We start from the raw sequence: 72,089 nt of genomic DNA on the forward strand, positions 1-72,089 counted from the left end.
TGTCTGCTCCCCTCTCTCTATGTTCTCACTCTGTCCTGTCTGCTCCCCTCTCTATGTTCTCGCTCTGTCCTGTCTGCTCCCCTTTCTCTATGTTCTCGCTCTGTCCTGTCTGCTCCCCTCTCTATGTTCTCGCTCTGTCCTGTCTGCTCCCCTTTCTCTATGTTCTCGCTCTTTCCTGTCTGCTCCCCTCTCTATGTTCTCACTCTGTCCTGTCTGCTCCCCTCTCTATGTTCTGACTCTGTCCTGTCTGCTCCCCTCTCTCTATGTTCTCCTGTGTTCTCATTCTGTCCTGTCTGCTCCCCTTTCTCTATGTTCTCGCTCTGTCCTGTCTGCTCCCCTCTCTATGTTCTCGCTCTGTCCTGTCTGCTCCCCTTTCTCTATGTTCTCTGTCCTGTCTGCTCCCCTCTATGTTCTCGCTCTGTCCCGTCTGCTCCCGTTTCTCTATGTTCTCGCTCTGTCCTGTCTGCTCCCCTCTCTATGTTCTCACTCTGTTCTGTCTGCTCCCCTCTCTCTATGTTCTCCTGTGTTCTCGGTCTGTCCGGTCTGCTCCCCTCTCTATGTTCTCCTGTGTTCTCGGTCTGTCCTGTCTGCTCCCCTCTCTCTATGTTCTCCTGTGTTCTCGGTCTGTCCTGTCTGCTCCCCTATCTATGTTTTCTGTCCTGTCTGCTCCCCTTTCTCTATGTACTCGCTCTGTCCTGTCTGCTCCCCTCTCTATGTTCTCACTCTGTCCTGTCTGCTCCCATTTCTCTATGTTCTCTGTCCTGTCTGCTCCCCTCTCTATGTTCACGCTCTGTCCTGTCTGCTCCCCTTTCGCTATGTTCTCGCTCTGTCCTGTCTGCTCCCCTCTCTATGTTCTCGCTCTGTCCTGTCTGCTCCCCTTTCTCTATGTTCTCTGTCCTGTCTGCTCCCCTCTCTATGTTCTCACTCTGTCCTGTCTGCTCCCTTCTCTATGTTCTCTGTCCTGTCTGCTCCCCTTTCTCTATGTTCTCTGTCCTGTCTGCTCCCCTCTCTATGTTCTCACTCTGTTCTGTCTGCTCCCCTCTCTCTATGTTCTCCTATGTTCTCGCTCTGTCCTGTCTGCTCCCCTCTCTATGTTCTCGCTCTGTCCTGTCTGCTCCCCTTTCTCTACGTTCTCGCTCTGTCCTGTCTGCTCCCCTTTCTCTATGTTCTCTGTCCTGTCTGCTCCCCTCTCTATGTTCTCGCTCTGTCCTGTCTGCTCCCTTCTCTATGTTCTCGCTCTGTCCTGTCTGCTCCCCTTTCTCTATGTTCTCTGTCCTGTCTGCTCCCCTCTCTATGTTCTCGCTCTGTCCCGTCTGCTCCCCTTTCTCTATGTTCTCGCTCTGTCCTGTCTGCTCCCCTCTCTATGTTCTCACTCTGTTCTGTCTGCTCCCCTCCCCTCTCTATGTTCTCCTGTGTTCTCGGTCTGTCCAGTCTGCTCCCCTCTCTATGTTCTCCTGTGTTCTCGGTCTGTCCTGTCTGCTCCCCTCTCTCTATGTTCTCCTGTGTTCTCGGTCTGTCCTGTCTGCTACCCTATCTATGTTTTCTGTCCTGTCTGCTCCCCTCTCTCTATGTTCTCACTCTGTCCTGTCTGCTCCCCTATCTATGTTCTCACTCTGTCCTGTCTGCTCCCCTCTCTATGTTCTCACTCTGTCCTGTCTGCTCCCCTTTCTCTATGTTCTCGCTCTGTCCTGTCTGCTCCCCTCTCTATGTTCTCGCTCTGTCCTGTCTGCTCCCCTTCTCTATGTTCTCTGTCCTGTCTGCTCCCCTCTCTATGTTCTCGCTCTGTCCTGTCTGCTCCCCTTTCTCTATGTTCTCTGTCCTGTCTGCTCCCCTCTCTATGTTCTCGCTCTGTCCTGTCTGCTCCCCTTTCTCTATGTTCTCGCTCTGTCCTGTCTGCTCCCCTCTCTATGTTCTCGCTCTGTCCTGTCTGCTCCCCCTTCTCTATGTTCTCTGTCCTGTCTGCTCCCCTCTCTATGTTCTCGCTCTGTCCTGTCTGCTCCCCTTTCTCTATGTTCTCTGTCCTGTCTGCTCCCCTCTCTATGTTCTCGCTCTGTCCTGTCTGCTCCCCTCTCTATGTTCTCGCTCTGTCCTGTCTGCTCCCCTTTCTCTATGTTCTCGCTCTGTCCTGTCTGCTCCCCTCTCTATGTTCTCACTCTGTCCTGTCTGCTCCCCTTTCTCTATGTTCTCTGTCCTGTCTGCTCCCCTCTCTATGTTCTCGCTCTGTCCTGTCTGCTCCCCTTTCTCTATGTTCTCGCTCTGTCCTGTCTGCTCCCCTCTCTATGTTCTCGCTCTGTCCTGTCTGCTCCCCTTTCTCTATGTTCTCTGTCCTGTCTGCTCCCCTCTCTATGTTCTCGCTCTGTCCCGTCTGCTCCCCTTTCTCTATGTTCTCGCTCTGTCCTGTCTGCTCCCCTCTCTATGTTCTCACTCTGTTCTGTCTGCTCCCCTCTCTATGTTCTCCTGTGTTCTCGGTCTGTCCTGTCTGCTCCCCTCTCTCTATGTTCTCCTGTGTTCTCGGTCTGTCCTGTCTGCTACCCTATCTATGTTTTCTGTCCTGTCTGCTCCCCTCTCTCTATGTTCTCACTCTGTCCTGTCTGCTCCCCTATCTATGTTCTCACTCTGTCCTGTCTGCTCCCCTCTCTATGTTCTCACTCTGTCCTGTCTGCTCCCCTTTCTCTATGTTCTCGCTCTGTCCTGTCTGCTCCCTCTCTATGTTCTCGCTCTGTCCTGTCTGCTCCCCCTTCTCTATGTTCTCTGTCCTGTCTGCTCCCCTTTCTCTATGTTCTCGCTCTGTCCTGTCTGCTCCCCTCTCTATGTTCTCGCTCTGTCCTGTCTGCTCCCCCTTCTCTATGTTCTCTGTCCTGTCTGCTCCCCTCTCTATGTTCTCGCTCTGTCCTGTCTGCTCCCCTCTCTATGTTCTCGCTCTGTCCTGTCTGCTCCCCTTTCTCTATGTTCTCGCTCTGTCCTGTCTGCTCCCCTCTCTATGTTCTCACTCTGTCCTGTCTGCTCCCCTTTCTCTATGTTCTCTGTCCTGTCTGCTCCCCTCTCTATGTTCTCGCTCTGTCCTGTCTGCTCCCCTTTCTCTATGTTCTCGCTCTGTCCTGTCTGCTCCCCTCTCTATGTTCTCGCTCTGTCCTGTCTGCTCCCCTTTCTCTATGTTCTCTGTCCTGTCTGCTCCCCTCTCTATGTTCTCCCTCTGTCCCGTCTGCTCCCCTTTCTCTATGTTCTCGCTCTGTCCTGTCTGCTCCCCTCTCTATGTTCTCACTCTGTTCTGTCTGCACCCCTCTCTCTATGTTCTCCTGTGTTCTCGGTCTGTCCGGTCTGCTCCCCTCTCTATGTTCTCCTGTGTTCTCGGTCTGTCCTGTCTGCTCCCCTCTCTCTATGTTCTCCTGTGTTCTCGGTCTGTCCTGTCTGCTCCCCTATCTATGTTTTCTGTCCTGTCTGCTCCCCTCTCTCTATGTTCTCACTCTATCCTGTCTGCTCCCCTCTCTCTATGTTCTCACTCTGTCCTGTCTGCTCCCCTCTCTATGTTCTCGCTCTGTCCTGTCTGCTCCCCTTTCTCTATGTTCTCGCTCTGTCCTGTCTGCTCCCCTCTCTATGTTCTCGCTCTGTCCTGTCTGCTCCCCTTTCTCTATGTTCTCGCTCTTTCCTGTCTGCTCCCCTCTCTATGTTCTCACTCTGTCCTGTCTGCTCCCCTCTCTATGTTCTGACTCTGTCCTGTCTGCTCCCCTCTCTCTATGTTCTCCTGTGTTCTCATTCTGTCCTGTCTGCTCCCCTTTCTCTATGTTCTCGCTCTGTCCTGTCTGCTCCCCTCTCTATGTTCTCGCTCTGTCCTGTCTGCTCCCTTTCTCTATGTTCTCTGTCCTGTCTGCTCCCCTCTATGTTCTCGCTCTGTCCCGTCTGCTCCCGTTTCTCTATGTTCTCGCTCTGTCCTGTCTGCTCCCCTCTCTATGTTCTCACTCTGTTCTGTCTGCTCCCCTCTCTCTATGTTCTCCTGTGTTCTCGGTCTGTCCGGTCTGCTCCCCTCTCTATGTTCTCCTGTGTTCTCGGTCTGTCCTGTCTGCTCCCCTCTCTCTATGTTCTCCTGTGTTCTCGGTCTGTCCTGTCTGCTCCCCTATCTATGTTTTCTGTCCTGTCTGCTCCCCTTTCTCTATGTACTCGCTCTGTCCTGTCTGCTCCCCTCTCTATGTTCTCACTCTGTCCTGTCTGCTCCCATTTCTCTATGTTCTCTGTCCTGTCTGCTCCCCTCTCTATGTTCACGCTCTGTCCTGTCTGCTCCCCTTTCGCTATGTTCTCGCTCTGTCCTGTCTGCTCCCTCTCTATGTTCTCGCTCTGTCCTGTCTGCTCCCCTTTCTCTATGTTCTCTGTCCTGTCTGCTCCCCTCTCTATGTTCTCACTCTGTCCTGTCTGCTCCCTTCTCTATGTTCTCTGTCCTGTCTGCTCCCCTTTCTCTATGTTCTCTGTCCTGTCTGCTCCCTCTCTATGTTCTCACTCTGTTCTGTCTGCTCCCCTCTCTCTATGTTCTCCTATGTTCTCGCTCTGTCCTGTCTGCTCCCCTCTCTATGTTCTCGCTCTGTCCTGTCTGCTCCCCTTTCTCTACGTTCTCGCTCTGTCCTGTCTGCTCCCCTTTCTCTATGTTCTCTGTCCTGTCTGCTCCCCTCTCTATGTTCTCGCTCTGTCCTGTCTGCTCCCTTCTCTATGTTCTCGCTCTGTCCTGTCTGCTCCCCTTTCTCTATGTTCTCTGTCCTGTCTGCTCCCCTCTCTATGTTCTCGCTCTGTCCCGTCTGCTCCCCTTTCTCTATGTTCTCGCTCTGTCCTGTCTGCTCCCCTCTCTATGTTCTCACTCTGTTCTGTCTGCTCCCCTCTCTCTATGTTCTCCTGTGTTCTCGGTCTGTCCAGTCTGCTCCCCTCTCTATGTTCTCCTGTGTTCTCGGTCTGTCCTGTCTGCTCCCCTCTCTCTATGTTCTCCTGTGTTCTCGGTCTGTCCTGTCTGCTACCCTATCTATGTTTTCTGTCCTGTCTGCTCCCCCTTCTCTATGTTCTCTGTCCTGTCTGCTCCCCTCTCTATGTTCTCGCTCTGTCCTGTCTGCTCCCTTTCTCTATGTTCTCTGTCCTGTCTGCTCCCCTCTCTATGTTCTCGCTCTGTCCTGTCTGCTCCCCTCTCTATGTTCTCGCTCTGTCCTGTCTGCTCCCCTTTCTCTATGTTCTCGCTCTGTCCTGTCTGCTCCCCTCTCTATGTTCTCACTCTGTCCTGTCTGCTCCCCTTTCTCTATGTTCTCTGTCCTGTCTGCTCCCCTCTCTATGTTCTCGCTCTGTCCTGTCTGCTCCCCTTTCTCTATGTTCTCGCTCTGTCCTGTCTGCTCCCCTCTCTATGTTCTCGCTCTGTCCTGTCTGCTCCCCTTTCTCTATGTTCTCTGTCCTGTCTGCTCCCCTCTCTATGTTCTCGCTCTGTCCCGTCTGCTCCCCTTTCTCTATGTTCTCGCTCTGTCCTGTCTGCTCCCCTCTCTCTATGTTCTCACTCTATCCTGTCTGCTCCCCTCTCTCTATGTTCTCACTCTGTCCTGTCTGCTCCCCTCTCTATGTTCTCGCTCTGTCCTGTCTGCTCCCCTTTCTCTATGTTCTCGCTCTGTCCTGTCTGCTCCCCTCTCTATGTTCTCGCTCTGTCCTGTCTGCTCCCCTTTCTCTATGTTCTCGCTCTGTCCTGTCTGCTCCCCTCTCTATGTTCTCGCTCTATCATGTCTGCTCCCCTTTCTCTATGTTCTCTGTCTTGTCTGCTCCCCTCTCTATGTTCTCGCTCTGTCCCGTCTGCTCCCCTTTCTCTATGTTCTCGCTCTGTCCTGTCTGCTCCCCTCTCTATGTTCTCACTCTGTCCTGTCTGCTCCCCTTTCTCTATGTTCTCTGTCTTGTCTGCTCCCCTCTCTATGTTCTCGCTCTGTCCTGTCTGCTCCCCTTTTTCTATGTTCTCGCTCTGTCCTGTCTGCTCCCCTCTCTATGTTCTCACTCTGTTCTGTCTGCTCCCCTCTCTATGTTCTCACTCTGTTCTATCTGCTCCCCTCTCTCTATGTTCTCCTATGTTCTCGCTCTGTCCTGTCTGCTCCCCTCTCTATGTTCTCGCTCTGTCCTTTCTACTCCCCTTTCTCTATGTTCTCTGTCCTGTCTGCTCCCCTCTCTATGTTCTCGCTCTGTCCTGTCTGCTCCCCTTTCTCTACGTTCTCGCTCTGTCCTGTCTGCTCCCCTTTCTCTATGTTCTCTGTCCTGTCTGCTCCCCTCTCTATGTTATCGCTCTGTCCTGTCTGCTCCCTTCTCTATGTTCTCGCTCTGTCTTGTCTGCTCCCCTTCCTCTATGTTCTTTGTCCTGTCTGCTCCCCTCTCTATGTTCTCGCTCTGTCCCGTCTGTTCCCCTTTCTCTATGTTCTCGCTCTGTCCTGTCTGCTCCCCTCTCTATGTTCTCCTGTGTTCTCGGTCTGTCCTGTCTGCTCCCCTATCTATGTTTTCTGTCCTGTCTGCTCCCCTCTCTCTATGTTCTCACTCTGTCCTGTCTGCTCCCCTTTCTCTATGTTCTCGCTCTGTCCTGTCTGCTCCCCTCTCTATGTTCTCGCTCTGTCCTGTCTGCTCCCCTTTCTCTATTTTCTCTGTCCTGTCTGCTCCCCTCTCCATGTTCTCGCTCTGTCCTGTCTGCTCCCCTTTCTCTATGTTCTCTGTCCTGTCTGCTCCCCTCTCTATGTTCTCGCTCTGTCCTGTCTGCTCCCCTTTTCTATTTTCTCACTCTGTCCTGTCTGCTCCCCTCTCTATGTTCTCGCTCTGTCCTGTCTGCTCCCCTTTCTCTATGTTCTCTGTCCTGTCTGCTCCCCTCTCTATGTTCTCGCTCTGTCCTGTCTTCTCCCCTTTATCTATGTTCTTGCTCTGTCCTGTCTGCTCCCTCTCTATGTTCTCGCTCTGTCCTGTCTGCTCCCCTTTCTCTATGTTCTCCTCTTTCCTGTCTGCTCCCCTCTCTATGTTCTCACTCTGTCCTGTCTGCTCCCCTCTCTATGTTCTGACTCTGTCCTGTCTGCTCCCCTCTCTATGTTCTCCTGTGTTCTCATTCTGTCCTGTCTGCTCCCCTTTCTCTATGTTCTCGCTCTGTCCTGTCTGCTCCCCTCTCTATGTTCTCGCTCTGTCCTGTCTGCTCCCTTTTCTCTATGTTCTCTGTCCTGTCTGCTCCCCTCTATGTTCTCGCTCTGTCCCGTCTGCTCCCCTTTCTCTATGTTCTCGCTCTGTCCTGTCTGCTCCCCTCTCTATGTTCTCACTCTGTTCTGTCTGCTCCCTCTCTCTATGTTCTCCTGTGTTCTCGGTCTGTCCGGTCTGCTCCCCTCTCTATGTTCTCCTGTGTTCTCGGTCTGTCCTGTCTGCTCCCCTCTCTCTATGTTCTCCTGTGTTCTGTCCGGTCTGCTCCCCCTCCTGTCTGCTCTCCTATGTTCTCTATGTTCTCTGCTCCCCTTTCTCTGTCCTGTCTGTCTGCTCCCCTTTCTCTATGTTCTCGCTCTGTCCTGTCTGCTCCCCTCTCTCTATGTTCTCGCTCTGTCCTGTCTGCTCCCCCTCTCTATGTTCTCACTCTGTCCTGTCTGCTCCCCCTCTCTATGTTCTCACTCTGTCCTGTCTGTCTCTATGTTCTCGCTCTGTCCTGTCTGCTCCCCTTTCTCTATGTTCTCGCTCTGTCCTGTCTGCTCCCCTCTCTATGTTCTCGCTCTGTCCTGTCTGCTCCCCTTTCTCTATGTTCTCGCTCTGTCCTGTCTGCTCCCCTCTCTATGTTCTCGCTCTATCATGTCTGCTCCCCTTTCTCTATGTTCTCTGTCTTGTCTGCTCCCCTCTCTATGTTCTCGCTCTGTCCCGTCTGCTCCCCTTTCTCTGTGTTCTCGCTCTGTCCTGTCTGCTCCCCTCTCTATGTTCTCACTCTGTCCTGTCTGCTCCCCTTTCTCTATGTTCTCTGTCTTGTCTGCTCCCCTCTCTATGTTCTCGCTCTGTCCTGTCTGCTCCCCTTTTTCTATGTTCTCGCTCTGTCCTGTCTGCTCCCCTCTCTATGTTCTCACTCTGTTCTGTCTGCTCCCCTCTCTATGTTCTCACTCTGTTCTATCTGCTCCCCTCTCTCTATGTTCTCCTATGTTCTCGCTCTGTCCTGTCTGCTCCCCTCTCTATGTTCTCGCTCTGTCCTTTCTACTCCCCTTTCTCTATGTTCTCTGTCCTGTCTGCTCCCCTCTCTATGTTCTCGCTCTGTCCTGTCTGCTCCCCTTTCTCTACGTTCTCGCTCTGTCCTGTCTGCTCCCCTTTCTCTATGTTCTCTGTCCTGTCTGCTCCCCTCTCTATGTTATCGCTCTGTCCTGTCTGCTCCCTTCTCTATGTTCTCGCTCTGTCTTGTCTGCTCCCCTTCCTCTATGTTCTCTGTCCTGTCTGCTCCCCTCTCTATGTTCTCGCTCTGTCCCGTCTGTTCCCCTTTCTCTATGTTCTCGCTCTGTCCTGTCTGCTCCCCTCTCTATGTTCTCCTGTGTTCTCGGTCTGTCCTGTCTGCTCCCCTATCTATGTTTTCTGTCCTGTCTGCTCCCCTCTCTCTATGTTCTCACTCTGTCCTGTCTGCTCCCCTTTCTCTATGTTCTCGCTCTGTCCTGTCTGCTCCCCTCTCTATGTTCTCGCTCTGTCCTGTCTGCTCCCCTTTCTCTATTTTCTCTGTCCTGTCTGCTCCCCTCTCCATGTTCTCGCTCTGTCCTGTCTGCTCCCCTTTCTCTATGTTCTCTGTCCTGTCTGCTCCCCTCTCTATGTTCTCGCTCTGTCCTGTCTGCTCCCCTTTCTCTATTTTCTCACTCTGTCCTGTCTGCTCCCCTCTCTATGTTCTCGCTCTGTCCTGTCTGCTCCCCTTTCTCTATGTTCTCTGTCCTGTCTGCTCCCCTCTCTATGTTCTCGCTCTGTCCTGTCTTCTCCCCTTTATCTATGTTCTTGCTCTGTCCTGTCTGCTCCCCTCTCTATGTTCTCGCTGTGTCCTGTCTGCTCCCCTTTCTCTATGTTCTCGCTCTTTCCTGTCTGCTCCCCTCTCTATGTTCTCACTCTGTCCTGTCTGCTCCCCTCTCTATGTTCTGACTCTGTCCTGTCTGCTCCCCTTTCTCTATGTTCTCTGTCCTGTCTGCTCCCCTCTCCATGTTCTCGCTCTGTCCTGTCTGCTCCCCTTTCTCTATGTTCTCTGTCCTGTCTGCTCCCCTCTCTATGTTCTCGCTCTGTCCTGTCTGCTCCCCTTTCTCTATTTTCTCGCTCTGTCCTGTCTGCTCCCCTCTCTATGTTCTCGCTCTGTCCTGTCTGCTCCCCTTTCTCTATGTTCTCTGTCCTGTCTGCTCCCCTCTCTATGTTCTCGCTCTGTCCTGTCTTCTCCCCTTTATCTATGTTCTTGCTCTGTCCTGTCTGCTCCCCTCTCTATGTTCTCGCTCTGTCCTGTCTGCTCCCCTTTCTCTATGTTCTCCCTCTTTCCTGTCTGCTCCCCTCTCTATGTTCTCACTCTGTCCTGTCTGCTCCCCTCTCTATGTTCTGACTCTGTCCTGTCTGCTCCCCTCTCTCTATGTTCTCCTGTGTTCTCATTCTGTCCTGTCTGCTCCCCTTTCTCTATGTTCTCACTCTGTCCTGTCTGCTCCCCTCTCTATGTTCTCGCTCTGTCCTGTCTGCTCCCTTTTCTCTATGTTCTCTGTCCTGTCTGCTCCCCTCTATGTTCTCGCTCTGTCCCGTCTGCTCCCCTTTCTCTATGTTCTCGCTCTGTCCTGTCTGCTCCCCTCTCTATGTTCTCACTCTGTTCTGTCTGCTCCCTCTCTCTATGTTCTCCTGTGTTCTCGGTCTGTCCGGTCTGCTCCCCTCTCTATGTTCTCCTGTGTTCTCGGTCTGTCCTGTCTGCTCCCCTCTCTCTATGTTCTCCTGTGTTCTCGGTCTGTCCTGTCTGCTCCCCTATCTATGTTTTCTGTCCTGTCTGCTCCCCTTTCTCTATGTTCTCGCTCTGTCCTGTCTGCTCCCCTCTCTATGTTCTCACTCTGTCCTGTCTGCTCCCATTTCTCTATGTTCTCTGTCCTGTCTGCTCCCCTCTCTATGTTCACGCTCTGTCCTGTCTGCTCCCCTTTCTCTATGTTCTCGCTCTGTCCTGTCTGCTCCCCTCTCTATGTTCTCGCTCTGTCCTGTCTGCTCCCCTTTCTCTATGTTCTCTGTCCTGTCTGCTCCCCTCTCTATGTTCTCGCTCTGTCCTGTCTGCTCCCCTTTCTCTATGTTCTCGCTCTGTCCTGTCTGCTCCCCTCTCTATGTTCTCACTCTGTCCTGTCTGCTCCCCTCTCTATGTTCTCACTCTGTTCTGTCTGCTCCCCTCTCTCTATGTTCTCCTGTGTTCTCAGTCTGTCCGGTCTGCTCCCCTCTCTATGTTCTCCTGTGTTCTCGGTCTGTCCTGTCTGCTCCCCTCTCTCTATGTTCTCCTGTGTTCTCGGTCTGTCCTGTCTGCTCCCCTATCTATGTTTTCTGTCCTGTCTGCTCCCCTTTCTCTATGTTCTCGCTCTGTCCTGTCTGCTCCCCTCTCCATGTTCTCACTCTGTCCTGTCTGCTCCCATTTCTCTATGTTCTCTGTCCTGTCTGCTCCCCTCTCTATGTTCACGCTCTGTCCTGTCTGCTCCCCTTTCTCTATGTTCTCGCTCTGTCCTGTCTGCTCCCCTCTCTATGTTCTCGCTCTGTCCTGTCTGCTTCCCTTTCTCTATGTTCTCTGTCCTGTCTGCTCCCCTCTCTATGTTCTCGCTCTGTCCTGTCTGCTCCCCTTTCTCTATGTTCTCGCTCTGTCCTGTCTGCTCCCCTCTCTATGTTCTCACTCTGTCCTGTCTGCTCCCCTCTCTATGTTCTCACTCTGTTCTGTCTGCTCCCCTCTCTCTATGTTCTCCTGTGTTCTCAGTCTGTCCGGTCTGCTCCCCTCTCTATGTTCTCCTGTGTTCTCAGTCTGTCCTGTCTGCTCCCCTCTCTCTATGTTTTCTGTCCTGTCTTCTCCCCTCTCTCTATGTTCTCACTCTGTCCTGTCTGCTCCCCGTTCTCTATGTTCTCGCTCTGTCCTGTCTGCTCCCCTCTCTATGTTCTCGCTCTGTCCTGTCTGCTCCCCTTTCTCTATGTTCTCTGTCCTGTCTGCTCCCCTCTCCATGTTCTCGCTCTGTCCTGTCTGCTCCCCTTTCTCTATGTTCTCTGTCCTGTCTGCTCCCCTCTCTATGTTCTCGCTCTGTCCTGTCTGCTCCCCTCTCCATGTTCTCGCTCTGTCCTGTCTGCTCCCCTTTCTCTATGTTCTCTGTCCTGTCTGCTCCCCTCTCTATGTTCTCGCTCTGTCCTGTCTTCTCCCCTTTCTCTATGTTCTTGCTCTTTCCTGTCTGCTCCCCTCTCTATGTTCTCACTCTGTCCTGTCTGCTCCCCTCTCTATGTTCTCACTCTGTCCTGTCTGCTCCCCTCTCTATGTTCTCACTCTGTTCTGTCTGCTCCCCTCTCTCTGTGTTCTCAGTCTGTCCGGTCTGCTCCCCTCTCTATGTTCTCCTGTGTTCTCGGTCTGTCCTGTCTGCTCCCCTCTCTCTATGTTTTCTGTCCTGTCTGCTCCCCTCTCTCTATGTTCTCACTCTGTCCTGTCTGCTCCCCTTTCTCTATGTTCTCACTCTGTCCTGTCTGCTCCCCTCTCTATGTTCTCGCTCTGTCCTGTCTGCTCCCCTTTCTCTATGTTCTCTGTCCTGTCTGCTCCCCTCTCCATGTTCTCGCTCTGTCCTGTCTGCTCCCCTTTCTCTATGTTCTCTGTCCTGTCTGCTCCCCTCTCTATGTTCTCGCTCTGTCCTGTCTGCTCCCCTCTCCATGTTCTCGCTCTGTCCTGTCTTCTCCCCTTTCTCTATGTTCTCGCTCTTTCCTGTCTGCTCCCCTCTCTATGTTCTCGCTCTGTCCTGTCTGCTCCCCTCTCTCTATGTTCTCCTGTGTTCTCATTCTGTCCTGTCTGTTCCCCTTTCTCTATGTTCTCCTGTGTTCTCGTTCTGTCCTGTCTGCTCCCCTCTCTCTATGTTCTACTGTGTTCTCGGTCTGTCCTGTCTGCTCCCCTCTCTCTATGTTCTCCTGTGTTCTCATTCTGTCCTGTCTGTTCCCCTTTCTCTATGTTCTCCTGTGTTCTCGTTCTGTCCTGTCTGCTCCCCTCTCTCTATGTTCTACTGTGTTCTCGGTCTGTCCTGTCTGCTCCCCTCTCTCTATGTTCTCCTGTGTTTTCGTTCTGTCCTGTCTGCTCCCCTCTCTCTATGTTCTACTGTGTTCTCGGTCTGTCCTGTCTGCTCCCCTCTCTCTGTTCTCCTGTGTTTTCGTTCTATCCTGTCTGCTCCCCTCTCTCTATGTTCTACTGTGTTCTCGGTCTGTCCTGTCTGCTCCCCTCTCTCTATGTTCTCCTGTGTTTTCGTTCTGTCCTGTCTGCTCCCCTCTCTCTACGTTCTACTGTGTTCTCGGTCTGTCCTGTCTGCTCCCCTCTCTCTATGTTCTCCTGTGTTTTCGTTCTATCCTGTCTGCTCCCCTCTCTCTATGTTCTACTGTGTTCTCGGTCTGTCCTGTCTGCTCCCCTCTCTCTATGTTCTCCTGTGTTTTCGTTCTGTCCTGTCTGCTCCCCTCTCTCTATGTTCTACTGTGTTCTCGGTCTGTCCTGTCTGCTCCCCTCTCTCTATGTTCTCCGGTGTTTTCATTCTATCCTGTCTGCTCCCCTCTCTCTATGTTCTCCTGTGTTTTCATTCTATCCTGTCTGCTCCCCTCTCTCTATGTTCTACTGTGTTCTCGTTCTATCCTGTCTGCTCCCCTCTCTCTATGTTCTACTGTGTTCTCGTTCTATCCTGTCTGCTCCCCTCTCTCTATGTTCTACTGTGTTCTCGTTCTATCCTGTCTGCTCCCCTCTCTCTATGTTCTACTGTGTTCTCGGTCCATCCTGTCTGCTCCCCTCTCTCTATGTTCTCCTGTGTTCTCGGTCCATCCTGTCTGCTCCCCTCTCTCTATGTTCTCCTGTGTTTTCGTTCTATCCTGTCTGCTCCCCTCTCTCTATGTTCTCCTGTGTTTTCGTTCTATCCTGTCTGCTCCCCTTTCTCTATGTTCTCCTGTGTTTTCGTTCTATCCTGTCTGCTCCCCTCTCTCTATGTTCTCCTGTGTTTTCGTTCTATCCTGTCTGCTCCCCTCTCTCTATGTTCTCCTGTGTTTTCGTTCTATCCTGTCTGCTCCCCTCTCTCTATGTTCTCCTGTGTTTTCGTTCTATCCTGTCTGCTCCCCTCTCTCTATGTTCTCCTGTGTTTTCGTTCTATCCTGTCTGCTCCCCTCTCTCTATGTTCTCCTGTGTTTTCGTTCTATCCTGTCTGCTCCCCTCTCTCTATGTTCTCCTGTGTTTTCGTTCTATCCTGTCTGCTCCCCTCTCTCTATGTTCTCCTGTGTTTTCGTTCTATCCTGTCTGCTCCCCTCTCTCTATGTTCTCCTGTGTTTTCGTTCTATCCTGTCTGCTCCCCTCTCTCTATGTTCTCCTGTGTTTTCGTTCTATCCTGTCTGCTCCCCTCTCTCTATGTTCTCCTGTGTTTTCGTTCTATCCTGTCTGCTCCCCTCTCTCTATGTTCTCCTGTGTTTTCGTTCTATCCTGTCTGCTCCCCTCTCTATGTTCTCCTGTGTTTTCGTTCTATCCTGTCTGCTCCCCTCTCTCTATGTTCTCCTGTGTTTTCGTTCTTTCCTGTCTGCTCCCCTCTCTCTATGTTCTCCTGTGTTTTCGTTCTATCCTGTCTGCTCCCCTCTCTCTATGTTCTCCTGTGTTTTCGTTCTATCCTGTCTGCTCCCCTCTCTCTATGTTCTCCTGTGTTTTCGTTCTATCCTGTCTGCTCCCCTCTCTCTATGTTCTACTGTGTTCTCGGTCTATCCTGTCTGCTCCCCTCTCTCTATGTTCTCCTGTGTTTTCGTTCTATCCTGCCTGCTCCCCTCTCTCTATGTTCTCCCGTGTTTTCGTTCTATCCTGTCTGCTCCCCTCTCTCTATGTTCTCCTGTGTTTTCATTCTATCCTGTCTGCTCCCCTCTCTCTATGTTCTACTGTGTTCTCGTTCTATCCTGTCTGCTCCCCTCTCTCTATGTTCTACTGTGTTCTCGGTCTATCCTGTCTGCTCCCCTCTCTCTATGTTCTCCTGTGTTCTCAGTCTGTCCTGTCTGCTCCCCTCTCTCTATGTTCTCCTGTGTTTTCGTTCTATCCTGTCTGCTCCCCTCTCTCTATGTTCTCCTGTGTTTTCGTTCTATCCTGTCTGCTCCCTCTCTCTATGTTCTCCTGTGTTTTCGTTCTATCCTGTCTGCTCCCGTCTCTCTATGTTCTCCTGTGTTTTCGTTCTATCCTGTCTGCTCCCCTCTCTCTATGTTCTCCTGTGTTTTCGTTCTATCCTGTCTGCTCCCCTCTCTCTATGTTCTCCTGTGTTTTCGTTCTATCCTGTCTGCTCCCCTCTCTCTATGTTCTCCTGTGTTTTCGTTCTATCCTGTCTGCTCCCCTCTCTCTATGTTCTCCTGTGTTTTCGTTCTATCCTGTCTGCTCCCCTCTCTCTATGTTCTACTGTGTTCTCGTTCTATCCTGTCTGCTCCCCTCTCTCTATGTTCTCCTGTGTTTTCGTTCTATCCTGTCTGCTCCCTCTCTCTATGTTCTCCTGTGTTTTCGTTCTATCCTGTCTGCTCCCCTCTCTCTATGTTCTCCTGTGTTTCGTTCTATCCTGTCTGCTCCCCTCTCTCTATGTTCTACTGTGTTCTCAGTCTGTCCTGTCTGCTCCCCTCTCTCTATGTTCTCCTGTGTTTTCGTTCTATCCTGTCTGCTCCCCTCTCTCTATGTTCTCCTGTGTTTTGTTCTCCTGTCTGTGTCTCTCTATGTTCTCCTGTGTTTTCGTTCTATCCTGTCTGCTCCCCTCTCTCTATGTTCTCCTGTGTTTTCGTTCTATCCTGTCTGCTCCCCTCTCTCTATGTTCTCCCGTGTTCTCAGTCTGTCCTGTCTGCTCCCCTCTCTCTATGTTCTCCTGTGTTCTCAGTCTGTCCTGTCTGCTCCCCTCTCTCTATGTTCTCCTGTGTTTTCGTTCTATCCTGTCTGCTCCCCTCTCTCTATGTTCTCCTGTGTTTTCGTTCTATCCTGTCTGCTCCCCTCTCTCTATGTTCTCCTGTGTTCTCGTTCTATCCTGTCTGCTCCCCTCTCTCTATGTTCTCCTGTGTTTTCGTTCTATCCTGTCTGCTCCCTCTCTCTATGTTCTCCTGTGTTTTCGTTCTATCCTGTCTGCTCCCCTCTCTCTATGTTCTCCTGTGTTTTCGTTCTATCCTGTCTGCTCCCCTCTCTCTATGTTCTACTGTGTTCTCAGTCTGTCCTGTCTGCTCCCCTCTCTCTATGTTCTCCTGTGTTTTCGTTCTATCCTGTCTGCTCCCCTCTCTCTATGTTCTCCTGTGTTTTCGTTCTATCCTGTCTGCTCCCCTCTCTCTATGTTCTCCTGTGTTTTCGTTCTATCCTGTCTGCTCCCCTCTCTCTATGTTCTCCTGTGTTTTCGTTCTATCCTGTCTGCTCCCCTCTCTCTATGTTCTCCCGTGTTCTCAGTCTGTCCTGTCTGCTCCCCTCTCTCTATGTTCTCCTGTGTTCTCAGTCTGTCCTGTCTGCTCCCCTCTCTCTATGTTCTACTGTGTTCTCGGTCTTCCTATCTGTCTGCTCCCCTCTCTCTATGTTCTCCTGTGTTCTCGGTCTATCCTGTCTGCTCCCCTCTCTCTATGTTCTCCTGTGTTTTCGTTCTATCCTGTCTGCTCCCCTCTCTCTATGTTCTCCTGTGTTTTCGTTCTATCCTGTCTGCTCCCCTCTCTCTATGTTCTCCTGTGTTTTCGTTCTGTCCTGTCTGCTCCCCTCTCTCTACGTTCTACTGTGTTCTCGGTCTGTCCTGTCTGCTCCCCTCTCTCTATGTTCTCCTGTGTTTTCGTTCTATCCTGTCTGCTCCCTCTCTCTATGTTCTACTGTGTTCTCGGTCTGTCCTGTCTGCTCCCCTCTCTCTATGTTCTCCTGTGTTTTCGTTCTGTCCTGTCTGCTCCCCTCTCTCTATGTTCTACTGTGTTCTCGGTCTGTCCTGTCTGCTCCCCTCTCTCTATGTTCTCCGGTGTTTTCATTCTATCCTGTCTGCTCCCCTCTCTCTATGTTCTCCTGTGTTTTCATTCTATCCTGTCTGCTCCCCTCTCTCTATGTTCTACTGTGTTCTCGTTCTATCCTGTCTGCTCCCCTCTCTCTATGTTCTACTGTGTTCTCGTTCTATCCTGTCTGCTCCCCTCTCTCTATGTTCTACTGTGTTCTCGTTCTATCCTGTCTGCTCCCCTCTCTCTATGTTCTACTGTGTTCTCGGTCCATCCTGTCTGCTCCCCTCTCTCTATGTTCTCCTGTGTTCTCGGTCCATCCTGTCTGCTCCCCTCTCTCTATGTTCTCCTGTGTTTTCGTTCTATCCTGTCTGCTCCCCTCTCTCTATGTTCTCCTGTGTTTTCGTTCTATCCTGTCTGCTCCCCTCTCTCTATGTTCTCCTGTGTTTTCGTTCTATCCTGTCTGCTCCCGTCTCTCTATGTTCTCCTGTGTTTTCGTTCTATCCTGTCTGCTCCCCTCTCTCTATGTTCTCCTGTGTTTTCGTTCTATCCTGTCTGCTCCCCTCTCTCTATGTTCTACTGTGTTCTCAGTCTGTCCTGTCTGCTCCCCTCTCTCTATGTTCTCCTGTGTTTTCGTTCTATCCTGTCTGCTCCCCTCTCTCTATGTTCTCCTGTGTTTTCGTTCTATCCTGTCTGCTCCCGTCTCTCTATGTTCTCCTGTGTTTTCGTTCTATCCTGTCTGCTCCCCTCTCTCTATGTTCTCCTGTGTTTTCGTTCTATCCTGTCTGCTCCCCTCTCTCTATGTTCTCCCGTGTTCTCAGTCTGTCCTGTCTGCTCCCCTCTCTCTATGTTCTCCTGTGTTCTCAGTCTGTCCTGTCTGCTCCCCTCTCTCTATGTTCTACTGTGTTCTCGGTCTATCCTGTCTGCTCCCCTCTCTCTATGTTCTCCTGTGTTCTCGGTCTATCCTGTCTGCTCCCCTCTCTCTATGTTCTCCTGTGTTTTCGTTCTATCCTGTCTGCTCCCCTCTCTCTATGTTCTCCTGTGTTTTCGTTCTATCCTGTCTGCTCCCCTCTCTCTATGTTCTCCTGTGTTTTCGTTCTATCCTGTCTGCTCCCCTCTCTCTATGTTCTACTGTGTTTTCGTTCTATCCTGTCTGCTCCCCTCTCTCTATGTTCTCCTGTGTTTTCGTTCTATCCTGTCTGCTCCCCTCTCTCTATGTTCTCCTGTGTTTTCGTTCTATCCTGTCTGCTCCCCTCTCTCTATGTTCTCCTGTGTTTTCGTTCTATCCTGTCTGCTCCCCTCTCTCTATGTTCTCCTGTGTTTTCGTTCTATCCTGTCTGCTCCCCTCTCTCTATGTTCTCCTGTGTTTTCGTTCTATCCTGTCTGCTCCCCTCTCTCTATGTTCTCCTGTGTTTTCGTTCTATCCTGTCTGCTCCCCTCTCTCTATGTTCTCCTGTGTTTTCGTTCTATCCTGTCTGCTCCCCTCTCTCTATGTTCTCCTGTGTTTTCGTTCTATCCTGTCTGCTCCCCTCTCTCTATGTTCTCCTGTGTTTTCGTTCTATCCTGTCTGCTCCCCTCTCTCTATGTTCTCCTGTGTTTTCGTTCTATCCTGTCTGCTCCCCTCTCTCTATGTTCTCCTGTGTTTTCGTTCTATCCTGTCTGCTCCCCTCTCTCTATGTTCTCCTGTGTTCTCTCTCTGTCCTGTCTGCTCCCCTCTCTCTATGTTCTCCTGTGTTTTCGTTCTATCCTGTCTGCTCCCCTCTCTCTATGTTCTCCTGTGTTTTCGTTCTATCCTGTCTGCTCCCCTCTCTCTATGTTCTCCTGTGTTTTCGTTCTATCCTGTCTGTTCCCCTCTCTCTATGTTCTCCTGTGTTTTCGTTCTATCCTGTCTGTTCCCCTCTATCTATGTTCTCCTGTGTTTTCGTTCTATCCTGTCTGTTCCCTCTATCTATGTTCTCCTGTGTTCTCACTCTGTTCCTCTCTCTTCCTTGTTTTCTGAAGTTCTGCTTTCCTGGATCTCCTATATCATTACAGAGACGGCATAGTATCAGTGTCGTAGCAATAAGGAGTATTCTGAATAGACAAAACACACACAGAAGCAATATATGCACACACACAACATGAACAACAGGCAAATAATGTTTACCTGAATTGAGCTAAAGGTAAAATTGGGGATTTCTGTTCCTTAATGATATTTGCAGTTCACTCAATCTTAAAGCTGATTAACATTCAACTATCTTACCCTTCACTAACCACAATACCTGTGTTCTCTCTCTGTCACTTTAGCAACAACATTGAAATGCGTGCTACCGTGGGGCAAAATATATGTTTGCTTAAATTGTTCATATGTAAGCTATATTTAATCTCAAATGTTTATTGAAAACGTATACATTTGCACAATGACCACCTGTTTCAAATACATAGTTATAGTTGTTGGTTAGCTAGCTAGAGAATTTTAGCCATAATTTTGCATTGACATGAAATCAGTCAAACATCTCAAAACAAGACATGGTGTCAATAACATGATAAAACATGCTGAAATAAGCCACTTATGATTCCCCACATGGCAGTGTCATTCTTGCTACAGTAGCAATCTGGCCATCCAGAATCACAACAGGATGACTGATGCCCAATTGAAGCATGCACATAGTTTTCGTGGCGCTGTCAGCCAATCCATCTACCGTTATGTAGCTAACGTTAGATGAAAAATAATTGAATTGTAAACACACACACAATTTATGCACTTACTTCTGCAAATACTACAATCATCTCTGTGTTTGCTGAGCTGCATCTTCAATTCTGTATGTCCTTTTTCTATAGAATGAGAACATTTAACTCAGCTATCCTGCTTTGTTTTTTCAACAGCTGACATTACCAAAAGTAGCTAACATCATGTTAGCCATGTCAGCTACCTATCTTTGTTAGTAAAGTTTTGCATATTTGGAGAGTATTTGATTAGACAGTAATTGGTTAATTAGTGAGTTGTCGGGTGGTGAACAGAGCTCCAGCAATTAGATTCAGTGTCCAGATAGCTAATCAATAACTGTACTGTCAAAACCCTACTCTTAAAATGTGCTAGGTTGCTAATGAAGCAGCACTACTAGCTAGACTGGGAAGTCCCTCATGTTAGTTAGTTAGCTTAACGTTATCTGTCAGTGCAGCTTTTGAGTCAACATGTTGAAATGTAAGTCAAAAATAACTTTGGAAAATCACTCCTAATGTGCCACCGTTCACAGAATGCTGGTTTTAGCCAGCACTAAAAAGGCAGGTCAGGCCAGGGCTCATGTTCGGGGCATTCATTGCAGTGTGTAATGCAAAATAGCTGTTTTACACCAGCCAAGCAGGACAAATGACTCAGGGATGAAGCCACGAAAGCCCGGGTCTGGTGATGTTAATGGTTTACAGTATATGCTGATTTGTGACGGACAGTTATGAAATAAGTCACTTCTCCCTGTTCAACTGCCAAGGGCTGGATACTTGTTGAACGATGTTCTGTTTTTGTCATGTTTGTCATTTATTATCTTGTCTTGTCCCTGTGCTTCCCATGCTATTCGTTTCCCTCTGCTGGTCTTATTTGGTTCTTTCCCTCCTTCTAGCCCTCTCTCTCCCCCTCCCTCTCTCACTCTCTCGCTCTCTCTTCTCTCTATCGTTCCGTTCCTGCTCCCAGCTGTTCCTATTCCCCTAATCATCATTTAGTCTTCCCACACCTGTTCCCGATCCTTTCCCCTGATTAGAGTCCCTATTTATTCCTTTGTGTTCCGTTCCTGTCCCGTCGGTTCCTTGTATTGTTTTCACCATGCTGTGATTGCGTTTCGCCCTGTCCTGTCGTGTTTTTGCCGTGATTGTGTATCACCCTGTCCTGTCGTGTTTTGTGCCTTCATCAGATGCTGCGTGTGAGCAGGTGTCTCAGTCGACTACGGCCTGCGCCTACCCGAAGCGACCTGCAGTCTGTGGCCGCTTCTCCAGTTGTTTCCCCTCTACAAGTCTAGAGGATTTCTGTTATTCCGTTTTGGACTTTAATAAACTCTGTTTCTGTTAAGTCGCGTTTGGGTCCTCTTTCACCTGCATGACAGAAGGAACCGACCAAGGACATGGACCCAGCGACTACAGACGCTCGTTACACTGCCGTCAGGATCCAAGGAGCCATGCTCGGCAGACACGAGCAGGAATTGTCTGCTGCTCGCCATGCCGTGGAGAACCTGGCCGCTCAGGTTTCCGACCTCTCTGGACAGTTCCAGAGTCTACACGTCTCGTGCCACCTGTTACTTCCTGGCCTGCCGAGCCTCCAGAACCTAGGGTTAATAACCCACCTTGCTACTCCGGGCAGCCCACTGAGTGTCGCTCCTTTCTCACGCAGTGTGAGATTGTGTTCTCTCTCCAACCCAACACATACTCTAGAGAGAGAGCTCGGGTTGCTTACGTCATTTCACTCCTTACTGGCCGGGCTCGAGAATGGGGCACAGCTATCTGGGAGGCAAGGGCTGATTGCTCTAACAAATTCCAGAACTTTAAAGAGGAGATGATTCGGGTTTTTGACCGTTCAGTTTTTGGTGGGGAGGCTTCTAGGGCCCTGGCTTCCTTATGCCAAGGTGAACGGTCCATAACGGATTATTCCATTGAGTTTCGCACTCTTGCTGCCTCTAGTGAGTGGAACGAGCCGGCGCTGCTCGCTCGTTTTCTGGAGGGACTCCACGCAGTGGTTAAGGATGAGATTCTCTCCCGGGAGGTTCCTTCAGATGTGGACTCTTTGATTGCTCTCGCCATCCGCATAGAACGACGGGTAGATCTTCGTCACCGGGCTCGTGGAAGAGAGCTCGCATCAACGGTGTTTCCCTGCTCCGCATCGCAACCATCTCCCTCCTCTGGCTTTGAGACTGAGCCCATGCAGCTGGGAGGGATTCGCATCTCGAATAAGGAGAGGGAACGGAGGATCACCAACCGCCTGTGCCTCTATTGCGGAGTTGCTGGACATTTTGTTAATTCATGTCCAGTAAGAGGCCAGAGCCCATCAGTAAGCGGAGGGCTACTGGTGAGCGCTACTACTCAGTCCTCTTCATCTAGATCTTGTACTACTATGTCGGTCCATCTACGCTGGACCGGTTCGGGTGCTACATGCAGTGCCTTGATTGACTCTGGGGCTGAGGGTTGTTTCATGGACGAAGCATGGGTTCGGAAACATAACATTCCTTTCAGACCGTTAGACAAGCCTACGCCCATGTTTGCCTTAGATGGTAGTCATCTTCCCAGTATCAAATTTGAGACACTACCTTTAACTCTCACAGTATCTGGTAACCACAGTGAGACTCTTTCTTTTTGATTTTCCGTTCACCGTTTACACCTGTTGTTTTGGGTCATCCCTGGCTAGTATGTCATAATCCTTCTATTAATTGGTCTAGTAATTCTATCCTATCCTGGAACGTTTCTTGTCATGTGAAGTGTTTAATGTCTGCCATCCCTCCCGTTTCTTCTCTCCCTACTTCTCAGGAGGAACCTGGCGATTTGACAGGAGTGCCGGAGGAATATCATGATCTGCGCACGGTCTTCAGTCGGTCCCGAGCCAACTCCCTTCCTCCTCACCGGTCGTATGATTGTATATTGATTGATCTCCTTCCAGGGACCACGCCTCCTCGAGGTAGACTATACTCTCTGTCGGCTCCCGAACGTAAGGCTCTCGAGGATTATTTGTCTGTGTCTCTTGATACGCCGGTACCATAGTGCCTTCTTCTTCTCCGGCCGGGCGGGGTTCTTTTTGTTAAGAAGAAGGACGGTACTCTGCGCCCCTGCGTGGATTATCGAGGGCTGAATGACATAACGGTTAAGAATCGTTATCCGCTTCCCCTTATGTCATCAGCCTTCGAGATTCTGCAGGGAGCCAGGTGCTTTACTAAGTTGGACCTTCAGTAACGCTTACCATCTCGTGCGCATCAGAGAGGGGGACGAGTGGAAAACGGCGTTTAACACTCCGTTAGGGCATTTTGAGTACCGGGTTCTGCCGTTCGGCCTCGCCAATGCGCCAGCTGTTTTTCAGGCATTAGTTAATGATGTTCTGAGAGACATGCTGAACATTTTTGTTTTTGTCTATCTTGACGATATCCTGATCCTACAGATTTTTCTCCGTCACTCGAGATTCATGTTCAGCACGTTCGACGTGTTCTACAGCGCCTTTTAGAGAATTGTCTCTACGTAAAGGCTGAGAAGTGCTCTTTTCATGTCTCCTCCGTTACTTTTCTCGGTTCCGTTATTTCCGCTGAAGGCATTCAGATGGATTCCGCTAAGGTCCAAGCTGTCAGTGATTGGCCCGTTCCAAGGTCACGTGTCGAGTTGCAGCGCTTTTTAGGTTTCGCTAATTTCTATCGGCGTTTCATTTGATAAGCGGTCAAGTTGCTGCCCCTCTCACAGCTCTTACTTCTGTCAAGACGTGTTTTAAGTGGTCCGGTTCCGCCCAGAGGAGCTTTTGATCTTCTAAAAGAACGATTTTACGTCCGCTCCTATCCTCGTTACTCCTGACGTCACTAGACAATTTATTGTCGAGGTTGACGCTTCAGAGGTAGGCGTGGGAGCCATTCTATCCCAGCGCTTCCAGTCTGACGATAAGGTTCATCCTTCCAGTCTTTGATAAGCCTCGCTTACTTTTCTCATCGCCTGTCGCCATCTGAGCGCAACTATGATGTGGGTAACCGTGAACTGCTCGCCATCCGCTTTGATAGCCCTAGGCGAATGGCGACAGTGGTTGAGCCATCAGGGGCGACCGTTCCTTTTGTCGTTTGGACAGACCATAAGAACCTTGAGTACATCCGTTCTGCCAAACGACTTAATGCCCTCAAGCTCGTTGGGCGTTGTTTTTCGCTCGTTTCGAGTTTGTGATTTCTTACCGTCCGGGTAGCAAGAACACCAAGCCTGATGCCTTATCCCGTCTGTTTAGTTCTTCTGTGGCTTCTACTGATCTCGAGGGGATTCTTCCTTATGGGCGTGTTGTCGGGTTGACAGTCTGGGGAATTGAAAGACAGGTTAAGCAAGCACTCACGCACACTGCGTCTCCGCGCGCTTGTCCTAGTAACCTCCTTTTCGTTCCTGTTTCCACTCGTCTGGCTGTTCTTCAGTGGGCTCACTCTGCCAAGTTAGCTGGTCATCCCGGTGTTCGAGGCACTCTTGCGTCTATTCGCCAGCGCTTTTGGTGGCCGACTCAGGAGCGTGACAGCGCAGCGCGTTTCGTGGCTGCGTGTTCAGACTGCGCGCAGAAGAAGTCTGGTAATTTTTTTTCTGCTTCTGCTCCTGGTCTTGCTGGGTCTCAGTCTGTTCCCTGCCATCGCATCTCTCCTGTTCTTGTCCCTGCCCTTGCTGTGTCTCAGTCTGTCCCTAGTTCTCATTTTTTTTAGAGTAGTACCCTAGTTTCCCTTTTTATCGTTTTTCGTAACGGTCCTGAGGAGAGGAGTTGGGTTCTTTCTCGGGACGTGCTGGACCGTTTGATCTATGATTTCCTCCGTTGCCGCCAGTGTTCCTCCTCGAGAGCGCCAGGAGGCGCTCGGCGTCTCTCTTTGAGTGGGGGCCATCTGTCATGTTTGTCATTTATTATCTTGTCTTGTCCCTGTGCTTCCCATGCTATTCGTTTCCCTCTGCTGGTCTTATTTGGTTCTTTCCCTCCTTCTAGCCCTCTCTCTCCCCTCCCTCTCTCACTCTCTCGCTCTCTCTTCTCTCTATCGTTCCGTTCCTGCTCCCAGCTGTTCCTATTCCCCTAATCATCATTTAGTCTTCCCACACCTGTTCCCGATCCTTTCCCTGATTAGAGTCCCTATTTATTCCTTTGTGTTCCGTTCCTGTCCCGTCGGTTCCTTGTATTGTTTTCACCATGCTGTGATTGCGTTTCGCCCTGTCCTGTCGTGTTTTTGCCGTGATTGTGTATCACCCTGTCCTGTCGTGTTTTGTGCCTTCATCAGATGCTGCGTGTGAGCAGGTGTCTCAGTCGACTACGGCCTTTGATAAGCCATCAGCGACCTGCAGTCTGTGGCCGCTTCTCCAGTTGTTTCCCTCTACAAGTCTAGAGGATTTCTGTTATTCCATTTGGACTTTAATAAACTCTGTTTCTGTTAAGTCGCGTTTGGGTCCTCTTTCACCTGCATGACAGTTTTTGAGAGCTAAGGCTGAAATGAGTGTATTTGCTCTCATAAGGTATTTGCGATACCTGTTCAGTAGTTTTAGGTCAATGGTCACAGTGAAAAAGGAGGAAAATATATTTTGAAAGCATCAAGTCTTAGCCAGGTGTGAGTCACCTGATGAGGGTGGTGACTCTTTGTGACCCTTGTCTGGCATCCTCACCAGACATCGTGTTTCAGCAATAACAACACACCTATTCATGTAACTGCAGGTCTAGAAAGGGATGATGTCATAGGTGTGGTTATCGTTCCATTTACTGAGTTCGTCCAAAGATTCAGATAGGCCATTAAAAAAAAGAGATCCTACAGCTCCAGCATCTCTCTTTGATAAGCCATCAGAGATCCTACAGCTCCAGCATCTCTCTTTGATAAGCCATCAGAGATCCTACAGCTCCAGCGTCTCTCTTTGATAAGCCATCAGAGATCCTACAGCTCCAGCGTCTCTCTTTGATAAGCCATCAGAGATCCTACAGCTCCAGCGTCTCTCTTTGATAAGCCATCAGAGATCCTACAGCTCCAGCGTCTCTCTTTGATAAGCTCCAGCATCAGAGATCCTACAGTCTCTCTTTGATAAGCCATCAGAGATCCTACAGCTCCAGCGTCTCTCTTTGATAAGCCATCAGAGATCCTACAGCTCCAGCATCTCTCTTTGATAAGCCATCAGAGATCCTACAGCTCCAGCGTCTCTCTTTGATAAGCCATCAGAGATCCTACAGCACCAGCATCTCTCTTTGATAAGCCATCAGAGATCCTACAGCTCCAGCATCTCTCTTTGATAAGCCATCAGAGATCCTACAGCACCAGCATCTCTCTTTGATAAGCCATCAGAGATCCTACAGCACCAGCATCTCTCTTTGATAAGCCATCAGAGATCCTACAGCACCAGCATCTCTCTTTGATAAGCCATCAGAGATCCTACAGCACCAGCATCTCTCTTTGATAAGCCATCAGAGATCCTACAGCACCAGCGTCTCTCTTTGATAAGCCATCAGAGATCCTACAGCACCAGCGTCTCTCTTTGATAAGCCATCAGAGATCCTACAGCACCAGCGTCTCTCTTTGATAAGCCATCAGAGATCCTACAGCACCAGCGTCTCTCTTTGATAAGCCATCAGAGATCCTACAGCACCAGCATCTCTCTTTGATAAGCCATCAGAGATCCTACAGCTCCAGCGTCTCTCTTTTCAGCACTGGTAATGCAGTAGAGGATATGAATCACACTGATGAAATAAGAGTTCCATTTGGGGGTGTTTGTCTATATGTGTTTGTTTATGTGCAGGGTGTTTGCGTGCTCGCGTACATGTGTGAGGCTGTGTCTGTATGTGCGTATGCAAACGTGTGTTTGTGTATAATTTGGCATTCAGTCTATAAGGCCGTCCTCCTGAAAATGAGGGTGGAATCGCAGCACCTTTCCACTGAGCAGACCAGACCCAATTAAAATGTGAGAAACAGGCACAGGAAATTAACTGGTATGAAGCTAGACTGGAGCCAATTTCCTCTGACCAGAGGAATTCACTGACCCTGATCTCTCTCTCTTTCTCTCTCACTTGTTTTCTTGTACTCTTCGCTTTTCTTTCCTCTCACCTCACTCCTGTCAAAATGGAAGTCAGTTTGGGATGGTACACCCCTCCCCTCGCGCTCTCATTTTCTCTCTTCTCTGTGTTTGTACTGTAGGCTACCTCCCTGGATTGGTAGTGTTGGTGGTTTGTTCAAGGTCATTAAAAACATTGCACACCACTTATCACACTGATATTTATCCTTCAAGTTGGTTTACAGAGGTAAAACATAGATTTTTTTTCAATCAGTGTTAAAATAAGAATCAATTGCTTCTTTGTGATTGCCTCTCTACCTAATAGTTTGATTTTGGAATAGTCAGTCACCTTGGCTGGACTTTATTTCTGTTACCAATTAATTGGTTCCCATGGAGTCATGTTCAACAAGTTTTGTCCCTGGTGACTATATAGAATGTCCACGGTTAGTCGGACACACACACATTATTCTCACCAAATAATATTGAAACTATCAAAGGTTGTCATAAGTGAATGTTCTGCATCCTGGCACCCCACCAGCACTCCTCTTCTGCTCAGTAACTGTTGAATGAGTCAAATTCAGCCGTGGGCTGTACTTAGTGCTTACGTCTTCAGAGGTGATGTTGGGGTTTTGGAGCGATGCCGCATACCCAGATGCTGGGCTGGTTAGACCCCGTACTGTGAACCAAAATGTCACCCCTGTCACACACAGAAAAAACACACACACACACACCACATACCGCCCTCCCACACTCTTATCTGCACGCTCTCACATACTGTAATGACAGCATCATAGCAACACATACATCAACTAGCTCTAATCTGCTTCTATTGTATCACATTATTTATATAATAAGCAGACGGACAGATTTGTGTTTTGCTGACGTATATCAGACAGTCATCAGCCATTTAGACACCATCCCCAGTCCTTCCCTACTCTCTGCCACTATAAGTGCTCTTTGTACTGTGAGCTGGCTTGGCTGTCTCTCTCTCTCTTCTACCTGGGTGTCTGCTCCTGGTGCGGTAACCTTTCTCTGTTCCTGGATATGAAAAAGTCACACAGAGAGGAAACAGGAACACTCAGATATCTTGACATTATTTTGAAAATTAACAATAGATATGTTCTCTTAGGTCTCTGGCTTAAACTGTACATCCTGACAGTTGATTTCACCCAGTCCCTTGCATTTCTCTAGTGTAAGGCCCTTACATGACTTTGAGATAGAGCTAGAGACCACTCAAATCCTCCACTGTCTAGGGATTGACATTAACTCCAAATGCCATCCATAATCATTGCAGCAAAACGTTATAATAACTTAAAATGATAAGCCATTAATATACTATTTATAGCTGATCTATAGATCACTCCCCTGACTGCATCTCTTTGTGTTGAGACCTTGATGTGTGCATAATGTAAGCAGATGGGGGTACTTGTCTCTCCTCTCTTTGTGTGACACTTTGAAGCCTGTGTGTCTCTGTGTTAATTCATGCAATGTCTGTGGCGAGGGCTAGAGAAACACCACACCCAACACGCTGGCTGGCTCCCCTATTTTACAGTTTATGTGGTACATTTTCACAACTCTAAGCACATAAATTAAAACAGATCATCAACATTTTAAAAACTAAGCACATTTTCAATTGACTAAGTACAACAAAACAGATTCACAAAGTCACTTTCTCACTGCACTGAATCACTCTTTCAATTTGGATACATATTCAATCTAAGTATCTGCTTTTCAAAATGCAATATTCACTTTGCTTTTAATATGATTTTCTTGTCATTTGTTAACAATACAATTTACTATCACTTAATAAAACTGCTTGAAACTGATATCTACAGAACCAAAATTATGTAGTGCCTCTTTAGTTTTTTTTAAGGCTTAGGTGCAATTCTCAAAAGTACAAAACAGGTCATCAAAAAGGCAGTTTCAAAACTCTAGGCACATTTTGACTAAGTACAATACTGTACATTAATTCATACAGTCACTTTTTCACCAAACTTAATCAGTGTTTCATTTAGAAATGCATGTTTCACATTACAATACATGTTCATATAAAGTAATTGCCTTTCACAATACAATGCTCACATGACTTTTGATATGAGTGTCTTCCCTTTCGTTAAAATGCATTTTACTATTACGTAATCCAATTGCTGTTAATTGATGATCACTTAAATGTTTGGTAAACCTATAGATTTGACATGTCAACTGGTTTGTCTACTACAAATTGAGAACTACATTGTAACGGCGTTCTTCGTTTGTCGAAAGAGAGTCGGACCGAAATGCAGCGTGGTGGTTACTCATGTCTTTAATGAAACAAATGACGATACATGAAATAACTTAATAAATACAAAAACAACAAACGGAACGTGAAAACTTATTACAGCCTATCTGGTGAACACTACACAGAGACAGGAACAATCACCCACGAAATACACAGTGAAACCCCGGCTACCTAAATATGGTTCCCAATCAGAGACAACGAGAATCACCTGACTCTGATTGAGAACCGCCTCAGGCAGCCAACCTAAGCTACACCCCTACTCAGCCACAATCCCAATGCCTACAAAACCCCAATACGAAACACAACATATAAACCCATGTCACACCCTGGCCTGACCAAATATATAACGAAACACAAAACACTATGACCAAGGCGTGACATACATAATGAAAATGTACAGTGCCTTCAGAAATTATTCTCACCCCATGACTTTTTCCACATGTTCTGTTTCAGCCTAAATTTAAAATGTATTAAATTTACATTTTGTGTCACTGGCCTACACACAATACCTGTCACGCATAGGTGTAATAGGTGGCAGGGAAGTCAGGCGCAGGAGAGTCAAATGGAGTTTAAATATGGAGTCTTTTAATAAAGTTCCACGAGTATGCTCCATAACAATAAATGTACAAACAAAACATGGGTATGAAGACGCGACGCACACCTATACAAACAATCACACTACACTGACAACAAAACAATCTCTGACAAAGACATGAGGGGAAATAGAGGGTTAAATACACAACAGGTAATGAATGGGATTGAAAACAGGTGTGTGGGAAGACAAGACAAAACCAATGGAAAATGAAAAAAGGATCAGTGATGGCTAGAAGACCTGTGACGTCGAACGCCGAGCACCGCCCGAACAAGGAGAGGCAACGACTTCGGTAGAAGTCGTGACAATACCCTATAACGAGAAAGTGTAATTATGTTTTTAGAGATGTTTACAAATTAAAAATGAGAAGCTGAAATGTCTTGAGTCAATAAGTATTAAACCCCTTTGTTATGGCAAGCCTAAATAAATTCAGGAGTAGACATTTACTTAAGTCACATAATAAGTTGCATGGACTCTCTGTGTGCATTAATAGAGTTTAACATAATTTTTGAATTACTTCCTCATCGATGAACCCTACACATACAATTATCTGTATGGTCCCTCAGTTGAGCAGTGAATTTCAAACACAGATTGAACCACAAAGACCAGGGAGGTTTTCCAATGCCTTGCGAAGAAGGGCACCTATTGGTACAGTAGATGTGTAAAAAAAGACGTTGAATATCCCTTTGAACACGGTGGAGTTATTAATTACACATGCATACTTTTAGCAACAAGGCACTAAAGTGATACTTGTAAAAAATGTGACAATGCAATTAACTTTTATTCCCCTGAATACAAAGCGTTATGTTTGGGAAAAATCAACACATTACTGAGTACCACTCTTCATATTTTCAAACATAGTGGTGGCTGCATAATGTTATTTGTATGTAATTGTTAAGGGAAAGAAACAACAGAATGCACCACAGTGTTCGGTAACAATAAAACCAAACCAAAAATCTAGCTTCTCTTTCAGCCTTTCTTCACAGTTCTTCCGGTCCCTTACTGCTAGCGGACAGTAACTGTAAAAGTCTTGATTTCATGCATGCTAACATTAGAAGCCTCCTCCCTAAGTTTGTTTTATTCACTGCTTTAGCACACTCCACCAACCCTGATGTCCCAGCTGTGTCTGAATCATGGCTTAGGAAGGACACCAAAAATCCTGAAATTTACATCCCTAACTATAACATTTTCCGATAGATAGAAATGCCAAAGGGGACGGAGTTGCAATCTGTCATAACGTTGGCCTGGGGGGTAGGTTTATGACAGTCATAAATACCTCTTCCCCCCTTTTTCCTCTCTCTACCCTACTGAGGTTACATTTGCAAAACCCTTGGTTAACATAGAGATTCTGGGAACATCAGAAGGTGGGGGGAAATTAACTATATTCTGGCAATCCGATCAATTGAACATATGCGGTGGTACTTAATGAAGATGATGTCAGTTCGCTTGTCATCTGAGACATTATCATCAATGATAAGATGACATAAACTCTACAGTGGAAGGTCTACACATCAGAGTTATCGGATTCACATGGAATTGTTGTTTAATTTAAATGCTTCAATATGAAATTATTTGTGAGGTGATGAAATGTGATTTTAGCTTCTAAAATGTGAGAATTGGGTTTTCATAAGACAGGGCTCTGCTCAATCAGTGGCCTGCCCCTGTGAAGGGACATGGGCTATAAAACTTTTCAAACACACCCTCCTCTCCCTTCCCATATAAGCCCTTGACGACAATATAACCTCCTGTTCCGAGGACGTGAGGACGACGGTCCTATGTCAGAATGGTTCAGATAACTACAGAACGAAGCCAACATCAGCGTGAGCTTTGGTTGCGAATGGTATGAACTTTGAACTCTTATTCACTACAGAAGTGATACCTCCTAGCCGTTGAGTTAGCAACAGCAGATGCAAACGCAGGTTAGGAAGGAACAGACAGAGTATCCCTTCTACCACACAATGATGTTACTACAACGTATCCAATTGACAACCAGAGACATTCTTCAAAGGACTCGGTTGGGCAAAACGGCCTTCCATCTACCACCAACCTACCGAAGCGCAGCTCAGAGTAAATATTTATTGCATTTTCCTTTTCCAAATGGGCGGTAATTTAGAATGCATAAGATACTGTATTTACGATATCACAACTTTGGCCTTTGTTCCTCAGTCTTCCCGCTCTTTCACTCAAACCCAGCCCCTTCTTTTGTGTAACAAGCTGTCATATCTGTTCCGCCCGCTAGGGACATTCTCCTTTATGACGTAATTTGTAATCAAGTTATGATTTAATTATGTGTATGTGTAATTCTGTGTGATTAGTTAGGTATTTAGTAAATAAATAATTAAACCCAATTTTGAATTGTTGGTTCAACTTGTTAGCCAGGTTTCATGCTGATAACCGAGAATTGACAACTTTCAGATGAGCATGAATTAAGATTTCGATTAACATTGACTGCTATTGATGTAAAATATTACTAGGTCTTTAAGAGTTTATTCAGAAGATAACAGCTCTATAAATAATATTTTGTGGTGCCCGACTCTCTAGTTAATTACATTTACATGTTTAGCTCAATCAGGTAATATTAATTACGGATAAATTATTTTATAGAATAGCATGTCATATCACTTAATCCGGCATAGCCAAAGACACGACAAATCTAATGCAGAGAGAGCCTGCAAAGTTTTGTCATACTATCCAGGTCTATGCCCAAACAATGAGCTTCTACTTTTAAAAATCCACCTTTTCAGAAACAAGTCTCTCACCGTTACCACTTGTTATAGACCCCCTTCAGCCCCCATCTGTGCCCTGAACACCATATGTGAATTGATTGCCCCCCTTCAGAGTTCGAACTATTAGGTGACCTAAACTGGGCAATGCTTAACACCCCGGCCGTCCTATAATCTAAGCTAGATGCCCTCAATCTCACACAAATGATCAAGGAACCTGCCAGGTACAACCCTAAATCCGTAACCATGATTACCCTCTTAGATATCATCCTGACCAACTTGCACTCTAAATACACCTCTGCTGTCTTCAACCAGAATCTCAGCAATCACTGCCTCATTGCCTGTGTGCGTAATGGGTCCTCGGTCAAACGACCACCCCTCATCACTGTCAAACGCTCCCTAAAACACTTCAGCGAGCAGGCCTTCCTAATCGACCTGGCCCAGGTATCCTGGAAGGATATTGACCTCATCCCGTCAGTAAAGGATGCTTGGTTTCTCTTCAAAAGTGCTTTGCTCGCCATATTAAATAAGCATGCATCGTTCAAAAAATGTAGAACTAAGAACATATATAGCCCTTGGTTCACCCTAGACTTGACTGCCCTTGACCAGCACAAAAACATCCTGTGGCGTTCTGCATTAGCATCAAATAGCGATATAACGATATGAAACTTTTCAGGGAAGTCAGGAACCAGTATACTCAGTCAGGAAAGCTAAGGCTAGCTTTTTGAAACAGAAACGTGCATCCTGTAGCACTAATTGAAAAAAGGTTTTGGGACACTGAAGTCCATGGAGAATAAGAGCACTTCCGCCCAGCTGCCCACTGCACTGAGACTAGGAAACACTGTCACCACCGATATATCTACGATAATCTATCATTTCAATAAGCTTTATTCTATGGGTGGCCATGCTCACCCCCTGGCTAACCCTACCCCGGCCAACAGCTCAGCACCCCCTGCAGCAGCATCTCCTTCACCCAAATACAGACAGCTGATGTTCTGAAAGAGATGCAAAATCTGGACCCCTACAAAACAGCTGGGCTAGACAATCTGACCCTCTCTTTCAATAATTATCAGCTGAAATTGTTGCAACCCCTATTACTAGCCTGTTCTCTTTTGTATCGTCTGAGATCCCTAAAGATTGGAAAGCTGCCGCGGTCATCTCCCTCCTCAAAAGGGGAGACACTCTAGACCCAAACTGTTATAGACCTATATCCATCCTGCCCTGCCTTTCTAAAATCTTCAAAAGCCAAGTTAACAAATAGATCACCAACCATTTTGAATCCCACCGTACCATCTCCACTGTGCAATCTGGTTTTCGAGCTGGTAATGGGTGCACCTCAGCCATGCTCAAGGTCCTAAACAATATCATAACCGCCAATCGATAAAAGACAGTAGTGTGCAGCCATCTTCATCGACCTGGCCAAGGCTTTCGACTCTGTCAATCACCGCATTCTTATCGGCAGACTCAACAGCCTTGGTTTCTCAAAGTACTGCCTCGCCTGGTTCACCAACTACTTCTCAGATAGAGTTCAGTGTGTCAAGTCTGAGGGCCTGTTGTCTGGACCTCTGGCAGTCTCTGTGGGGGTGCTACAGTGTTCAATTCTTGGGCCGACTCTTTTCTCTCTATATATCAATGGTGTCGCTCTTGCTGCTGGTGATTCTCTGATCCACCTCTACGCAGACGACACCATTCTGTATACATCTGGCCCTTCTTTGGAAACTGTGTTAAAAAACCTCCAAACGAGCTTCAATGCCATACAACACTTCTTCCGTGGCCTCCAACTGCTGTTAAATGCTAATAAAACTAAATGCATGCTCTTCAACCGATTGCTGCTCGCAACTGCACACCCGACCAGCATCGCTACCCTGGATGGTTCTGACTTAGAATATGTGGACAAATACCTAGGTGTCGTGTCTGGTTAGACTGTAAACTTTCCTTCCAGACTCACATTAAGCATCTCCAATCCAAAATTAAATCGAGAAGTGGCTTCCTATTTCGCAACAAAGCCTCCTTCACTCATGCTGCCAAACATACCCTCGTAAAACTGACTATCCTACCGATCCTTGACTTCGCCGATTTCATTTACAAAATAGCCTCCAACACTCTACTCAGCAAATTGGATGTAGTCTATCACAGTGCCATCTGTTTTGTCACCAAAGCCCCATACACTACCCACCACTGCGACCTCTATGCTCTCGTTGGCTGGCCCTCACTACATATTCTTCACCAAACCCACTGGCTCCAGGTCATCTATAAGTCTTTGCTAGGTAAAGTACTGCCTTATCTCAGCTCACTGGTCACCATAGCAACACCAACCTGTAGCACGCACTCCAGCAGGTATATTTCACTGGTCATCCCCAAAGCCAACACTTCCTTTGGCCGCATTTCCTTCAAGTTCTCTGCTGCCAATGACTGGAATGAATTGCAAAAATCACTGAAGCTGGAGTCTTATATCTCCCTCTCTAAGTTTAAGCATCAGCTGTCAGAGCAGCTTACCGATCACTGTACCTGTACACAGCCAATCCGTAAATAGCACACCCAACTACCTCATCCCCATATTGTTATTTATCCTCTTGCTTTTTTGCACCCCAGTATCTCTCCTTGAACATCATCTGTACATTCATCACTCCAGTGTTAAAACTAAATTGTAATTATTTAGCCTCTATGGCTTATTTATTGCCTTTACCTCCCTACTCTTCTACATTTGCACACTGTGTACATAGATTGTTCTATTGTGTTATTGAATCTACATTTGTTTATCCCATGTGTAACTCTGTTGTTGTTTTTGTCGCACTGCTATGCTTTATCTTGGTCAGGTTGCAGTTGTAAATGAGAACTTATTCTCAACTGGCCTACCTGGTTAAATAAAGGTGAAATAAAAAATAAATCAATAAAAAATACAGCTGAGTCTTTCTGGGTAAATCTCTAAGAACTTATCACACCTAGATTGTGCAACATTTGCCTATTATTTTCAGAATACTTTCAAGCTCTGTCAAATTGGTTGTTGGTCATTGCTAGACAACCATTTTATGGTCTTGTCAGATTTAAGTGAAAATTGTAACTCGGCCACTCAGGAATGATTACTGTCTTCTTGCTAAGCAACTTGTGTAGATTTGGCCTTGTATTTTAGGTTATTGTCTATTTCACAGTGGCTGAGGGAAAGCAGACTGAACCAGGTTTTCCTCTAGGATTTTATCTGTGCTTAGCTCCATTCCATTTCTTTTTTTATCCTGAAAACCTCCCCAGTCTTTAACAAAAGTCCTGGGTCACTTCCCTGGAGAAATGTCCATCTTGGACTAAACTTGTGTTACTCCACACTCTGTCGTCGCTTGTGGGCCAGCCCGGCCCCCCTGACAGCTACACTGGTGGAGAATGCGGGCATGTTCCCTCCGGGCTTTGAGGGAGAGACTGTGAAGGAATACCAGATCATGGAGAAGCTCATCAAGCAGCTGGCTCATGACAGCCAGGCCCAGCACGACATGCATAGGGAGTTCATTACAGAGCAAAGGAATCAAAATGCTAGGTTACTGGCCCACCTACAGACCCTCCCCGCTGGTGCACCACAGGTGACCCCAGCTAGTGGACCCAACCCGGGAAGGTTCCTGTTGAAAATGACAGAGGCGCATGACGAGGAGGCCTACCTCTTAAGCTTTGCGAGAACCGCAACATGGGAGGGTTGGCCTGATAGGACCTGGGCTGGGCAGGGCTGCTTGGACCCTTTCTGGCTGGAGAAGCGAGCCTACCTATCAGATGACCAAGGTAAAGATTGCAAGTGGTTTTAAGGCAGCAAATCTGGCCCGGTATGGTTACATGTTGATGACCCGGGCCTCGAAATTCCAGGAATGGACCTTTGTCCCCACCCAGTCAGTTAGGGCCCAGATGCATGACGTTATACACTCGGCTACACATGCCTCTCCCTAATGTAAACATGCCTTGTCTATTGCTGTTTTGGTTAGTGATTATTGCCATGTTTCACTGTAGAGCCCCCAGCCCTGCCCAATATGCCTTAGATAGCATTTTGTTCCACCCCCCCACACATGCAGTGTCCTCACCTGACTTAACTGGTGCCTCTAAAGACAAAACCTCTCTCATCGTCATTGAATGCCTAGGTTTACCTCCACTGTACTCCCATACTCTTGCCTATACATTATGCATTGAATCTATTCTTCTGCGCCCAGAAATCTGCTCCTTTTACTCTCTGTTCCGAACGTACTAGACAACCAGTTCTTATAGCCTTTAGCTGTACCCTTCTCCTACTCCTCCTCTGTTCCTCTGGTGATGTAAAGGTTAACCAAGGCCCTGCAGCCCCCAACACCACTCCCATTCCCCAGGCGCTCTCATTTGTTGACTTCTGCTTAGCTGTTCACTGGCATATCAAACAAAAGAAAACAGAATTCCAACAGGCTGTCCTTACTGGGGTCAGGTCTATGGCAAAGTGACATCCAGTGGGTTCCTGTCCCGTTGGATTCAATATCCCTCTCAGCGTTGGAGCGCTCAGCATGTCAGCTCTTGCTGCTCCAGAGACCCAAAACAGATCTGGCCAAAGCCAGGTAAAACAGCCACCACCCAACCTCCAAGTCTAATTATATTCAGGTGTGTGTAATTTGGCTCGGACCCTTCCGGGACAACCTCTCTCTTGGCCAGCAGATGCAGCCAACGCTGAGAGGGATATCGAACCCAACGGGACAGGAACCCACCTGACGTCACTTGGCCATAAACCTGACCCCAAAAATGTCATTGATACACTGTAAGCTGATGAATTCCAACCAGAGAGACAGGCAATACTGTATCGGTTGACAAGTCACTTAGAAAAGGTGATCTTGTACAATGTTGCATGAGGCAGAAATGGCATACACAACACTATGAGACATGACAATTTGTCCAACGTATGTACTCTATAAGGATAATGAACTGTAAGACTGACATATTTCTCAAAATGCTCACAACCTGCCGTTGGATCCAACTCATAAATAAAATGGTGCATGTCAAGTTATAGTCCAACATTGAATGGAAAATTATATTTACCATCTACTATTCTTTCTATTCAGCACTTCAAAAAGAACAGTTTTGGAATGTGTATCTTGTATTTTTTGCTATTGGATTAAATGGTGAGCCAATAATTATCTAATGTATTGTTGACTAAACTAAATGTGCTTATGGTGAATTTAGATTTTTCCATGAGTGACTCATCAGTGAAAGATGTGTGAAACCAGAATGAATGCGCAATCAAATGTTCTGAACATAAGATAGTGGGCATTATCATTTTGTCAGTTTTGAGTTTTGTACTTAGAGTTTTTAAAATATACCACTTACATAAAAAAAAATGTGCCAAAGGGATAGTAAAGAAAACTGTCAGTGTAGATCTGTAACGGTTTTCGACCAAATCTTCTGAGGAGGAGTAGGAAGGATCAGACCAAAGCGCAGCGTGGTAAGTGTCCATAATATATTTTTTATTAAATATAACTGAACACAGAAAACAATATAATAAAATAATAAATGGAAACCGACACAGTCCACAGTATGGCGCAAACACTGACAGAAAATAATCACCCACAACCAACAGGGGGAAAACAGGCTACCTAAGTATGATTCTCAATCAGAGACAATGATCGACAGCTGCCTCTGATTGAGAACCATACCAGGCCAAACACAGAAATACAACATAGAAAAAAGAACATAGACTACCCACCCCAACTCACGCCCTGACCAAACTAACACAAAGACATAATAAAGGAACTAAGGTCAGAACGTGACAAGATCCCACTGTTCAGAGCAAATCTGTGTCTTCTCAAGCACCGAGAATGAATTACAATTATGTGGTGAGTGTTTGAAGCTAGTTGGTGTGTGTGTGTGTGAGTGCATTTGTTTTTGTTTTTCAAATCAAATCCATTTTTATTTGTCACATACACATGGTTAGCAGATGTTAATGCGAGTGTAGCGAAATGCTTGTGCTTCTAGTTCCGACCATTCAGTAATATCTAACATGTAATCTAACAATTTCACAACAACTACCTTATACACACAAGTGTAAAGGAATGAATAAGAATATGTACATAAAGATATATGAATGAGCGATGGCCGAACGGCATAGGCAAGATGCAATAGATGGTATAGAGTACAGTATATACAGTGGGGAGAACAAGTATTTGATACGCAGCCGATTTAGCATGTTTTCCTACTTACAAAGCATGTAGAGGTCTGTAATTTTTATCATAGGTACTCCTCAACTGTGAGAGACGGAATCTAAAAACAAAAATCCAGAAAATCACATTCTATGATTTTTAAGTAATTAATTTGCATTTTATTGTGTGACATAAATATTTGATCACCTACCAACCAGTAAGAATTCCGGCTCTCACAGACCTGTTCAAACACACAGCCAGGGCAACTAAGGTGGTTGTTGTCCTTGATGATCTTTTTGGCCTTCCTGTGATATGGGGTGGTCTAGGTGTCCTGGAGGACAGGTAGTTTGCCCCTGGTGATGTGTTGTGCAGACCTCACTACCCTCTGGAGAGCCTTACAGTTGTGGGCGGAGCAGTTGCCATACCAGGCGGTGATACAGACCGACAGGATGCTCTCGATTATGCATCTGTAAAAGTTTGAGTGTTTTTGGTGACAAGCCAAATTTCTTCAGCCTCCTGAGGTTGAAGAGATGCTGCTGCGCCTTCTTCACCATGCTGTCTCTGTGGGTGGACCATTTCAGTTTCTCTGTGATGTGTACGCCGAGGAACTACTGTCCACTACTGTCCCGTCGATGTGGATAGGGGGCTGCTCCCTCTGCCATTTCCTGAAGTCCACAATCACCTCCTTTGTTTTGTTGACATTGAGTGTGAGGTTATTTTCCTGACCCTACATTCTGAGGGCCCTCACCTCCTCCCTGTAGGCCGCCTCGTTGTTGTTGGTAATCAAGCCCACCACTGTAGTGTCATCTGCAAACCTGATGATTGAGTTGGAGGTGTGTGTGTGTGTGTGTGTGTGTGTGTGTGTGTGTGTGTGTGTGTGTGTGTGTGTGTGTGTGTGTGTGTGTGTGTGTGTGTGTGTGTGTGTGTGTGTGTGTGTGTGTGTGTGTGTGTGTGTGTGTGTGTGTGTGTGTGTGTGTGTGTGTGTGTGTCTAGATGGGATGTCTACATGAATAGAACAGTCTATCTAGTGAAGTCAAATGGAAAATGAGCTTTGGTTAAAAACATAGTTATTATTCATTAATTCAGGAAAGCGTTGAATACTAACTGTTCTTACAGAAGTGTGATTTACATGGAGACTGAGAATTAGTTTGGTCTAGACTATCTTTGTGATACATGCATCATCAGCCAGAACGGACATTTACATGATTTACAATTAAAATTCTAATTTCCCTAATGAGTGTGAGGGCATGGTGTCCATGGCATTGTAAGTTTAGTAGATGATGGATGGGGTTCTGGGGGGGGTAGGGGTTGCTAGGGGTAGGGGGTAGGGGTGTGTTTAGCTCCATCTGTGGCAGGCCCCTGGCTTGGTATGTTTCTGGAAGACTGGGACTAGACTGACAATACTGTAACTTAACAAATGGAAGGTGGAGAGAAAAAACAAAAATAACTTTGTGTCTGCCTGGGTGTTGATTGAGCTCTCTGTCTCTGAGCAGGGTTTTCTGGGTGATTGAGCTTTCTGTCTCTGAGCATGGTTTTCCGGCGGGTGCAGGTGCAGGGCTCAGCGGGGCCTGTCATTGGGTTAACCACAGGGGCACAGCACAACCAGCCCATCAACCTGCCTGGCGGGAGGGGAGGGAGGGAGTCACTGGCAGGGGCACAGCAACGTGTCTGGGACAGAGGGGGTCCAGGGTGGGTTCCAGAGCCGTGATGAATAGCCTTGCCAGGGGCCAGAGTGTGATTGGCAGTGATTAGTTATTGGAGACATGTAACCAGTCTGACACAGACAGTCAGGAAGAGAAGCTCTACAGAATAGTGCCTCCTGTGAACATATCAACAAACTGAAGGAAATGTTCAGAGAATGAAACAAAAATAGACTTTCTTTCAACCTTATTTTTATGAAGAAATGTATTCAACAAATGCTTGTTGAAAAGTGTAGCAGTGTCACTACTTCCGGGTTGGAGCGAGCGGTCGCATCAGCATTTCGCTCCGCAGGTAGTATAACTTTTTCATTACATTTCATTACATTTCATTATAGTACAACGGTTTGATTTGTCTAATCTTAGCAATTTCTTCTTAGCTAGCTACATAGCCGTCTTTGTATCAAAGATAATTGCGTAATTATCGTATTTCTTCGTCCTAACGTAGTCTTCACTGCTCTGCCCAGCAGCTAGCCAGCTAGCAAACGTCCACCGATTAGCAGCACTGTAGAAACTATTACACTCAACTGAACGACTTGATTAGTGTAGTGTTAGCTAGCTACATAGCTGTCTTTGCTGTCTCCGTATCCAAGATAATTTTGTAGTTTAGAGTGTGTAGTCTTAGAGTGATTATCTTAATTTACCGAGGTTAGCTAGCCAGCTATTTGTCGTCCTTAACGTAGGAGACACTGCTAGCTAGCCAACAGCTAGCCAACGTCTTCCGAATAGAACTCAACAACCCGGTCGCATTCCGCTTCGCTCCACAGGTAGTATCACATTTTCACTTCATTTCATTACAGTACAACGGTTTGATTTGTTTGAAGATAATTGTGTAGTCTAGAGCGACTTTCTAGGTTAGCTAGCCAGCTATTGTCGTTCTTTTAACGCAACGTAACGTAATCAACACTGCTAGCTAGCCAGCTAGCCCCCGAATAGCAGCACTGTAGAAACTATTACACTCAACGGAACGACTTGATTAGTGTAGTGTCAACAACGCAGCCACTGCCAGCTAGCCTACTTCAGCAGTACTGTATCATTTTAATCATTTTAGTAAATAAGATTCTTGCTACGTAAGCTTAACTTTCTGAACATTCGAGACGTGTAGTCCACTTGTCATTCCAATCTCCTTTGCATTAGCGTAGCCTCTTCTGTAGCCTGTCAACTATGTGTCTGTCTATCCCTGTTCTCTCCTCTCTGCACAGACCATACAAACGCTCCACACCGCGTGGCCGCGGCCACCCTATTCTGGTGGTCCCAGCGCGCACGACCCACGTGGAGTTCCAGGTCTCCGGTAGCCTCTGGAACTGCCGATCTGCAGCCAACAAGGCAGAGTTCATCTCAGCCTATGCCGCCCTCCAGTCCCTCGACTTCTTGGCACTGACGGAAACATGGATCACCACAGACAACACTGCTACTCCTACTGCTCTCTCTTCGTCCGCCCACGTGTTCTCGCACACCCCGAGAGCTTCTGGTCAGCGGGGTGGTGGCACCGGGATCCTCATCTCTCCCAAGTGGTCATTCTCTCTTTCTCCCCTTACCCATCTGTCTATCGCCTCCTTTGAATTCCATGCTGTCACAGTTACCAGCCCTTTCAAGCCTAACATCCTTATCATTTATCGCCCTCCAGGTTCCCTCGGAGAGTTCATCAATGAGCTTGATGCCTTGATAAGCTCCTTTCCTGAGGACGGCTCACCTCTCACAGTTCTGGGCGACTTTAACCTCCCCACGTCTACCTTTGACTCATTCCTCTCTGCCTCCTTCTTTCCACCCCTCTCCTCTTTTGACCTCACCCTCTCACCTTCCCCCCTACTCACAAGGCAGGCAATACGCTCGACCTCATCTTTACTAGATGCTGTTCTTCCACTAACCTCATTGCAACTCCCCTCCAAGTCTCCGACCACTACCTTGTATCCTTTTCCCTCTCGCTCTCATCCAACACCTCCCACACTGCCCCTACTCGGATGGTATCGCGCCGTCCCAACCTTCGCTCTCTCTCCCCCGCTACTCTCTCCTCTTCCATCCTATCATCTCTTCCCTCTGCTCAAACCTTCTCCAACCTATCTCCTGATTCTGCCTCCTCAACCCTCCTCTCCTCCCTTTCTGCATCCTTTGACTCTCTATGTCCCCTATCCTCCAGGTCGGCTCGGTCCTCCCCTCCCACTCCGTGGCTCGATGACTCATTGCGAGCTCACAGAACAGGGCTCCGGGCAGCCGAGCGGAAATGGAGGAAAACTCGCCTCCCTGCGGACCTGGCATCCTTTCACTCCCTCCTCTCTACATTTTCCTCCTCTGTCTCTGCTGCTAAAGCCACTTTCTACCACTCTAAATTCCAAGTATCTGCCTCTAACCCTAGGAAGCTCTTTGCCACCTTCTCCTCCCTCCTGAAGCCTCCTCCCCCTCCTCCATCTCTGCAGATGACTTCGGCAACCATTTTGAAAAGAAGGTCAACGACATCCGATCCTCGTTTGCTAAGTCAAACGACACCGCTGGTTCTGCTCACACTGCCCTACCCTGTGCTCTGACCTCTTTCTCCCCTCTCTCTCCCCTCTCTCTCCAGATGAAATCTTACGTCTTGTGACGGCCGGCCGCCCAACAACCTGCCCGCTTGACCCTATCCCCTCCTCTCTTCTCCAGACCATTTCCGGAGACCTTCTCCCTTACCTCACCTCGCTCATCAACTCATCCCTGACCGCTGGCTACGTCCCTTCCGTCTTCAAGAGAGCAAGAGTTGCACCCCTTCTGAAAAAACCTACACTCGATCCCTCCGATGTCAACAACTACAGACCAGTATCCCTTCTTTCTTTTCTCTCCAAAACTCTTGAACGTGCCGTTCTTGGCCAGCTCTCCCGCTATCTCTCTCAGAATGACCTTCTCGATCCAAATCAGTCAGGTTTCAAGACTAGTCATTCAACTGAGACTGCTCTTCCCTGTATCACGGAGGCGCTCCGCACTGCTAAAGCTAACTCTCTCTCCTCTGCTCTCATCCTTCTAGACCTATCGGCTGCCTTCGATACTGTGAACCATCAGATCCTCCTCTCCACCCTCTCTGAGTTGGGCATCTCCGGCGCGGCCCACGCTAGGATTGCGTCCTACCTGACAGGTCGCTCCTACCAGGTGGCGTGGCGAGAATCTGTCTCCTCACCACGCGCTCTCACCACTGGTGTCCCCCAGGGCTCTGTTCTAGGCCCTCTCCTATTCTCGCTATACACCAAGTCACTTGGCTCTGTCATAACCTCACATGGTCTCTCCTATCATTGCTATGCAGACGACACACAATTAATCTTCTCCTTTCCCCCTTCTGATGACCAGGTGGCGAATCGCATCTCTGCATGTCTGGCAGACATATCAGTGTGGATGACGGATCACCACCTCAAGCTGAACCTCGGCAAGACGGAGCTGCTCTTCCTCCCGGGGAAGGACTGCCCGTTCCGTGATCTCGCCATCACGGTTGACAACTCCATTGTGTCCTCCTCCCAGAGCGCTAAGAACCTTGGCGTGATCCTGGACAACACCCTGTCGTTCTCAACTAACATCAAGGCGGTGGCCCGTTCCTGTAGGTTCATGCTCTACAACATCCGCAGAGTACGACCCTGCCTCACACAGGAAGCGGCACAGGTCCTAATCCAGGCACTTGTCATCTCCCGTCTGGATTACTGCAACTCGCTGTTGGCTGGACTCCCTGCCTGTGCCATTAAACCCCTGCAACTCATCCAGAACGCCACAGCCCGTCTGGTGTTCAACCTTCCCAAGTTCTCTCACGTCACCCCGCTCCTCCACTCTCTCCACTGGCTTCCAGTTGAAGCTCGCATCCGCTACAAGACCATGGTGCTTGCCTACGGAGCTATGAGGGGAACGGCACCTCAGTACCTCCAGGCTCTGATCAGGCCCTACACCCAAACAAGGGCACTGCGTTCATCCACCTCTGGCCTGCTCGCCTCCCTACCACTGAGGAAGTACAGTTCCCGCTCAGCCCAGTCAAAACTGTTCGCTGCTCTGGCCCCCCAATGGTGGAACAAACTCCCTCACGACGCCAGGACAGCGGAGTCAATCACCACCTTCCGGAGACACCTGAAACCCCACCTCTTTAAGGAATACCTAGGATAGGATAAAGTAATCCTTCCACCCCCCCCCCTTAAAAGATTTAGATGCACTATTGTAAAGTGGCTGTTCCACTGGATGTCATAAGGTGAATGCACCAATTTGTAAGTCGCTCTGGATAAGAGCGTCTGCTAAATGACTTAAATGTAAATGTAAATGTCATACCATTTAGAGTTTTGTTGTACTGGTTTTAGAGCCACTTTGATTGCCACTATGATAGCCATTATCATAGCCGCAATGATAGCCATTATCATACCCTCTATGATATCCACTAGGATAGATTCTATAATGTCAAAATTATAGCCACTGTGGTAGCCACTGTGGTAGCCTCTCTCGTAGCCTCTCTGATAGCCTCTCTGATAGCCTCTCTGGTAGCTCTGGTAGCCTCTCTGGTAGCCTCTCTGATAGCCTCTCTGGTAGCCTCTCTAATAGCCTCTCTGGTAGGCTCTTTGGTAACCTCTCTGATAGCCTCTTGGATAGCCTCTCTGATAGCCTCTCTGGTAGCCTCTCTGGTAGCCTCTCTGGTAGCCTCTCTGGTAGCCTCTCTGGTAGCCTCTCTGATAGCCTCTCCGATAGCCTCTCTGGTAGCCTCTCTGGTAGCCTCTCTGGTAGCCTCTCGGGTAGCCTCTCTGGTAGCCTCTCTGGTAGCCTCTCTGATAGCCTCTCGGATAAGCCTCTCTGACAAGCCTCTCTGATAGCCTCTCTGGTAGCTTCTCTGGTAGCCTCTCTGGTAGCCTCTCTGGTAGCCTCTCTGGTAGCCTCTCTGATAGCCCCTCTGATAGCCCCTCTGGTAGCCTCTCTGATTGTCTCTCTGATAGCCTCTCTGGTAGCCTCTCTGATTGTCTCTCTGGTAGCCTCTCTGGTAGCCTCTCTGGTAGCCTCTCTGGTAGCCTCTCTGGTAGCCTCTCTGATTGTCTCTCTGGTAGCCTCTCTGATTGTCTCTCTGGTAGCCTCTCTGATTGTCTCTCTGGTAGCCTCTCTTCGGATGTTTGCACTCACGAGACTCCCAGTTACACGATAAATGTTCCTTTTGTTCCATGGGGTTCTTTTTAAATCCAAAAAACTCAATTTGGTTGGCACGTTATGTTCAGAAATCCACAGGCTCGAGCGGTCACGACGGGGCAGACGAAAATTCCAAATAGTATCCGTAAAGTTCGTAGAAACATGTCAAACGCTTTTTATAATAAATCCTCAGGTTGTTATTACAATACATAATCGATAATATTTCAACCGGACAGTAGCTTTTTCAATAGGAGTGAAAGAGAAAATGTCTGCTCCAAGCTGCTCACGCATGCAAAACTCTGCTGGCAAGCAGCCATCCAATGACGCGATGTGATCTTTCTCGCTCATTTTTCAGAATAAAAGCCTGAAACTATGGCTAAAGACTGTTCATACCACGTGGAAGCCATAGAGAAAGGAATCTGGTTGATATCCCTTTAAATGGAGGGAAGGCATGCAATGGAACAGAGAGGTTTCAGGAAAAGCAGCACTTCCTGGTTGGATTTTCCTCAGGTTTTCGCCTGCAATATCAGTTCTGTTACACTCACAGACGATATGTTGCAGGTTTTGGAAACTTTAGAGTGTTTTCTATCCTAATCTGACAATTATATGCATATTCTAGATTCTGGGCCTGAGAAATAGGCAGTTTCATTTGGGTATGTTTTTCATCCAAACATCAAAATACTGCCCCCTACACTCAAGAGGTAATGCAATACTTAGTTAATAATCTACTGTACATGTTAACATGGTAATGCAGTACTTAGTGTATTTATTTATTTATTTGGATCCCCAATAGCTTTTGCATAAGCAGCAGCTACTCTTCCTTGGATCCACAAAAAAACACAAAACATGACAAGTAACAAAACAATAATATACTGATAGACAAGGAAGGTCACACAATATTTAAATACAATGATATACAAACAATGCAACTAAAGAAATCATACAAACAATGCAACAAAACATTTTTGTGTGTTGGTGTGTCTGTGTGCATGTGTTTGTGTGTGTGTGTGTACCCTGCATTCCATTAGTTGTTTTTAATCCGTTTTTAAAGGTCATTTTGCTGTTTGCTTGAATAATTGGAGATTGACGGGAGTTCCATGCGCTGTATAAATTTGTGCCTGAATTTGTTTTGGACTTGGGGACTGTGAAGAGACCCCTGGTGACATGTCTTGTGGGGTATGTATGGGTGTCTGAGCTGTATGTTATTTGATTATGTAGACAATCTGAAATTTTCATCACATTAATATTTCTCATAAAAACTAGAAGAGAAACAGTTAATCTCTCAGTTAATCACCCTCAACCAGGAAAGACTGGTATGCATGTTGTTGATGTTAGTTCTGTATGTCCAGTTAAGGGCAAGATGTGCAGCTCTGTTTTGAGGCAGCTGCAGCTTTGCCAGGTCTTTCTTTGCTGCACTTGAACATATTACTGGACAGTAATCAATATGGGATATGACCAGTGCCTGAACAACTATAACAATGTATTTTTGTATCAAAAACAGAGAACATATTTTTATAACACACATACCCTTCCTCAGCCTCACCTAAATTTGATCAATATGACTTGATGATGATTGACCATCCAATGTTATACCTAGGAGTTGAGCTTCCTCCAACTCGCTCAATGATCACACACTTTATGTACAACTCAAGTAGAGGTTTAGATCTTAGAGAATGTTTTGAACCAAATACAATGCTATTAGTTTTATATGTATTTAAGACCAGTTTATTATTAATCATCCATTCCAATAATAATGTATTATCAATAACAACAAAGACAGCCCTGATATCTAACAATTTATTTTAACCAATCATCAGTCATCTGAGTCAGTGTAGTACATGTTGAGTGTCCTCTATATACATGCTGAAAGTCAGTAGTTAACTTGTTCTTTGAAAAATATCACTGTATTTGGTCAAACACAATCCTCTCCATCAGTTTACTAAGAACAGGCAGCAAACTGATTGGGTGGCTGTTAGAAGCAGCAAAGGATGCGTTGCTATTTTTAGGCAGTGGAATGGCTTTAGCTTCCATCCACGCCTTTTAGGCTTTGGTTTAAGATATAGGAAATAAGGCTGGCAATACACCCTGCTATGATTCTCAATAGCGACCCATCAAGGTTGTCTATACCTGGTGGCTTATCATTACTGATGGATAACAATAGTTTTTCCCCCTCTCCGACACTAACCTGACCAAACTTCAAAACAGCAATCCTTCTCTTTCATTATTAGACATTTGACACAAAAATATGATAGTTCACTGTTCAATATTATCCTTTTACTTCTGAATTTTTCCACTTTACTAGTTAAATAGTCATTGAAATGATTGGCAATGTCGAAAGATTGTGTAATGGCGCCACACCAAACTGGAAGTCTTCCGACTAGCTTGGAAAGACAGTATCGCACAGTACCGAAGAGCCCTTACTGCTGCTCGATCATCCTATTTTTCTAACTTAATTGAGGAAAATAAGAACAATCCGAAATTCCTTTTTGATACTGTCGCAAAGCTAACTAAAAAGCAGCATTCCCCAAGAGAGGATGGCTTTCACTTTAGCAGTGATAAATTAATGAACTTCTTTGAGGAAAAGATCATGATTATTAGAAAGCAAATTACGGACTCCTCTTTAAACCTGCGTATTCCTTCAAAGCTCAGTTGTCCTGAGTCTGCACAACTCTGCCAGGACCTAGGATCAAGAGAGACGCTCAAGTGTTTTAGTACTATATCTCTTGACACAATGATGAAAATAATCATGGCCTCTAAACCTTCAAGCTGCATACTGGACCCTATTCCAACTAAACTACTGAAAGAGCTGCTTCCTGTGCTTGGCCCTCCTATGTTGAACATAATAAACGGCTCTCTATCCACCGGATGTGTACCAAACTCACTAAAAGTGGCAGTAATAAAGCCTCTCTTGAAAAAGCCAAACCTTGACCCAGAAAATATTTAAAAAACTATCAGCCTATATTGAATCTTCCATTCCTCTCAAAAATGCTAGAAAAGGCTGTTGCGCAGCAACTCACTGCCTTCCTGAAGACAAACAATGTATACGAAATGCTTCAGTCTGGTTTTAGACCCCATCATAGCACTGAGACTGCACTTGTGAAGGTGGTAAATTACCTTTTAATGGCATCAGACCGAGGCTCTGCTTTTAGTGCTGCTTTTGATACCATTGATCACCACATTCTTTTGGAGAGATTGGAAACCCAAATTGGTCTACACGGACAAGTTCTGGCCTGGTTTAGATCTTATCTGTCGGAAAGATATCAGTTTGTCTCTGTGAATGGTTTGTCCTCTGACAAATCAACTGTACATTTTGGTGTTCCTCAAGGTTCCATTTTAGTACCACTATTGTTTTCACTATATATTTTACCTCTTGGGGATGTCATTCGAAAACATAATGTTAACTTTCACTGCTATGCGGATGACACACAGCTGTAAAATATATCACTAGCCACTTTAAACAATGCTACGTAATATAATGTTTACATACCCTACATTATTCATCTCATATGTATACGTATATACTGTACTCTATATCATCTACTGCATCTTTATGTAATACATGTATCACTAGCCACTTTAACTATGCCACTTTGTTTACATACTCATCTCATATGTATATACTGTACTCGATACCATCTACTGTATCTTGCCTATGCCGCTCTGTACCACCACTCATTCATATATCTTTATGTACATATTCCTAATCCCCTTACACTTGTGTGTATAAGACAGTAGTTTTGGAATTGTTAGTTAGATTACTTGTTGGTTATTACTGCATTGTTGGAACTAGAAGCACAAGCATTTCGCTACACTCACATTAACATCTGCTAACCCTGTGTATGCGACAAATACAATTTGATTTGATTTGATTTGTACATTTCAATGAAACATGGTGAAGCCCCAAAATTGCCCTCACTAGAAGCATGTGTATCAGACATAAGGAATTGGATGGCTGCAAACTTTCTACTTTTAAACTCGGACAAAACAGAGATGCTTGTTCTAGGTCCCAAGAAACAAAGAGATCTTCTGTTGAATCTGACAATTAATCTTAATGGTTGTACAGTCGTCTCAAATAAAACTGTGAAGGACCTCGGCATTACTCTGGACCCTGATCTCTCTTTTGAAGAACATATCAAGACCATTTCAAGGACAGCTTTTTTTCCATCTACGTAACATTGCAAAAATCAGAAACTTTCTGTCCAAAAATGATGCAGAAAAATTAATCCATGCTTTTGTCACTTCTAGGTTAGACTACTGCAATGCTCTACTTTCCGGCTACCCGGATAAAGCACTAAATAAACTTCAGTTAGTGCTAAATACGGCTGCTAGAATCCTGACTAAAACCCCCAAATTTTATCATATTACTCCAGTGCTAGCCTCCCTACACTGGATTCCTGTCAAAGCAAGGGCTGATTTCAAGATTTTACTGCTAACCTACAAAGCATTACATGGGCTTGCTCCTACCTATCTCTCTGATTTGGTCCTGCCGTACATACCTACACGTACGCTACGGTCACAAGACACAGGCCTCCTAATTGTCCCTAGAATTTCTAAGCAAACAGCTGGAGGCAGGGCTTTCTCCTATAGAGCTCCATTTTTATGGAACGGTCTGCCTACCCATGTCAGAGACGCAAACTCGGTCTCAACCTTTAAGTCTTTGCTGAAGACTCATCTCTTCAGTGGGTCATATGATTGAGTGTAGTCTGGCCCAGGAGTGGGAAGGTGAACGGAAAGGCTCTGGAGCAACGAACCGCCCTTGCTGTCTCTGCCTGGCCGGTTCCCCTCTTTCCACTGGGATTCTCTGCCTCTAATCCTATTACAGGGGCTGAGTCACTGGCTTACTGGGGCCTCTCATACCGTCCCTGGGAGGGGTGCGTCACCTGAGTGGGCTGAGTCACTGATGTGATCATCCTGTCTGGGTTGGCGCCCCCCCCTTGGGTTGTGCCATGGCGGAAATCTTTGTGGGCTATACTCAGCCTTGTCTCAGGATGGTAAGTTGGTGGTTGAAGATATCCCTCTAGTGGTGTGGGGGCTGTGCTTTGGCAAAGTGGGTGGGGTTATATCCTTCCTGTTTGGCCCTGTCAGGGGGTATCCTCGGATGGGGCCACAGTTTCTCCTGACCCCTCCTGTTTCAGCCTCCAGTATTTATGCTGCAGTAGTTTATGTGTCAGGGGGCTAGGGTCAGTTTGTTATATCTGGAGTACTTCTCCTGTCCTATTCGGTGTCCTGTGTGAATTTAAGTGTGCTCTCTCTAATTCTCTCTTTCTCTCTTTCTTTCTCTCTCTCAAAGGACCTGAGCCCTAGGACCATGCCTCAGAACTACCTGACATGATGACTCCTTGCTGTCCCCAGTCCACCTGGCTGTGCTGCTGCTCCAGTTTCAACTGTTCTGCCTTAATATTATTCGACCATGCTGGTCATTTATGAACATTTGAACATCTTGGCCATGTTCTGTTATAATCTCCACCAGGCACAGCCAGAAGAGGACTGTCCACCCCACATAGCCTGGTTCATCTCTAGGTTTCTTCCTATGTTTTGGCCTTTCTAGGCAGTTTTTCCTAGCCACCGTGCTTCTACACCTGCATTGCTTGCTGTTTGGGGTTTTAGGCTGGGTTTCTGTACAGCACTTTGAGATATCAGCTGATGTACGAAGGGCTATATAAATACATTTGATTTGATTTGAAATTTGATTAATAAATGGTCCATCAACTCTATAAACGATGGAGATTAATTGGGTTTTCTGCCCATTATATAATATAAGGCACTCCAAAGTTTTTTTCCATTGTGTTATATGTCATTTATCTTTGTTTGGTAATATACACTGAACAAAAATAGAAATGCAACATAACAATTTACTGAGTTACAGTAATCAGACAATTGAAATCAGTGTATTGAAAAAAGTATTTAGGCCCTAATCTCTGGATTTCACATGACTGGGAACTGATGTGCATCTGTTGGTCACAGACACCTTAAAAAAAGCTAGGGGCATGTATCACAAGACCAGTCGGTATATGGGGTGACCACCATTTGCCTCATGCAGCACAACAGATCTCCTTCGCATAGAGTTGATCATGCTGTTGATTGTGGCCTGTGGAATGTTGTCCCACTCCCCTTCAATGGCTGTGCGAAGTTGCTGGATATTGGCTGGAACTGGAACATGCTGTCGTACACATCGATCCAGAGCATCCCAAGCCTGCTAAATGGGTGACATGTCTGGTGAGTAGTCAGGTCAGAGTATGCAGGCCAGCTTCTAGGAATTGTGTACAGATTCTTGCGACATGGGGCCGTGTATTATCTAAGGATCTCGTCACGGTATCTCTGTGCAACCAAATTTCCATAGGTAAAATGCAATTGTGTTCATTGTCCCTAACTTTTGCCTGCCAGTACCATAACCCCCCCACCACGTGGGGCACGCTGTTCACAATGTTGACATCAGCAAACCGCTCGCCCACACAGCGACATACATACTGTCTGCCATCTGCCCGGTACAGTTGAAATTCATCAATGAAGAGTACACTTCTCCAGCGAGCCAGTGGCCATCGAAGGTGAGCATTTGCCCACTGAAGTCGGTTATGACACCGAACTGAAGTCAGGTCAAGATTCTGGTGAGGACGAAGAGCACACAGTGGAGCTTCTTCTGACAGTTTGTGCAGAAATTATTTGGTTGTGCAAACCCACAGTTTCATCAGCTGTCCGGGTGGTCCTGTGATTTGGAGGTCCTGGGCTGGCGGGGTTACACGTGGTCTGCGGTTATGAGGCGTACTGCCAAATTCTCTAAGACAACGTTGGAGGCAGCTTATGGTAGGGAAGTTAACATTAAATTATCTGGCAACAGCTCTGGTGGACATTCCTGCAGTCAGCATGCCAATTGCACGCTCCCTCAAAACTTGGGACAACTGTGAAATTGTGTTGTGTGACAAAACTGCACATTTCAGTGGCCTTTTATCATCCCCTGCACAAGGTGCACTTGATCATGTGATCAATGATCATGCCGTCTAATCAGTTTCCTGATATGCAACACCTGATAGGTGTATGGATTATCTTGGCAAAGAAGAAATGCTAACTAACAGGGATGTAAACAAATTTGTGCACAATTTTAGAGAAATAAGCTTTTTGTGCTTATGGAACATTTCTCAAATCTTTGATTTCAGTACATGAAACATGGGATTAAAACTTTATAAATTGCATTTATATTTTTGTTCAGAGTGATCGCTTCTTCTTTCTGTTAAGTTCAGTCACAACATGTTTCAATGTACAGTATGTCAACCGATTAGCTGAGCAGCTTGACTTGTTTGCCACCTATTTTGCGTCTTTTCTTTGAACCATATAATTTTAAAATTCATCATCAAATCCATGGGGCTCTAACAGTTCTCACAGTTAGTTTCTTAACAGTTAGATTCATACACATCAGACTAACATACATTTTTTCCATCTTCCATAAAATGGTGTCATCTCTTATCTTTTACTTTAGCCCCAACCTTTGGCACTTTGGCACAATGTTTTGGTCACTACAGCCAATAGAAATGGATTGCTTTGGAGCAAAGCCCTGCAACATTACTGAAGATATTATCAATGCAAGTGGATATCACAATTCCAACACTATTTATATGCACACCCATAAAATAGACCTCTCTGTTATCACACACATTATCAAGCACTCCTTAATTTTTTAAGAAATGCATTTATTCAAAACTGTTCAAATAATGTCTCTCTCTCTCTTTGAGTTAACTGCTTACTACATTTTATGCACTGCAGTGCTAGCTAGCTGTAGCTTATGCTTTCAGTACTAGATTCATTCTTTGTTTGGGTGGATAACATGTCAGTTCATGCTAAAAGAGCTCTTATAGGTTATGGGACGTCCTCCGGAAGTTGTCATAATTACTGTGTACGTCTATGGAAAGGGGTGAGAACCTTGAGCCTTCGAGGTTTTGTATTGAAGTCAATGTACCCAGAGGAGGACAGAAACTATCTGTCTTCTGGCTACACCATGGTGCTACCCTACAGAGTGCTGTTGAGGCTACTGTAGACCTTCATTGCAAAACAGTGTGTTTTAATCAATTTGATTAATTTGATCAATTTGATTAACTATTTGAGACTCCACTGCTCTGAACATATATAGCAACGCCTCCCCTGTCTTTCATGTAGATGTTATATCCCTGTATTGCTACTGCTGTATCATCAAAGGAATGATCTAACTGAATTTCAGACATGACCAGTACAGTGCCTTCAGAAAGTATTCTCACTCTGACTTTTTCCACATTTTGTTGTGTTACAAAAGTGGTATTGAAATGTTTTTAATCATAATTTTTTTGTCAACGATCTGCAGAAACTACTCTGTAATGTCAATGTGGAAGAAAATTCGAACATTTGTCAAAATAAAAGACAAATATATCTGTCACGACTTCCGCCGAAGTTGGCTCCCCTGCCTGTTCGGGCGGTGCTCGGCGGTCGTCGTCACCGTCTTACTAGCCGCCACCGATCCCTGTTTTGTTTGTCTGTTTGTTTTGTCCTATTAGTTTCACCTGTGTTTCTGTTGTTTGGTTTAATGGGCTTCCCTATATTTAGTAGGTAGACCCGCCCTTGTTTTGTGCGGGATTGTCTTCATGTTACGTGTGTGCATTTTAGGTAGAGGTGGGTTCAAGCTGTCAAGAAAACGCTGCTAGCTCTTCAAACTTTTGATTATCTTCTCCCTGGACAGATATAGCAGTCCCAGCAACTGAGGCTAACCGAGTGGCCTGATCCAAATTCAAAAGGTAGCTAGTAACCAAACTTTGTCAATAGAAAACTTTTTCAGAGACTTTGACATTGCCAGAAAGCTGCTAAAGACGTAGTTGCATAACAGTAAGTGTTATGTGTATGCTGTTTAATGTAACCACTGCTTTTCACTGCTACTTTGCTTTAGGCCCAATAAATACACAGAGCTTTAGTTTACTATGTGCCTGACTGTGTTATACCAACCTCATCTCTAAGTCTGTTCTGTTTTGTGTTTGGACGTTTGTTGACTCAATTCAGATGCCACTTCTCAATAGCTTTTCTGTGTGCTGACACTGACAGTCAAAGGTTCAGAATTGTTCTGTTTGTAGGGGGCCGTGTTGAAGTCAGGCTCAACATGGCCAGACAGTGTGCTGATCTGGGTAAGGCTCAGGGGTCTTACTGAACACCAGGGAGGGAGTTTGAATCTGGTGTTAGTCTTGATCATGTCTGTCTGGGGGCCTTAACATTGTCTCTCCTGTCTCCGTACAGGCCTGGCTCTGGCCTTGCTCTGACTTTACAGCTGCATGTGACAGCCAGAAGTGGCCATGTGTGTCTAGAGTGTACATCCCAGTGAGAATGTGTTTGTTTGTTGTGGTGTGGTTGTAATGGACTGAGGACAGAGAGGGTGATTATGGCTGGATCATGTGGTTAGGTGGTCTTTGTCATGGGCTTCACAGACATGGAGTTAGAATTGAAGAGAGTAGGTGTTAACTTTTTGTGTGTATTTTATACATGGCTTCTTTTGTTTGTCAACGTTTCCATACTTAGAAATGAATCAATTCAATACGTTTATATTTAATGTTACTTCGACCCTGTTGTAATCCCCTTGGCAATTTCTAATTACTAGCAGCCGTAATCTAATCCAAATAACAACACTTTTAGGAGAAACAAATGCCAAACATTAAATCATGACGAGTCTTGTTTGATCTGTTTGTCCTGCTTGTTCTGAACATGATGTCGGGCTTTTTCCAGGGATTTATCTGGAAGAATTGATCTCCACTTATAAACTGGGTGTTTCGAGCCCTGAATGCTGATTGGCTCAAAGCCGTGGTATATTTAAGCAATAAGGCCCAAATCAAATGTATTTATATAGCCCTTCGTACATCAGCTGATATCTCAAAGGGCTGTACAGAAACCCAGCCTAAAACCCCAAACAGCAAGCAATGCAGGTGTTGAAGCACGTTGGCTAGGAAAACCCCCCTAGAAAGGCCAAAACCGAGGAAGAAACCTAGAGAGGAACCAGGCTATGAGGGGTGGCCAGTCCTCTTCTGGCTGTGCCGGGTGGAGATTATAACAGAACACGGCCAAGATGTTCAAATGTTCATAAATGACCAGCATGGTCGAATAATAGGTCTGGGACAAGTAGCATGGTGAACAGGTCAGGAGAGAGAGAAAGAAAGAGAGAAAGAGAGAATTAGAGAGAGCACACTTAAATTCACACAGGACACCGAATAGGACAGGAGAATTACTCCACATATAACAAACTGACCCTAGCCCCCCGACACATAAACTACTGCAGCATAAATACTGGAGGCTGAAACAGGAGGGGTCAGGAGACACGGTGGCCCCATCCGAGGACACCCCCTGACAGGGCCAAACAGGAAGGATATAACCCCACCCACTTTGCCAAAGCACAGCCCCCACACCACTAGAGGGATATCTTCAACCACCAACTCACCATCCTGAGACAAGGCCGAGTATAGCCCACAAAGATCTCCGCCACGGCACAACCCAAGGGGGGGGGGGCGCCAACCCAGACAGGAAAATCACATCAGTGACTCAACCCACTCAAGTGATGCACCCCTACTAGGGAAGGCATGAAAGAGCACCAGTAAGCCAATGACTCAGCCCCTGTAATAGGGTTAGAGGCATAGAATCCCAGTGGAAAGAGGGGAACCGGCCAGGCAGAGACAGCAAGGGCGGTTCGTTGCTCCAGAGCCTTTCCGTTCACCTTCACACTCCTGGGCCAGACTACATTCAATCATATGACCCACTGAAGAGATGAGTCTTCAGTAAAGACTTAAAGGTTGAGACCAAGTTTGCGTCTCTCACATGGGTAGGCAGACCATTCCATAAAAATGGAGCTCTATAGGAAATAAGCCCTGCCTCCAGCTGTTTGCTTGGAAATTCTAGGGACAATTAGGAGGCCTGCGTCTTGTGACCATAGCATACGTGTAGGTATGTACAGCAGGACCAAATCAGAGTGATAGGTAGGAGCAAGCCCATGTAATGCTTTGTAGGTTAGCAATAAAACCTTGAAATCAGCCCTTGCCTTGACAGGAAGCCAGTGTAGGGAGGCTAGTACTGGAGTAATATGATCAAACGTTTTGGTTCTAGTCAGGATTCTAGCAGCCGTATCTAGCAACCTTGAAATGGTCTTGATATGTTCGTCAAAAGAGAGATCAGGGTCCAGAGTAACGCCGAGGTCCTTCACAGTTTTATTTGAGACGACTGTACAACCATTAAGATTAATTGTCAGATTCAACAGAAGATCTCATTGTTTCTTGGGACCTAGAACAAGCATCTCTGTTTTGTCCGAATTTAAAAGTAGAAAGTTTACAGGTTCCCCAGGGGGTACCACTCCCCCCGCTCAACTGTAATGGTGGCGTACAGAATGCAAAAATATTGATAGAAATATTTAACCTCCACACATTAACAAGTCCAATAGCTCAAATGAAAGATAAACACCTTGTTCATCTACCCAGCGTGTCAGATTTCTAAAATGTTTTACGGCGAAAACATAGCACATATTTATGTCAAACCACCACAAAGACACAGACGATATACAGCCATTTTGTCGAACAAAAGATGCAATCACAAACGCAGGATTAAAAGACAAATAATTCACTAACCTTTTGAAAATCTTCATCAGATGACTGTAATAGGACATGTTACACAGTACATTTATGTTTTTTTCAATAATATGCCATTTCTATCCATAAATCTCCATTTACATTGACGCCATGTTCAGAAAATGCTCAAAAATGTCAGGAGAAATTATAGATGCCATTGAAAGGTCATTTACCACCTTCACAAGTGCAGTCTCAGTCCTATGATGGGGTCTAAAACCAGACTGAAGCATTTTGTATACATTGTTTTGTCTTCAGGAAGGCAGTGAGTTGCTGCGCAACAGCCTTTCCTAAAAGAAATGAGAGGAATGGAAGATTCGATATAGGCCGATTAGTCTTTGATATTTTCTGGGTCAACGTTTTTTTTTTCAAGAGAGGCTTTATTACTGCCACTTTTAGTGAGTTTGGTACACATCCGGTGGATAGAGAGCCATTTATTATGTTCACCATAGGAGGGCCAAGCACAGGAAGCAGCTCTTTCAGTAGTTTAGTTGGAATTGGGTCCAGTATGCAGCTTGAAGGTTTGGAGGCCATGATTATTTTCATCATTGTGTCAAGAGATATAGTACTAAAACACTTGAGTGTCTTTCTTGATCCTAGGTCCTGGTAGAGTTGTGCAGACTCAGGACAACTGAGCTTTGAAGGAATACGCAGATTTAAAGAGGAATCCGTAATTTGCTTTCTAATAATCATTATCTTTTCCTCAAAGAAGTTCATGAATTTATTACTGCTGAAGTGAAAGCCATCCTCACTTGGGGAATGTTGCTTTTTAGTTAGCATTGCGACAGTATCAAAAATAAATGTAGGATTGTTCTTATTTTCCTCAATTAACTTCTTCACGCTACCACGTTCCCCTAGGGCACCCCCCCCAGGCTCAACTCAAAAGATGGTGCACAGAATGCAAAAATATTCTTAGAAATATTTAACCTCCACACATTAACAAGTCCAATAGCTCAAATGAAAGATAAACACCTTGTTCATCTACCCAGCAAGTCAGATTTCTAAAATGTTTTACGGCGAAAACATAGCATATATTTATGTCAAACCACCACCAAAGACACAGCTAATTTAAATAGACATTTTGTCGAACAAAAGATGCAATCACAAACGCAGGATTAAAAGTAAAATAATTCACTAACCTTTTGAAAATCTTCATCAGATTACAGTAATAGGACATGTTACACAGTACATTTATGTTTTTATCAATAATATGCCATTTATATCCATAAATCTCTGTTTACATTGACGCCATGTTCAAAGAATGCTACTAAAATGTCAGGAGAAATTATGATAACTCCACCGGATAACGCCAGATAACAGCAATACACATCATAAACTTTGACTAAATATACATGTTCTACATATAGTTAGAAAGATACACTGCTTCTTAATGCAATCACTTTGTCACATTTATTTTTCATGTTACAGAAATCGCTCACTATTCAATAATCTGAGACGGCGCTCAGACGTAAGCAATATTTCTCCGCTATGTTGGAGTCAACAGAAACACAAAATTACAACATAAATATTCCCTTACCTTTGATGGTCTTCGATCAGAAGTAGTGGAAGGAGTCATACTTACCAAAAACGGCGTTTAGTTTTCAAGTCTGTGTCTTTGTGTTATCAAACGCGACAAATTCCGGCTGAAATGCAGCCAAAATTCGAGGGGTTGCGCATCAAAACTTCAACATTACATATTATATGTCGACTAAACTGGTCAATCTAAGTGCAGAATCAAGCTTTAGGATGTTCTAAACGTGCAAAACAATTCTCAACTCGAACAGACAAACTGGCATCGTGTCCTGATTGCTGGAACAAAGGTCACTCCAAGCGCAACGCACGCAGGAGAGTGCATGTATTTTCTCGTGACCCCAAGGTTTTTGCCCGCCAAAGGGTGAAAGACCGCGGGATTTTCACAATGAAACACCCTATTGAAAGAAGACATCTCGCCGAAGACGTAGAAACTGATCCCAGATCCATAGCTGGTTGGGAAGGGTGGGGGCGATGACGTCCAAGTTGGCCCAACTTTCCTGATGAGAGAGATAGTTTTGGAGAATGGCTGCCCTGTGAGTTCTGCTTTACATACAGATATAATTCGAACGGTTTAAGAAGCTTTAGAGTGTTTTCTATTCAATAATAATTATTATATGCATATATTGGCAATTTTGGACAGATTTGTTTTCTGTTTACTATGGGCACGCAATTCCTCCAAAGGGGGCAGTATTGTGCAGGATGATCGAGCAGCAGTAAAGGCTCTTCGATACTGCACGGTACTGTCTTTCCAAGCTAGTCGGAAGACTTCCAGTTTGGTGTGGCACCATTTCCGTTCCAATTTTCTGGAAGCTTGCTTCAGAGCTCGGGTATTTTCTGTATACCAGGGAGCTCGTTTCTTATTAGAAAAGTTTTTAGTTTTTAGGGGTGCAACTGCATCTAGGGTTTTGCGCAAGGTTAAATTGAGTTCTTCAGTTAGGTGGATAACTGATTTTTGTCCTCTGACGTCCTTGGGTAGGCAGAGGGAGTCTGGAAGGGCATCAAGGAATCTTTGTGTTGTGTGAATTTATAGCACGACTTTTGATGGTCTTTGGTTGGGGTCTGAGCAGATTATTAGTTGCAATTGAAAACGTAATCAAATGGTGGTCCAATAGTCCAGGATTATGAGGAAAAACATTAAGATCCACAACATTTATTCCATGGGACAAAACTAGGTCCAGAGTATGACTGTGACAGTGAGTAGGTCCAGAGACATCTGTCCTCATGCTCCTAGACCTTTTCCATGTGAATATTAAAGTCACCAAAAATGTGAATATTATCTGCTATGACTACAAGGTCTGATAGGAATTCAGGGAACTCAATGAAGAACACTGTATATGGCCCATGAGGCCTGTAAACAGTAGCTATAAAAAGTGATTGAGTAGGCTGCATAGATTTCATGACTAGAAGCTCAAAAGACGAAAATGTCATTTTTTGTTTTGCGAATTGAAATTTGCTATCGTAAATTTTAGCAACACCTCCGTCTTTGCGGATGCACGGGGGATATGGCCAATAGTGTAACCGGGAGGTGAGGCCTCATTTAACACAGTAAATTCATCAGGCTTAAGCCATGTTTCAGTCAGGCTAATCACATCAAGATTATGATCAGTGATTAGTTCATTGACTATAATTGCCTTTGAAGTAAGGGATCTAACATTAAGTAGCCCTATTTTGAGATGTGAGGTATCAGGATCTCTTTCAATAATGACAGGAATGGAGGAGGTCTTTATCCTAGTGAGATTGCTAAGGCGAACACCGCCATGTTTAGTTTTGCCCAACCCAGGTCGAGGCACAGATATGGTCTCAATGTGGATAGCTGAGCTGACTACACTGACTGTGTTAGTGGCAGACTCCACTAAGCTGGCAGGCTGGCTAACAGCCTGCTGCCTGGCCTGCACCCTATTTCATTGTGGAACTAGAGGAGTTGGAGCCCTGTCTATGTTGGTAGATAATATGAGAGTCCGTCACTCCTCAGCAGGCCAGGCCTGGTCCTGTTTGTGGGTGAGTCCCAGAAAGAGGGCCAATTATCTACGAATTCTATCTTTTGGGAGGGTCAGAAAACAGTTTTTAACCAGCGATTGAGTTGACTCTGCTGTAGAGCTCATCACTCCCCCTAACTGGGAGAGGGCCAGAGACAATTACTCGATGCCGACACATCTTTCTAGCTGATTTACATGCTGAAGCTATGTTGCACTTGGTGAACTCTGACTGTTTCATCCTAACATCGTTGGTGCCGACGTGGATAACAATATCTCTATACTCTCTACACTCGCCAGTTTTAGCTTTAGCCAGCACCATCTTCAGATTAGCCTTAACGTCAGTAGCCCTACCCCCTGGTAAACAGTGTATGATCGCTGGATGATTCATTTTAAGTCTAATACTGCAGGTAATGGAGTCGCCAATGACTAGGGTTTTCAATTTGTCAGAGCTAATGGTGGGAAGCTTCGGCGTCTGAGACCCCGTAACAAGAGAAGGCTCGGCCTCAGACTCCGACTCACTGCTTAATGGGGAAAACCGGTTGAAAGTTTGTCGGCTGAATGATAAACCATGAGTAAATTGTCCGGCTGCGGGGACCGTGCGAGAGAATTTATACTAACGTTACTATCTGTACTTACTGGTGGCACAGATGCTGTTTCATCCTTTCCTACACTGAAATTACCCTTGCCTAACGATTGCGTCTGAAGCTGGGCTTGCAGCAAAGCTATCTTCGCCGTAAGGCGATCGTTCTCCTGTATATTATGAATACAGCGACTGCAATTAGAAGGCATCATGTTAATGTTGCTACTTAGCTTCGGCTGTTGGAGGTCCTGACGAACCTCGTCCAGATAAAGCGTCCGGAATGATGAAAAAAAGTTGAGTGAGGGAAAAACCAAAAATATAAACGGTAATTAAAAAGTAAAACAAGTAAAAAACGTAAAGTTGTCAGGTAGCAAAGTAAGGTTGGCAACAAAACGCACAAAACGCACAGCAACACGTAAACAAGTCTGCAAGTTGTGACCGGAAAAAGGGGGTGTGGTATATGGCCAATATACCACGACTAAGGGCGGTTCTTATGCACGACCAGTTTATAATAGCAATAAGGCATCTTGGGTGCTTGTGGTATATTGCCAATATATAACGGCTAAGTGCTGTTTCCAGGCACTTTGCGTTGCGTTGTACGTAAGAACAGCCCTTAGCCGTGGTATATTGGCCATATACAACACCCCCTCGGGCCTTATTACATAAACAGACTACCCCGGGCCCTTGGGGTTTAGCTCTACTATGCTGTCCTTTTAAGTTTCACACCATAATCAAGTCAAACATTTATTCAGTTACATAATAATTTTTTTTTTGCATTCTTTGAAGTAAATGGTGATATGATACATATGTATGAGAGAGAGGGAGAAGTGAGGGAGAGAACGAAAGACAGAGCAGGGAGCGTGTCTGTTGGGCCCTTGCTGAAATAGAAATTGATGTTGATGACTTCAGATCCAGGGCTGTATGTGTATCAATGACAGCTTACCCGCTCCCTCCCTTTACCCATTCCAAAATATGAAAATGTTTTCAAATACTGAAATAGAGGTCTTCCAATGATTATGTGAGAAGGAATGGAATTGAATAAATCCTCTTCTGGTGCCTTCTTGGAACGTTCTGTTATTATTGTGACCTTCTCACAAGGTTGATGAGGTAAAGTCTTCTCGTTGCCTCTAACTCACGACCCACCTGAGAACTGCTTGACGGAAACAGAAACAGAAATGCAAATGAAAGGGTTTCATAACACCTTATTTATATAAAGATGATTCTGTTTCTCTGCAGAGACTCCAACTGTGCTCCTTTTTAGTGTTTGAAACACACAGAAATAGTTTCTCAAAAGGTACATCTTGCTTCATTAGTGAAACAAGGGATCTTAATTACTGGATTCATGTACTAAAGATGCTATGTTGAAAGAGGCAGCCTCAAGCGATCTAAAAGTTGAAGTTGATAATAAGTTAAAGCTTTTAAGTGGACATTTTAGTAATTAGCTTAATCCTAATAGTAAGGGTTAACGATGAAGGATTTCATTCCACTATGGCATCATGAGGTGTATGGTCTCAGAGTGACTTAGAGAGTTCATACTCTAGTCTATTATCATTCTTGAGGGATTCATATACTATTACAGTCTTTGAATATAAGCCAATTCAGAATTATAAGTAATGGCGGATTTACAGTCCCATGTGGCTCCCAGGACCAGGACAAAGCGGCTGTGTAAAACCCAGTGAAATCTGATTCCCTTTCGTGACTTTCTCTTTTACAGCTCTCTTTGAAGGATTTACCCAATATATGGCTGTGGGTGGCAGTTTGAAGGTTTACTGTTATGCTAGCATGATTTCAGTTTGTGTGACTAATTCGTAGACTCTTAAAGGTTGTGGTTTTGTAGCTCTTTTGCTTTGATTGATTCTATTGGTTCTGTCTGGGCGAGAAAGAGCAATGTGAGAAGGAGGTTGACAGACAGCTGTTAAACTTCTCCCCATGTGTGTTTTCTCTGATGGTGTGATTTGGTGAAAGGGCAACAGACTGACAGGATTAGAGGTAGACAGCACACACAGCCCTACAGATGTGATGTGTTGTCAAGTGTCAGTTGTGCAGAGGTGAGGACGGAGTCAGGCGCAGGACACAGACCAGAGTAAAACAACGTACTTTACTCAGAAAAATAAATCATAAATGCAAAAACATAATGAGAAACAGAGGGTTAAATAGGGAAATAATAATGTAATGGGAACCAGGTGTGTACAATCAAGACAAAACAAATGGAAAAAGAATCGTGGATTGGTGGCAGCTAGAAAACCGGCGGCGGAAGTCGTGACAAGTGTCTATGTGTGTGAATGCGGCGTACATGCGTGCATGTGTTGTTTAGTCCATTGGGCTCGTGTCAACTTGGCATAATGCTCTGTCATTAACCATCCCCATAATGGATGTGTAATGTCCAGGGGAACGGACCTGCAGTGAGCTGTACATGGGCAAAACCTCCACTACAGTAGGGAGATATATCATAAATCCTCCACTAACTGCCTAAAATATATTTTTGAAATGTCATTCTGCACTGAGGCGTCCATTGGCATATAATGGGGAAGAATGTTCTGTTCAGGAAGCTGTAGCTTGACATTTGAGATTAACTTCTTATAGAATAATAACACTTACAAGACAGTTACATTTTATAGTGATAGACTCGGTCTACTTGAAAACCAATTTGGATTATTCATGATAGTTGATTAGATGCAGTTATCCATGTGATACAACAAGTGTGTGTTAAAATCAGTTAGAGAGGCAAATGAATGTCAAACTTATGAATTATGAGTAAAAATGGGTTTTTCACTGAATTCCTGTCTGTAGAAGATGTTTTTGTGCACATTGTTTTATACCAATGGAGACAGAAACTTTTTAAGATGTGAAAAACATCAAAGTGCCTCTCTTGAGATTGTGCTTTTGGAAAGGTTTAGAACTCATGTATTAGCATCCATCTAAGAAAGTGTAGCAAAAGAGAAAGAGAGAGTATGTTCAGATGAAAAACAGCCTCACACTCCAGACAATGTCTATCATTCCTCTGCTGCTTATTTTCATTTCATCTTGCTGAAAGAGAGAACTGTATTTCACTGCAGAAAAAAGCCAGACACTGACAATGTAAAAGTTCCCAGCATCTCCAGCATGAGATAAGAAAACCGTGACAGAAGACATGCGTGTGTGTGTATGTGTGTGTGTGTGCATAATGTATGTTTTGGCTTTGGCCTCCTTTTGTAAAGTCATAAGGATTCTTTAGGGAAGGCCTCTGACAGCCGGTTTCCCAGGGAGTTGTGATAAAGAGTGATAAGATATACATATGTCTGCCTGTTGACGTTTCTGTCATCCTCTACAGAGGAGCATGGAGTCCCCAGACCAGGTGTATTTACAAGACAGGTGCTGAGGAGCTGAAATGGACAGGATATATATATGAGATGAGAGAGAGAGAGAGAGAGAGAGAGAGAGAGAGAGAGAGAGAGAGAGAGAGAGAGAGAGAGAGAGAGAGAGAGAGAGAGAGAGAGAGAGAGAACATTTAAGAGGTTGAAAGGGGCAGAGTGATCAGGATACAGATGGAAGTTTGGAGGTTCAGAACTTCATGTAGAGTATGTTTTCAATCTTCTTATTTTTTCAATCTGTTTTTAGCGTTTCCCTTCTCTTGCTGTGTACGGCATGTCTTAAAGTCATGTTTTTAAAAATCTATAAATATTTTAGTTTTTTAATCATGGGTTTCAAACAGGGAAAGGGAATCAAATTTGATCAAAACCTCATTCTTTATTTGTATGATCCAAGTGCTTTTTCTGGGCCATGAAAGTGGATTATCTTTTCTGAGTGATTTCTCTCCCTCTCTTAGCTAGAGTCTCGCTGCTTGCTTGTGCGCTTGCTCAGCCACTAGGGAATCAATGGCCTCATCTCTGAAGAAACACACACACATCACATCACATGCACACGCACACGCACGAGCACACACACACGCACGAGCACACACACACGCATGACACACACACACACACACACACACACACACACACACACACACACACACACACACACACACACACACACACACACACACACACACACACACACACACACACACACACACACACACACACACACACACACACACACACACACACACACACACACACACACACACACACTATTCTTACTAATGTAATATTATAAGGTAATAATGGAACAATCTAAATGTGTATAATGTACAATGTTTTGTTTAACGTAATGTTTTATCTCTGTTTGGACCACAGACAGAGTAGATGCTGCCTTGGCAACAGCTAATGGGGATCCTAATACAATACTTTATCTCCTGAAAGCTTGGAATGGTCAGAGTCGCTATGACCCGGGTTAACCCAATAACCATCAACTCCATCTCTCTTCTAGGTCCATAGTAGTATACAGCACCTTCCACTCCAACAAACCCAACAAACCCACATGACTGACAGAAATAAATTCTGCTTAAGACTACATGTCCAGAATAGTGGAGATCGTAAATCAACCATAACATTTAAAATAGTTTGGAATATCCTACATTGACGATTACATGGCATGCACACAGACAAAGTATTCTATACAAATGCAATGAACAATGATATCAGAAACAACCAATAAGCCAATTACATGTACAATGTATACTAAACAAACATATAAATGCAATATGTAAAGTGTGCTGAAATAAAAGATCTCAGAAATGTTCCATACTCTCAAATTTTGTGCACACATTTGTTTACATCGCTGTTAGTGAACATTTCTCATTTGCCAATATAATCCATCCACCTGACAGGTGTGGCATGTTCTGGGGACAATAAAAGGCCAGTCTAAAATGTGCAATTTTGTCACACAACACAATACCACAGATGTCTCAAGTTTTGAGGGAGTGTGTATTTGGCATGCTGACTGCAGGAATGTCCACCAGAGCTATTGCCAGAAAAATGAACAGTAATTTCTCTACCATAAGCCTCCTCCAACGTCATTTTTCAGAATTTGGCAGTACGTCCAACCGGCCTCACAACCGCAGACCACTTGTAACCACACCATCCCAGGACCTCCACATCCGGATTCTTCAGCTGCAGGATTTTCAGAGTCCAGCCAACCAGACAGCTGATAAAACTGTGGTCGTTGTCCTCACCAGGGTCTTGACCTGACTGCAGTTCGGCATCGTAACCGACTTCAGTGGGAAAATGCTCACCTTCGATGGCCTCTGGCATGCTGGAGAAGTGTGCTCTTCATGGATGAAACCAGGTTTCAACTGTACCAGGTGTTGTGTTGGTGAGCGGTTTGCTGATGTCAACGTTGCGAACAGCGTGCCCCATGGTGACAGTGGGATTATGGTATGGGCAGGCATAAGCTACAGACAACGAACACAATTGCATATTATCGATGGCAGTTTGAATGCACAAAGATACCATGACGAGATCCTGAGGCTCATTGCCATGCCATTCATCCGCCTCCATCATCTCATGTTTCAGCATGATAATGTACAGCCCCATGTAACAAGGATTTGTACACAATTCCTGGAAAATGAAAATGTCCCAGTTCCCATACTCATCAGACATGTCACTCATTGAGCATGTTTGAAATGTTCTGGATCGATGTGTACGATAGCGTGGAGCATAGGAGTTAGTTATTAAAAGAGGGCCTCTTCTGCTGTAAAGGACCATTTTTCAGCTTGCAACTCAGTCTACACCACTGAAACCAAAACATGTTTTTCATGTTTCACGTTGTTGTTTTTTTTATTATGTTGTTCTGTAAAGATTGTATTTTTAGACTTGAGTACAAAAGTGCGAATTGTTTCTTGTCTCCAAGGAACAGAAGCTGCTTCAGGGTCCCCTTTCTTTAATGGCTTAAGGATTTAGTCTGTATCTTCAATTATGCCCATTTTTACACATTTGGACTTAATATTGTACAAAACAAGTAACCAAAATATTGCTACTAACAACCTTGGTTTTCTGTGCAGGACTGGGCAGAGTAGAATAGAATAGAAAAATATATATATTGTCCACATAAAGTGGAAATTTGCCTCTGTCTGTGAGAAGATCTATATCATGGGGGATTTACAGTTTCTATTGTTGTTAATCAATTACTTACTATTAGAGTAGTGTTGAAATGAAGGAGTTCTGTTGTTTTGTCTGTTATCATGATTTGCAATAGGGAAGTGACTTGAGATATTCTACCTGCCACACAGACGTGTTTCCCGTGACAGTGAGGGATGGGAGGGCTGGTTATCTCTCTGTAAAGTTGTGTGATTAAAGCAATGGTCAGACAAGCTGTCACTAACTCGAATAAACTCAACACATCACCAGCAGAAACTTTATCGCCTCTCCAGCTGCCAGATTGGTTCAATAACAAAATGCTGTCTTGGCTTCCATTGGCCCATCATTGTTTAACAGTGTTTATTTCCGGCTTGAGTGGTTGGCTCATAGTTAGGGAAATGGCTTCTGTAATTCACATGCTGCTGTGGACCTAAGGAGTATTTTTCCCAAGGCTATGTGTGTAGTCTTAGAGTGCTATGGTCACATACACAAACACACAATCAATCAATCAATCAAATGTATTCATTAAGCCCTTCTTACATCAGCTGATGTCACAAAGTGCTGTACAGAAACCCAGCCTAAAACATCAATCACCAAGCAATGCAGGTATAGAAGCACGGTGACTAGGCAAAACTCCCTAGAAAGGCCAGAAGTTAGGAAGAAACCTAGAGGAACCAGGCTATGAGGGGTGGCCAGTCCTCTTCTGGCTGTGCCGGGTGGAGATTATAACAGAACATGGCCAAGATGTTCAAATGTTCATAGATGACCAGCAGGATCAGCAGGATCACTATAGCAAATAATAATAATCACAGTGGTTGTTGAGGATGCAAAAGGTCACACACTGTCATGTTTGTCATTTATTATCATGTCTTGTCCCTGTGCTCCCCATTCTGTTCGTTTCCCTCTGCTGGTCTTATTGGGTTCTTTCCCTCTTTCTATCCCTCTCTCTCCCCCTCCCCCTCTCACTCTCTCGCTCTCTCTTCTCTCTATCGTTCCGTTCCTGCTCCCAGCTGTTCCTATTCCCCTAATCATCATTTAGTCTTCCCACACCTGTTCCCGATCCTTTCCCCTGATTAGAGTCCCTATTTATTCCTTTGTGTTCCGTTCCTGTCCCGTCGGTTCCTTGTTTAGTATTCACCATGCTGTGATTGCGTTTCGCCCTGTCCTGTCGTGTTTTTGCTGTGATTGTGTATCGCCCTGTCCTGTCGTGTTTTTTGCCTTCATCAGATGCTGCGTGTGAGCAGGTGTCTCTGTCTACTACGGCCTGCGCCTACCCGGGCGACCTGCAGTCTGTGGCCGCTTCTCCAGTTATTCCCCTCTATAGACTAGAGGATTTCTGTTATTCCCTGTTTGGACTTAAATAAACTCTGTTTCTGTTAAGTCGCTTTTGGGTCCTCTTTCACCTGCATGACAGAAGGAACCGACCAAGGAATGGACCCAGCGACTTCAGACGCTCGTTACACTGCCGTCGAGATCCAAGGAGCCATGCTCGGCAGACACGAGCAGGAATTGTCTGCTGCTCGCCATGCCGTGGAGAACCTGGCCGCTCAGGTTTCCGACCTCTCTGGACAGTTCCAGAGTCTACGTCTCGTGCCACCTGTTACTTCCTGGCCTGCCGAGCCTCCAGAACCTAGGGTTAATAACCCACCTTGCTACTCCGGGCAGCCCACTGAGTGCCGCTCCTTTCTCACGCAGTGTGAGATTGTGTTCTCTCCAACCCAACACATACTCTAGAGAGAGAGCTCGGGTTGCTTACGTCATTTCACTCCTTACTGGCCGGGCTCGAGAATGGGGCACAGCTATCTGGGAGGCAAGGGCTGATTGCTCTAACAAATTCCAGAACTTTAAAGAGGAGATGATTCGGGTTTTTGACCGTTCAGTTTTTGGTGGGGAGGCTTCTAGGGCCCTGGCTTCCTTATGCCAAGGTGAACGGTCCATAACGGATTATTCCATTGAGTTTCGCACTCTTGCTGCCTCTAGTGAGTGGAACGAGCCGGCGCTGCTCGCTCGTTTTCTGGAGGGACTCCACGCAGTGGTTAAGGATGAGATTCTCTCCCGGGAGGTTCCTTCAGATGTGGACTCTTTGATTGCTCTCGCCATCCGCATAGAACGACGGGTAGATCTTCGTCACCGGGCTCGTGGAAGAGAGCTCGCATCAACGGTGTTTCCCTGCTCCGCATCGCAACCATCTCCCTCCTCTGGCTTTGAGACTGAGCCCATGCAGCTGGGAGGGATTCGCATCTCGAATAAGGAGAGGGAACGGAGGATCACCAACCGCCTGTGCCTCTATTGCGGAGTTGCTGGACATTTTGTTAATTCATGTCCAGTAAAAGCCAGAGCTCATCTGTAAGCGGAGGGCTACAGGTGAGCGCAACTACTCAAGTCTCTCCATCAAAGTCCTGTACTACTTTGTCGGTCCACCTACGCTGGACCGGTTCGGGTGCTACATGTAGTGCCTTGATAGACTCTGGGGCTGAGGGTTGTTTCATGGACGAAGCATGGGTTCGGAAACATGACATTCCTTTCAGAGAGTTAGAGAAGCCTACGCCCATGTTCGCCTTAGATGGTAGTCATCTTCCCAGTATCAGATTTGAGACACTACCTTTAACCCTCACAGTATCTGGTAACCACAGTGAGACTATTTCTTTTTTGATTTTCCGTTCACCGTTTACACCTGTTGTTTTGGGTCATCCCTGGCTAGTATGTCATAATCCTTCTATTAATTGGTCTAGTAATTCTATCCTATCCTGGAACGTTTCTTGTCATGTGAAGTGTTTAATGTCTGCCATCCCTCCCGTTTCTTCTGTCCCTACTTCCCAGGAGGAACCTGGCGATTTGACAGGAGTGCCGGAGGGATATCATGATCTGCGCACGGTCTTCAGTCGGTCCCGAGCCAACTCCCTTCCTCCTCACCGGTCGTATGATTGTAGTATTGATCTCCTTCCGGGGACCACTCCTCCTCGAGGTAGACTATACTCTCTGTCGGCTCCCGAACGTAAGGCTCTCGAGGATTATTTGTCTGTGTCTCTTGACGCCGGTACCATAGTGCCTTCTTCTTCTCCGGCCGGGGCGGGGTTCTTTTTTGTTAAGAAGAAGGACGATACTCTGCGCCCCTGCGTGGATTATCGAGGGCTGAATGACATAACGGTTAAGAATCGTTATCCGCTTCCCCTTATGTCATCAGCCTTCGAGATTCTGCAGGGAGCCAGGTGCTTTACTAAGTTGGACCTTCGTAACGCTTACCATCTCGTGCGCATCAGAGAGGGGGACGAGTGGAAAACGGCGTTTAACACTCCGTTAGGGCATTTTGAGTACCGGGTTCTGCCGTTCGGTCTCGCCAATGCGCCAGCTGTTTTTCAGGCATTAGTTAATGATGTTCTGAGAGACATGCTGAACATTTTTGTTTTTGTCTATCTTGACGATATCCTGATTTTTTTCTCCGTCACTCGAGATTCATGTTCAGCACGTTCGACGTGTTCTACAGCGCCTTTTAGAGAATTGTCTCTACGTAAAGGCTGAGAAGTGCTCTTTTCATGTCTCCTCCGTTACTTTTCTCGGTTCCGTTATTTCCGCTGAAGGCATTCAGATGGATTCCGCTAAGGTCCAAGCTGTCAGTGATTGGCCCGTTCCAAGGTCACGTGTCGAGTTGCAGCGCTTTTTAGGTTTCGCTAATTTCTATCGGCGTTTCATTCGTAATTTCGGTCAAGTTGCTGCCCCTCTCACAGCTCTTACTTCTGTCAAGATGTGTTTTAAGTGGTCCGGTTCCGCCCAGGGAGCTTTTGATCTTCTAAAAGAACGTTTTACGTCCGCTCCTATCCTCGTTACTCCTGACGTCACTAGACAATTCATTGTCGAGGTTGACGCTTCAGAGGTAGGCGTGGGAGCCATTCTATCCCAGCGCTTCCAGTCTGACGATAAGGTTCATCCTTGCGCTTATTTTCTCATCGCCTGTCGCCATCTGAGCGCAACTATGATGTGGGTAACCGCGAACTGCTCGCCATCCGCTTAGCCCTAGGCGAATGGCGACAGTGGTTGGAGGGGGCGACCGTTCCTTTTGTCGTTTGGACAGACCATAAGAACCTTGAGTACATCCGTTCTGCCAAACGACTTAATGCCCGTCAAGCTCGTTGGGCGTTGTTTTTCGCTCGTTTCGAGTTTGTGATTTCTTACCGTCCGGGTAGCAAGAACACCAAGCCTGATGCCTTATCCCGTCTGTTTAGTTCTTCTGTGGCTTCTACTGATCCCGAGGGGATTCTTCCTTATGGGCGTGTTGTCGGGTTAACAGTCTGGGGAATTGAAAGACAGGTTAAGCAAGCACTCACGCACACTGCGTCGCCGCGCGCTTGTCCTAGTAACCTCCTTTTCGTTCCTGTTTCCACTCGTCTGGCTGTTCTTCAGTGGGCTCACTCTGCCAAGTTAGCTGGTCATCCCGGTGTTCGAGGCACTCTTGCGTCTATTCGCCAGCGCTTTTGGTGGCCGACTCAGGAGCGTGACACGCGCCGTTTCGTGGCTGCTTGTTCGGACTGCGCGCAGACTAAGTCGGGTAACTCTCCTCCTGCCGGTCGTCTCAGACCGCTCCCCATTCCTTCTCGACCATGGTCTCACATTGCCTTAGACTTCATTACCGGTCTGCCTTTGTCTGCGGGGAAGACTGTGATTCTGACGGTTGTCGATAGGTTCTCTAAGGCGGCACATTTCATTCCCCTCGCTAAACTTCCTTCCGCTAAGGAGACGGCACAAATCATTATTGAGAATGTATTCAGAATTCATGGCCTCCCGTTAGACGCCGTTTCAGACAGAGGCCCGCAATTCACGTCACAGTTTTGGAGGGAGTTCTGTCGTTTGATTGGTGCGTCCGTCAGTCTCTCTTCCGGGTTTCATCCCCAGTCTAACGGTCAAGCAGAGAGGGCCAATCAGACGATTGGTCGCATACTACGCAGCCTTTCTTTCAGAAACCCTGCGTCTTGGGCAGAACAGCTCCCCTGGGCAGAATACGCTCACAATTCGCTTCCTTCGTCTGCTACCGGGTTATCTCCGTTTCAGAGTAGTCTGGGTTACCAGCCTCCTCTGTTCTCATCCCAGCTTGCCGAGTCCAGCGTTCCCTCCGCTCAAGCGTTTGTCCAACGTTGTGAGCGCACCTGGAGGAGGGTGAGGTCTGCACTTTGCCGTTACAGGGCACAGACGGTGAGAGCCGCCAATAAACGCAGGATTAAGAGTCCAAGGTATTGTTGCGGCCAGAGAGTGTGGCTTTCCACTCGCAACCTTCCTCTTACGACAGCTTCTCGTAAGTTGACTCCGCGGTTCATTGGTCCGTTCCGTGTCTCCCAGGTCGTCAATCCTGTCGCTGTGCGACTGCTTCTTCCGCGACATCTTCGTCGCGTCCATCCTGTCTTCCATGTCTCCTGTGTTAAGCCCTTTCTTCGCACCCCCGTTCGTCTTCCCTCCTCCCCTCCCGTCCTTGTCGAGAGCGCACCTATTTACAAGGTACATAAGATCATGGACATGCGTTCTCGGGACGGGGTCACCAATACTTAGTGGATTGGGAGGGTTACGGTCCTGAGGAGAGGAGTTGGGTTCCGTCTCGGGACGTGCTGGACCGTTCACTCATCGATGATTTCCTCCGTTGCCGCCAGGATTCCTCCTCGAGTGCGCCAGGAGGCGCTCGGTGAGTGGGGGGTACTGTCATGTTTGTCATTTATTATCATGTCTTGTCCCTGTGCTCCCCATTCTGTTCGTTTCCCTCTGCTGGTCTTATTGGGTTCTTTCCCTCTTTCTATCCCTCTCTCTCCCCCTCCCCTCTCACTCTCTCGCTCTCTCTTCTCTCTATCGTTCCGTTCCTGCTCCCAGCTGTTCCTATTCCCCTAATCATCATTTAGTCTTCCCACACCTGTTCCCGATCCTTTCCCTGATTAGAGTCCCTATTTATTCCTTTGTGTTCCGTTCCTGTCCCGTCGGTTCCTTGTTTAGTATTCACCATGCTGTGATTGCGTTTCGCCCTGTCCTGTCGTGTTTTTGCTGTGATTGTGTATCGCCCTGTCCTGTCGTGTTTTTTGCCTTCATCAGATGCTGCGTGTGAGCAGGTGTCTCTGTCT

The sequence above is a fragment of the Oncorhynchus gorbuscha genome, linkage group LG10 (genome assembly GCF_021184085.1).
Source record: "Oncorhynchus gorbuscha isolate QuinsamMale2020 ecotype Even-year linkage group LG10, OgorEven_v1.0, whole genome shotgun sequence".
NCBI lineage: Eukaryota > Metazoa > Chordata > Actinopteri > Salmoniformes > Salmonidae > Oncorhynchus > Oncorhynchus gorbuscha.